Consider the following 72,089-nt stretch of genomic DNA (forward strand, 5'->3'; position numbering starts at 1 on the left):
AAGTAGTGTCTAGACACGGAGTGCCTGTCTCAATCATATCTGATCGAGATTCCCGTTTCACTTCGCACTTCTGGAAGTCACTACAGAGCGCACTGGGCACCCGCCTCGATATGAGCACAGCATACCATCCTCAAACGGATGGGCAAAGTGAACGCACCATTCAGACTTTGGAAGACATGTTGCGTGCATGCGTGTTGGATTTTGGAAAAAGTTGGGAACACCACTTGCCCTTGGTAGAGTTTTCGTATAATAACAGCTACCACGCAGGCATTAAAGCAGCGCCGTTTGAAGCGTTGTACGGACGGAAGTGTCGATCACCTCTTTGCTACGCAGAAGTGGGTGACAGCCAAATCACTGGTCCAGAATTAGTACTTAAAACCTCTGAAAAGATTGTCCAAATCCGAAACCGCATGGTAGCAGCACGAGATTGTCAAAAGAGTTACGCCGACAAGCGTCAAAAACCTCTAGAATTCCAAGTGGATGACAAGGTTTTACTAAAAGTCTCACCTTGGAAAGGTGTAGTTCGCTTTGGAAAGCGAAACAAACTCAACCCTCGATACGTTGGCCCATACCGGATAACTGAACACGTTGGTCCGGTAGCATACCGATTGGATTTACCAACGTAACTCGGTGGCGTACATAACGTTTTCCACGTATCAAACTTGAAGAAATGCCTTTCTGACGAAACACAAGCAGTTTCTTTGGGTGAGTTGCAAGTTGATGAACAGCTACGCTTCATCGAAGAACCAATCAAAGTTTTGGATTGGGAAACCAAAACACTCAAGCACAGCAAGATCCCCATCGTCAAAGTCCGTTGGAACTCGAGACGTGGACCAAAGTTCACGTGGGAACGCGAGGATCAAATGATGAAAAAGTATCATCACCTTTTTGAAGGCTTGACCAAACACCGAAAACCGCGAAAGCCGACATACCGTCAGAATACACCGGCAGTATTAATTAAATTTCGGGACGAAATTTCTTTCTACTAGGGGATCATATGACAAACTGAAAAATTTTTGCCTTTTTCAGACACCCATCGCGACTTGACTCAAATTTTCGGGACGAAAATTCTTTCAACATGGGAATGATGTGACACTCGTCAATTTCAGGTTAACTCCATTAATCTGAACTCCATTAATTCAAACTTAAGATAGATCACACGAACTGTAACGCATATCTCATTACATTTAAATTAGGGTTTTAAATGACGCTTGACAATCTCTACATAAGTAGTCTTTCAGAATTTCACCGAAACACACACGAGTCGACTCAAACCGTTGGTGAACAAACGACAAATATCAAAACAATAAGTATTTGATAATTATGTGTTAATCTATGTGTTACTTGATATTTATATATAGAACACAAAAATTTAAGAGGCAAGGGTCTATTTTTATACTAGAAATTGATTTACTAGATGTTAAGAGGGCTAAGTGTAACAAATTAATATTATAATCAAATATTAACAAACCCTAATCCCCCTACCCCCTACATACGATCGTTCCCCCCTCCCTCTCTTTCTCTTGGCAGCCGTGACCTACACACACATTGAGATGCATGGTTGGTGAATTATGCATCTAGAGGGTTGTATGTATGAGTTATAGTTGATAGGTTAGTGATATGTTGAGTTTTGATGAAAACTGATGCTGAACAGATTCTTAAACTTGTGTTTAAATGACTGTAACTCGATGTTAATTACATGTTATTAAGAGAATTTTGATTCTATTATGTAGTAGGTCGAGTTTAGTTTCTAAAGAGTCCAAATTTGTAATTTTTGGACGTGTAAAAGTTAGTTTTTATTATTTTACAAATCTGTTATGCAAGTCTGATTCGGGAAGCCTGCTGGTAATCTGTTTTGGGCCTAAGATATCTCATAAACGACAAGACCAAATGGGTTGGTTCCACTTCTGGAAGTTAATATTTTGAGTTATAAATCTAACCCAATTTGTCTTGTATTAATTGGATTTTTCATTTAACGGGAATAACAAATAACATTCTGTTGCGCATGATAATGATTTCTGTGTGTTTGCTGTGATGTTTTGATCATTGTGATAAAACCGTATATGATAAAAATATAAAAAAATTATTTTAGAAACCTAACTCACTTGTTCTTCTTTGATGATTTTTGGTGATTTATTTGACATGTTAGGATTTATTAAATAGAGTAATACTGTCGAGTGAAAATCTGTCTGGACAATTTATCTACTGAATTACTTGAATTATCATGAAAAGTGCATAACTGATCGACGTTTGCTATGTTTTGACCAAATTGCCCTTGTGGGGGATATTATCTAGTAATGAACGATGTTAATACTTGACACTTAAGTACTTGTTCACATGTGTAACTTATCAACAATGTGTTTGTCGAGTCGCACTTATTTCACAAACGAAACACGAAACGCATCTCATGCATAAGTTGTATGTGTCGAGTCTAGGGACTCACTCGTAGTTCAATACTTAGAAATTTTCGTTTTTGTTTTTAGAACACTAGTGAGGATTTTTCTGTGACGCGCACTTTTCTCGGATCTTTTTGGTTATCTTCGCAAACAGTGAGTTTCACGTCCTCTTTTTACACTTTTTAAAACGCTTTTATTAGGGGGAGATAACATACTCCAACACTGCAGATTTTGTTTAGTTTTTGTATATCACTTGTAAGGCTAAGTGGCAAACAAACGAACTAAAGTCCTTCATAACATCTAACCGGTTAATATTTGGATAATAGCGAGTCACTGTTAAGTAGTACTACTGGGTTTGACAAACCCCACCCAACTCTAAACTCTACTGTAGGTCGAGTTGGTGTAATCATGGCTAACACATTACCATGGTCGTGGTTGACATGGGGGCAAGGAAATTGATAAACAGTCAGCTTCGGTGTTGAACACTTAGTAATACATGCTTGATAGGTTAGCTACCTATTGATAAATAATTGACTTAACACTATCTGGTAACGCAAACGCTCTAATTATTTAAACCTGTGAACTCACCAACCTTTGTGTTGACACTTTTAGTATGTTTATCTCAGGTAGCTGAGGCGGGCGAGCGGTTTAGGACACGCTGTAGGGCCCCTCGATTTCAGTTGGATCTTAATCAATCATGTCATAACTCACACAGATTAATGTGTTGACAAGAGAGTTAATGACGGGTTGCTATATTTAGAAAGATATCCGTTTGTTAAAGGCGGAATCAATAACAAACATACGGTTGCAAAGAATAATCAAAGGTAGAAAGCACACACAGGATTCACTCAAAAGATTTCCATCTATATAATTTTCATTATACAAAGTGGATAATCGATTTACGGTTTTTTAGGAATCCTAGGACAGCCGTCACTTTCAAGAAATATTCTTTCTTATCCGAAAAGTGTAAAGGCTCAAAGTCTGTGTCCTCTCTCTCTTGGCGGCGTGCCCTAAACATTCTATTTATAGGCCTGCCAACCTAGTACAGCTGTCATTCCTTCTAGAAACCCTAAATACAATCATACATATTCAAATTACGTATTCAAAATAAACTAAGTGTAAAACAAGTCTTCCGGGTAGGCTTTGCACCAATCTTGTCTTTCCGAGTATGCTCGGCCATCCTTCATAACTTGGTAACATAGAAGTGTGCTCGGGATCAGTTTCTGTGTAGACTTTAATTGAAGAGTATTTTACCAAGTAAAATACTCACCGAGTAGACTTCAGTCTTCTTGGCTTTGCCAGACTTTGCCAGACAACTCCTTACGAGCAACCTTGTTCTTCAATGATCCATTTAAGCTCTTCGCTATAAAATAACTTATTAGCAAAGTGTACTCGGGAGTACTGTTCCTTGCTTGAGCTGAACCTTGCCCGATATTACTTAGAGATATTCCTTTAGATTATCAAGCATACTTGGATCATACTTATTAATGAATACCTTGCCCGGTCTTCCAATCACTTGGCTTCTTGGACTTGGTCAACCAAACCTTACTCGGAAGAGTAAAATACTTGGTTCTGAAGAACATACTTGCTTGATAAAGTGAACCTTGCCCGGATTTACATAAACTAGTGTACCTTACCCGGCAATGCACTAATTTGCAAACCCTGCTCGGATATCCACTAAAGAATACTACTTGAAGTAAACCTTGCCCGGTAGGCAAAATATCGTACTCGGCTAAGTAAAAGCTTGCTCGGATGTCTAAGGTGTTCTCGGATGCATTACTTAGCGAAATCAGAGGAGGTTGAGAAGATTCCAATCTTCCATGTACTTCATTTAGGTCAAATCTTTGACTCAACAATCTCCCCCTTAGGTCAATTTCTTGACTCTACAATCTCCCCCTAGATTGGAACACCTCAGCTGACCCAAAACATTTCTATGGTTACTTACACTCAGCAAAAATACACATCAAATCAAAAATCAGAATTGCATATTCAAATAACATAAGAAAAATTACATAATCAGAAAGTTGTCCGAAGACATTACAACACAAAGCCTATTCTATTAATCTTATCTTCTTCTTGCATCATGAACGGCTTGTCTTCTGTTGATTAGCTCTGAAGCAGCTTTCATCTTGAAGATATTAAGGGCTTGGTAATGAATGTGACTTTCTAGTAAAGCCAAGTCCCTTATATCCATGAGATCTTCACTGTGCAGATATGTCAAATCTTTATATTCCTTGATGATCCCCAATATCTTTCCATCTGAGTTTCTCAGTAAGAAGTGATCGGCATTTTCTTTGTATTCAATATCAACAACTATGCCATTCTTCTGTACTGTGTAGTTGGGGCGTCTCATCCTTCTTCTCATACTTATGCAAGCATTCATGTTGGATAATGGATTCTGATCTCGGACATTCATTTGATAGTCTCTCTCGGCTATGTCCATTCTTCTCAACTTAGAAATCCTTCTTGATTTGTGAGACTGAATCAATCTCCAGCTCCTCTTTTCTTTTAATAATTGGAATCCTTTATCAGCTTCTTCATGCAGGTACTTTGATAGATCATTCATTTGTCTACCTGCAGATCTGTTCCTTTTTCTGTAGTCATTCAAATGGAGAGTGGCCATCCTTCTCAACTGTTCTTCATTAAATACACGGAAGTCATTTCTAACCACAATCTCTCTTAATAATCTGCTCTCCATAATAACCTTGAGGGTATCAGTGACAGAATCATAGTACAGTTCTCTTGGTAGATCCACATTAGATTGTGGTCTTGTTCTTTGTTGTGCTGAACTGCTTGATTCACCTCTTCCTCCTTGTGGAAGTCTTCTTGAAATAGGAGGTCTGAAGGGAACAGACTTCTTGGGATTTTGAGGTCCCAAGTTGAAAACTTTTACATAGACACCCTCTACCATTTCGGTAGGAAGGTTAGCTAATTCAACAACATCATGTCCTACTGCTTTAAGTTCTCTTAACATCTTTTCCATTCCAGGAGTTCTTGCCAATCCAGCAGGTACAAACCTACCATCAGCGTAGTATCTTGGGTTCTCTCCTTCTCTTAAAGCCTTTTCCCATTCAGCCTTTTGTATATAAAAGAGGTATTTCAGATCCTCTTTTACCAAGACATTGAAGTCTGCTTCACTCATTCCTCTCTGATTTATCATTATGTTTCTTAGAATGTTTATCATTTCTTCATTTTCCCAAGGAACAAATGGTTCATCTTCATGTTCAGACTTAGGTTCCTCTAGGATGGGTGTTTCAATAGTAGGCACTTCATCTGGTTTTTCCTTTTCAGTCTGTTTCTTTTGTTTTTCCCTCAACGTTTGGATTCTTCTCTTCTTTGCTTGAGGTTCATCAGTTGGTTCACCCTGTTTAGTAGAGCTCTCAGCTTGGACCCTTTTCAATTTTTCTTTTCTTTTCAGTTTGTTGTATTGGTCCAACACTGATTCTCTGGATAAATATTCAACAACCTCAGGCTTCATACCTCTTTCCAGCAGGTACACATTCCTCCAAACTTTTTCTTCAAATTTTTCATCTTTTCAAGTTTTTCATTTTCTTTTACACACTTTTCAATCACCTTCTCTCTCTCTCTCTCTCTGTCAAGTCTCATCTGCAACTGATCATCATCAAGATCAGCCAGTGAATCAAAACTTATGCCATATGTTCCCAGTTTTACAACCAAAGGATTTTTCCTTTTAGCCTTCCTCATACTCAACTCAATGTTTGTCCTTTGTTCCTCAGTCATTGTGACTTGAGGGGACACAACATTAGTAGCTTTCACATTCATTTCCTGATCATTCTCAGGGTCATCGTCATCATCATCATCATCAGAGTCTTCAGACTCATCCTCACCTTCAGTTAGATCATTCATTGCATCAATCTGTGGTTTATCAGAAAGTGGATCCTCAGGGATTGATACATTTGGCACTCCTTGCACATGTTCATCTGGCCTTAAAGTCTGCAAAAGAATCGCCCTTATGGGACTTGCTTCATTATCAGGGGTTTCTACAAAGTAGTTGTTCTTATCATCCCATCTCCCTTTCTTTACAGACTCAGTACCTTCATCTGACATGAATGTTTCTGGTCGATCCCTTTTCCTTGAATACTTCTTTCCATACTTGGGATCATCCACATACTCCCATTCATCAGGATTTTGTCTAATGTCATCTTTGATCTGTTAAGCCCATTTCTGTGCAGCCATTGAGGCCATGGACTCACCAATTTCTTCTTTAGCCATCATATCAGTATTCAGATTTACTGGTTCAGCAGTCTCATTTGACTTTGTTTGTTGTTGACTTTCAGTTTGAAACATGCTGACCACCATAGCTAGGGAGTTATCAACTTCCTCATCTCTTCTCAACTTAATCAAGGCCTCTATCACTTCTTGATCAGCCACTTCTTCAATGAATTCCCTTGCAAATTTGGCTTGATTGATCAAGTTTTCCTGCTCTGCCAACTCTACAGGGTCCATAGTTTGGGCCAGTATTTCTCTATCCCTTGTTTCTATCAAAATGTTTTCTTGTTCCCTTAGAGCAGCAGCAGCAGCTTCATCATCTTCTCTAAACAATACATCCTTTTCAGGATATGCCTTAACAGGCTCTTCTTCTGTAACTTTGGCTTTTCCCTTTTCCAGCCTTTTCTTTAAATCTTCTTCACTTTCTGTAACTGATGTCTTGGAGCATTCTGCTAGTTCGTTTTCTGGTTCAGTGAGCACAATCTCCCCAGTAGCAGTATCTTCATCATTCGTTACTTCAGTGTCTACTTCTGTAAGTATGTCAGTCAAGACATCAGTAGCAATGTCAGTAGGAATATCAGTAGCCATATCAGTGATAGCCACATTCTCTTATGTATTTATCTCCTCAATCCTTTCCTCTGTCTCAGCCTGCTCTTCAACATTTATCTTTTCAATTTCATTTACTTTCTCAACAGTCTCTTCATCACTTCTTTCATTAATGTAATCATAGTCTTGTTCTGCACCCTCAGACATATCTCCTTCATACTCATCGTCATCAATCCTCCTTTCATCACTGCTTTCATCTCCATCATCATACATACTCATAATCAGCTTTAAACTGTCTGCAGTCTCAACAACTGCTACAGTCTCTTCAACATTTACATTTGAGACAGTTGGCCTAGATTCATTCTCCCCCTGTTTTGGGGCAGCTGAGGTCTTCTCAACCTCCTGCACCCGGGCTTGAATTCTCATGTTAGCTTGAACCAACTTCTCTAACAGCATCACATTTTCATTTGTCACCTCCTCATTTCTTCTTTTCAATTCAGCATTCTCTAACCTCAAATCTTGATTTCTCTGGAACAGGTCTGTGTTAGTGAGTGGTGATGTGGGTGGTGTTGTGAAGAATGTTTCATGTTCAGGTTGTTCTGTGGTGTGAGTTTGGTAAGTGGATGGTGGTGGTGATTGTGTATGAACTGGGCTTGGAATGAGTGAGTCTGTGTGGGTTGGGCTATATGTAGGTGGTGTTTGTGGTGGTGGTGATGTATGTGATGAGGTTTCAGGTTGGCTAATGGTTAGGGTTTGAGGTGGTGTGTGAGTGATCTGGTGTGGTGGAGTTTGTGGTGGTGATGGAATAATTGGTTGTTCAATGTGCTCAAGTTGCTCCCCCTGAATAGGTGCAACAACTTCAATATTCACTTCGTCTCCTCCTTCATCTCCATTACCATCTCCATCATCAGAGTTTTCATCATCATCACTGTCATCATCCTCTCCTCCTTCCTCCTCTGAGCTTAACTCAGGTACTGGCATCACTTGCAAGTCATGGTCCAATAACCATGGCAATATCTCAAATGGAACATTTGAGTTGTATGTATTTGAGACATCTGGATTTTTGATTCTTCTATATGTGTCAGGGTCTTGCAGTTGGTGTGTAGTTCCAACAGTGGGTAGATCTTGAAGCTCACTATTGAAGATTATCTGTAGGAATCTTGGATATTGTAAAAATCTTTTTCTTTCAGGCTTCTTCAGATTTCCTACTAATTCTTCAAATATCATCTTAGAGAAATTGAAGGGCAGATCATATACAATCCAAACTGTGGCATTTGCCAATTCGTGACTCATCAAGGTCCACGATCCCTTCCTTGGAGCAAATCCGTGTATAACATGGTGAATAAGAAATCTGTACAGCATAGGAAACATGCCCTTCTGAAACTGTTCTTCATGAACATTTCCTTGATAACCCATTGTCTCTTCAAATATTTTCATTAGGTGGGGTGTGCTGAAGTTTATTGAGTTATGATCACCATCATTCAACCAGAGACATCTTCTTATCATTCTCTTTGTAATATGTATCTCTTGTCTAGCCGCGGTTTCCTCGATTCTTTTACCATTTATGTCCTCAATCAGTTCAGCAGATCTCTAGAAATCCAAAGAATGATTTCTGTATATGACAGGGCTTTCGGTGAACGCAAAACTGACGTTGGACCGAACCATCCAATTTATCATCCTAGCCATCGGCTCCTTGTCAGGTGTCACTTGTAGAAGTGCACACATATTATGTTTTGGTTTGAAGACATACTTGGGTTCATCGTCTGCCATATCTGAATCACATAAACAAACATATTCAAAGTGAAATTAGTCATAAAGTCCAGTACTTTAGATAAATTCAAGGTATAAAAATGAAGAAGAAAGAAAAGAGAGAAAATCATCAAGAACCTGTTCTTCGACAAATTTATAACCTACACACATAAACAGAGTATTAGTAATCAGATACATAATCAAAGCTCATTATAGCCAAATTTTCGTCGGAAAACACATTAATGTTGCTTACCGAGTCGGAATTAGAGGGCTAATTCAAGTTAGGGTTAGGAATAATAGAATGTGATAAGTCGGTTTGGGTTTCTTTGAGAGTAAGCAGTTTGCAGTGGAAGGAGAGAGATGGAAAAATAATGTTGAAAATTTTGCCTAATTCCCTCTTATATACTTTTTGAAAGTGGGTTTTAAATGCTCTTTGTCTTTTTGTGAATTATTAGCTGTCAAACAGTAACATTATCCACTTGATATTAAAAATAATATTTATCTTTTAAGTTAATAAACCCTTACTCGGAATTATTCTTTTCAAAGTCTACTCGGTATACATCCACTTACAAAGCTTACCCGGTCAAACTTTGCTTGGAAAATTTTCATTTTTGAATATACAAAGTTTGCCCGAATTCTTCTATTTATAAACCTTGCTCGATCAAGCTAATTAATTTAGAGTTAAGACATAATGAAGAAAGCTTACCCGAAATACTAGATTTCTTGAGAAATTAATCACAAGGCAAATAATCAAGTATAAACATCAAATAAACATCCTTACTAGGAATCAATCAAGACACCCATATAGATTTCTCAAACTGAAATTAAAACTTATCTAGCATAAACCCTAATAAAAATCATAATCAATTTTATCATACTAAATACCATATTCAATCAAGCATACTTGAAAACATAGTGTGCCCGAGCAACCATTCAAGAGAATAGTGTGCACGAACACCTTTCTAATGCAAAGTATACCCGAATAACCTTCATATAGTACAAAGTGTGCCCGGAAAAGGATTTCTAGCAGACAGTGTACTCGGAAAGTAAAGTTTTGAAATTACCAAGTATATTGAGGGAACAAAAGTGTACCCGAAATATAAAGTGTGCCCGGAAAACAAAGTATGCCTGAAAACACTTGTAATTTCAAAGAAATCATAAACACACATATCACAGAGCATGCTTGGAATGAAATTAAAACACATAAACATTTAAGTGTGCTATAGTCTAAAATTTCATAGAGCTTGCCCGAAAATCCTATGTTAGCACTAAGCTTGCTAGGATAAACACATTCAATCATCAGGTATGCCCTTACCCGAGGGATTTCAATAAGCCAAACCATACCCGAAAAATGACAAACTTAAATAGTAATATCTAAGCATGCTCGGAAAGATTAACAAACATTTCCTAACAACATATTCACACAAATCACAAAGCTTACTTGATGTACTTGACTAAGTTCATAAAGTTTGCATGGAATCACAATCAGCATATAACATGCATAGCTTGCCCGAAACAAGAATTTCTTGTTAAAAGCTAGCTATAACAACACATAATCATCTTAAGACTTCAAGCTTGCTCGGGAAATGAGTACAACAGTGTACTCTACCCGGAAAGTGTAAACACTTCAAAGCATGCTCGAAAATCATAAAGTTAGTCAAAAATGACTAAGCTTACTCGGAAAGGTTTAAAAATATCAAACCTTACCCGAAACAACATATTCACACATAATCAACTGTTTTGTACCCGGAAAGGTTGTTAATCATTAAACCTTACCCGAAAATACATATTCAAACAGTTTGTGCCCGGGAAGGTTATAAGGCATCAAACCTTACCCGAACTTACATATTCAACCTATTTTAGGTAAAATGCAACACTTTTTGACTTAAACCACTTTGTCAAAATATATTTTTCTTTTCAGATCATAGTTTAAGAGCAAATGGTGCATTTAGAGATCAAATTTCAGTTATATTTCTCTTCAAAATAGTTTCTTCCATTTTCTGAAAAGATCTCAAGAATGGGATCATATTGACTAAGTAGCTATCTAAATACTTCACTCTCAGCATTATTATGACAACATAGATAGGTTAACATCAGGTATAAACTTAGCATGAATTTCATTTCTTTGGTGATATGATTAAGGTTCAATTTAAGCATAATGCATTAATGGTCAACACTGTGCTATGATGCCTCATATCTCTTCTCAAAGCTTATTTGGCTTTCCCCAAATCACCCCAATTTGACTCCAACCTCCTGTTTTGGTCAAAATAGTTTTTGTATGACAGAACTTATTGTATTTTTGTATTTTTAGATTCAAACAAATATAGAGGTTGAACGTTGGACTTACAGTTAGCAACATGCCTTTCATTCAAGATGAGACAGATTTTGCCAACATCTTTGTAGTTCTTGTTGTAATCCTCTTGTTTGATAAAATATTTAACACACTTATCAACTTTTGGTTGATTTATTCATCCTTCCCCTTGTTTTTGATATTTTCTCAAATTTTCTTAAAGTATGTTCCTTGTCATATTTAAATATGTTTCATTTTTGGTTGACCAAATAACAACAGGCTCGTGTATGACTGGGTAATCACTTTTCTGCCTATCATTCGGAGAGATTTATCTTGAGACATGCAAAGACAACTATGTATCTCCACATAAAGATTAGCATATTCATTATATTTATATCACCTTAGATTTTACATCATCATGGGAAAGCAACCATACATGTTAATGACTATACTAAGGTCTTTTTAGCCTATTAATTCCATATGATCAGCTAAGTAGTCAATGTATTATCATTTCCCATTAATCACAGTTTAATATTCAATCACCCCAATATCTCTTCATTGTCAGGTTAATGGCTATCCTGTTTGACCAAAAGTGGTCAACAGGACCAAACATACATGTGAATATATGTCCTTTCAAAGTTAGAGCTATTGACATAGTTTTAAGTGAATGAATAAGAAACAAGTTATAATTGCCCCAAATGCATTCAGTTTTCAGGTCAATGGCTATCCTTTGAATCTTTAGAAATTTAAGGACCAAACATACACAAGTGCATGTCCTTCCAACTGGGCAAAAGACATAATTTTCAGCAAAACAACTTCTTGAGACTTCTCTTTAAAAATCCTTCTTTTAAGCTTCTTTTAAAGCTTGAACTGAATAATCTTATCATTTCTCTAAACCATTAATCAACTTGCTCATGTTTTGACCAAAATAAAGTATTTATGCAAAAATTTATTAGAAAATTCATTTTATCATTTAATTTTGACATAAAACTTATTTTGACACAAACAGTTGTAACACAATCAAATCTTAATCAACCATAACATCATCAAGACAAGCAGACAATACTAACATTCAAGGTTTAGCCTATCTTAATAACATCACATGGTCAGATAATACACATATTCAAGCATTCAAGCAGTGATGTCAAATAAGCTTACTCTAACAAGTAAATCACAACACAGACACTTATTCTAACATCACACATGCACATCAACAGATAATCATGCAAACCTATCAATCAGATCAAACGTGTCAATGTTTGCATACATACACAGTTAAAGCACATAACAGTTAACATATTCAGTAGCATATTCAAATATCATATTTAAGTAACATAATCAAGCATATTCACTAAAAATTCAATACGTGTAATCTCTAACAAAATAATCAGTTATCACAGAGAGACACACAACCAGGCACACATCCTTAATCAGATTTCATCAGAGTTGATCATTCCCAGGGCTTTCAGAAGAAATTTGAACCTGGTTCTATCAAGTGGTTTGGTGAATAGGTCAGCCAAATTGTCACTTGTATCAACCCTTTGCATTTCAATCAAACCTTTTCACTGCAGTCTCTGATGAAATGATGTCTGATTTCAATATGCTTAGTTTTGGAATGTTGAACTGGATTTTTAACAGTAAAATATGCAGCATTATTGTTAATAAGAATAGGGGTGTTCAAGAAATTCAAACCATAGTCCAGCATCTGATTTTGAATCCATAGAACTTGTGCACAGCAGGCGGATGCAGCAACATATTCAGCTTCTGTAATAGAGATTGAGACTGTAGTCTGCTTTTTACATTGCCATGACACTAGCCTTTCACCCAAAAATTGACATTCTTCTGAGGTTGACTTTCTGCTCATGTTGCAGCCATCATAATCACTGTCTATATATGCAATCAGATCAAAAGCTTGGTTCTTTGGATACCAAATCCCTAAGTCTGGTCTTCCCTTCAAATATCTGAATATTCTTTTAACAGCATTCATGTGGGAGACTTTTGGACTTGATTGGAATCTTGCACACACACATACAGCAAACATGATACCTGGTCTTGTTGCAGTCAGATACATCAGAGATCCAATTTTGGCTCTATATTCATGTTCATCTATAGGCTCCCCCTTTTCATCTGCAATCATCTTTTCTTTGGTGTCCATTGGAGTTGAAGCAGTCTTGTACTCTTGACAGTTGAACTTGTTCAAGATGTCTTGCACATATTTATTTTGATGAATGAAAATCCCCTCAACCTTCTGTTGAACTTGCAATCCTAGAAAGAAGTTCATTTCTCCCATAGAACTCATGCTGTATTTGGACTTCATTACCCCTTCAAACTCCGTACACATTTGTTCATTTGTAGAACCAAAGATGATGTCATCCACATACACTTGTAACAGAATCAAGCCTGATCCCTTTCTTTTGTAGAAGAGTGTCTTGTCAATGGCTCCTCTTTTGAAACCATTTTCAAGAAGATGATTTGACAGCTCATCATACCATGCTCTAGAAGCCTGATGCAATCCATAAAGGGCTTTGTTTAACTTATACACCCTGTTTGGATACATTGGATCCTCAAAACCTGGAGTTGAGCAACATACACTTCTTCATCAATCTTTCCATTTAGAAATGCAGACTTAACATCAAGCTGGAACACTCTAATGTTCTTTGAGACAGCATATACAAGAAAAATCCTGATAGCTTCAAGTCTTGCAACCGGTGCAAAGACTTCCTCAAAGTCTATTCCTTCTTCTTGAAGACATCCCAGTGCTACAAGTCTAGCTTTATTCTTAATCACCAAACCCCTTTCATCCCTTTTGTTTCTAAAAACCCATTTGGTTCCAATTGCATATCTGTCAAATGGCTTATCAACAAGATCCCACACATGCAGGTCTCTAAATTGTGCCAATTCCTCTTGCATTGCTTCCACCCAACTATTATCTTTTAATGCTTGTGCTATGTTCTTTGGTTCTATTTGGGACAGAAAACAAGAGTAAAGACAAATGTTTTCAATTTCGGAATGACTTCTTGTAACTCTTACATGCAAATCACCAATGATGTTTTCAGAAGGATGATTCTTTTCCACATAAGGAGTTTGTACAATCATATCTGTAGACAAATTTGTGTCAAGATTTGTTTTATTGAACTCTGGTTCTTCAATGACTAAATCAGCTTCTGCATCATGAAATTCTGGTGCTTCATCATTATGTTGTCCTGAAGTAGATGCACCATTGTTTTCTAAGTTCAATCTTTGAAATAGATCTTGAAAACTTGCTGTAGATGCAGCTTCTTCTTCACTTGCTTGGTTGCTTGTGTCACCCTCATTCTGAACTTGATCATTTTGTGCATCTTGATTGTCTTGATTGTTCTTAGTATGATCATATTCAACATTGTGATTGTTTTCTTGATTAGGTTCACCAATATCACATGAGGAGTTCTTCACAAAAGTATATTCCTTTTCCTTTCAGCAACCTTCTTCCATAATTCTTCCAAGTCCAATGACTTCTTCTTTTTCTCTTCAATTTCACTGGTCTTGTAGAAAGATTCATCAAAGTCTTCAGGATAAATCTTGAAAGACCTTATTAACTTCTCATGATCAAACAGCCATGCTGCACCATCAACTGTATTGAATTGATTCTCATTAAAGATGATGTCAGATGATTCTATAACACTCAAGTGATCTTTCACATAAACTCTGTAGGCTTTTGAGTGTGTAGAATATCCAACAAAGAAACAATCCAGGGACTTTGTTTGAAACTTGTTCAAATAGTCTCTTGTGTTCAGTAGAAAACATTTGCATCCAAAGGGCTTGAAAAACTTAATGTAAGGCTTTCTGTTGTGAAATATTTCATATGGAGTTTTGTTATGCCTTTTGTTGACAAGTACCATGTTCTGAACATAGCAGGCTGTACTTATAGCTTCAGCCTAAAAAGTGACAGGCAGATTAGCATCTGCTAATATGGTTCTTGCAGCTTCAATCAAAGTTCTATTTCTTCTTTCTGCAACACCATTTTGTTCAGAAGTTCTAGGAGCTGAGAATTGTTGTTGTATTCCTTTTGCTTCATAGAATTCTTGCATAACTCCATTCTTGAACTTAGTGCCATTGTCACTTCTCATCATCTTGACTGTCTTATTCAACTAGTTCTCAATCATTGTTACACAACCTTTAATCAATCTGCAGTCTCATCCTTGGTACTTAGGAAATAAACCCAAGTGTATCTTGAATAGTCATCAATGATCATCAGACAATATCTTTTCTTCCCAATACTTGGTACACTCACAGGACCAAGGAAATCCATGTGAAGTAATTCAAGTACTTGATCAATTGAATTGATGAGTTTTGACTTATGAGTAGATTTGTGTTGTTTTCCCTTTTGACATGAATCACAATGATCTTCCAACTTGAATTCTCTTGTAGGTAAGCCTATGACATGCTCACCTTTGTCAAGTCTATTCATGTTCTTCAAGTTCACATGACACAGTTTCCTATGCCACAATTTTGACTCATTTTCAATGGCTTTGGAAACAAAACATGCACCTCCTCTTGAAATAGCTTCTTTCATATTCAATTCATACAAGTTACCATTTCTTGGTGCCATCATCATAATCATTTCAGGTGGAATTACAAACTCAGATTTTAAAATGAAACAGTGTGAATCATCAAAACTGACTTTGTAACCCTTATCACACATTTGTGATATACTCAGCAGATTGTACTGAAGACCTTCAACATGAAATACATTATCAAATGAGACTTTCCCATTTGTTAAGATTCCTTTTCCAACAATCTTTCCACCATTTTCATCACTCCCAAAAGCTACTGGACCTTCATACTTCTCTTCATAATTGACAAGAGATCTCTTGTCACAAGTCATGTGCCTAGAACAACCACTATCCATATACCATATATCATTTAGAGGAGTGGACTGTTCCTGAGATGATGATCCTTTTTCTTTCTCAATTATGGCCATGAATGCCACATTTGCTTTCCTGATATCATCTGCAATGTCCTCTTCATGATTGCTCCAATCAAAATTTCCTTCATGCTGTGTAGTCACTGCCACATTTCCTTGATTTTTGGTCTGATTTTGATTTGCTGGAACAGTGTTGTTTGGAACATTTTGAGCTGCTTGAAGGTTTTGATTGTTATTCATTTGAAAACCTTGAGTCTGTTGCATACTTTGTTGTTGATTATTCATTTGAGGCTGAAAGTTGTTGAAGTTGGGGTTGTAATTGTTGTTGGGATTGAAGTTGTTGTTGTTGAAGTTGTTCATTTGATTGTTGTTGTTGTTGAATCTTGGCTGATTTTGTTGATAATGCTGCTGACCTCTTGGTTGATTTTGTTGATATTGCTACTGACCTCCGGGTTGTTGATTCTGGAATTGATTCATTTGAAAGTTTCTTGGTTGATTGCATTCTCTTGCAAAATGACCAGGTTGCTGACAATTGTAGCAGATTGCTTTTGACTTGTCAAATCCAATCCTGTCATTAGGACCAGAAACCAGAGACCTACAAGTTCTGTTATACAGCCTTTTACTTCTCAAACTCAACATGGCAGCTTGCCACTTCAAATCCATGTCCTCCAATTCATCTACATCAATTTGCTCTAAATCATCTTGTACCACACTTGTGTGAATTAGGTTCTTTGCAACAAATGCATTATATGACTCAGTAAACATAGACAGCAATGCATTTGTTTCATTGTTTTGACCATTTACACCACTAGAGTGATGCACATTCCCACTTGCTATTGAGGCAGTTTCAGTATCATCAATCAGTTGCACATTGAACCTCTGTTGATTTCCTTGATTACTTGTGCTACCTCCAATGAAAGATTTTGGAGTAACAAAATTATGTTCAGCTGGTTCTTCAATAATGGGAATTTGCTGTTGATTCTTGGTAGACAGATTTCCCATGGGTGCAATCAATGCATTTGAAACATTGAAGCAAGGTCTATCTTCCTTAATCATCTCATTCTCTATCATTTCAAGTTCTGCAGCCTGAAGAAAGCATATTACACCATCCAATTTCAATTCATTGAAATTATGCTTCTGAAGGATGAACTTGCAAGCAGTATACCATTCTTTTGGCATTGAGTTGAGTAACTTTGTATTTAAATCAAAGTCAGTCATTACATAATCAGTTGTCCTCAACTCATTCACAATACTTAGAAAACGTTCTAGTATTGATTTCAACCTTTCTTCTTCCTTATACTTGAACCTTTCCAACTGTTGCTTCAATCTTTTCTTCTTTATGTTCTTTAGGTCAGTATTCCCTTCATACATCTCAAGGATGGCATCATACATTTCCTTGGCAGTTGTGTGATGTGCCACCTTGGTCAGAATCTCCCAAGACAAACCTAGCTTAATCATAGCTAAGGCTTTGTCATCCACCTTTCTCATTCTTTCTATTACAGCAGCAGTTGCAGCTGCATTTGCACCTTCTTCAACAGCAATTTGTGGACCATTCTTGATGGAGTTCCATATATCAATATCATTGTAGCATACGGCTGCTTCAAAGAGTACTTTTCATTTGATAAAGTTTTCCTGTCCATACAACCTTGGTATCTTGTTAGTAGACACCTCTTGTTCCTCATATCCAGACATTTTAAAAAAAAATAAAAAATTAGTTTCTTTGTAAAAAACAGAGTTTCAAAATAATCAGATCTGAAAACAGAATGCTCAGATCTGATGTGTCTGATGTGATTAGGACAAGATTTAGATATGAACTCTAATTGAAATAAGGAAGAGAAAACACCAGTAGATTGTAGATCTGGAAGAAAAATGAAAAACAGGGCTTCTGACGTCACAAATCAATCGAACAGTGGTCTGCTTACGTCATTCTTCTTCAAATCTTCAATCAGCAACAATCTTTCCAAAATAGCAGTAACAAGCTCTGATACCACTTGTCGAGCCCCTCGATTTCGGCTGGATCTTAATCAATCATGTCATAACTCACACAGATTAATGTGTTGACAAGAGAGTTAATGACGGGTTGCTATATTTAGAAAGATATCCGTTTGTTAAAGGCGGGATCAATAACAAACATACGGTTGCAAAGAATAATCAAAGGTAGAAAGCACACACAGGATTCACTCAAAAGATTTCCATCTATATAATTTCCATCATACAAAGTGGATAATCGATTTAGGGTTTTTTAGGAATCCTAGGACAACCATCACTTTCAAGAAATATTCTTTCTTATCCGAAAAGTGTAAAGGCTCAAAGTCCGTGTCCTCTCTCTCTTGGCGGCGTGCCCTAAACATTCTATTTATAGGCCTGCCAACCTTGGACAGCTGTCATTCCTTCTAGAAACCCTAAATACAATCATACATATTCAAATTACATATTCAAAATAAACTAAGTGTAAAACAAGTCTTCCGGGTAGGCTTTGCACCAATCTTGTCTTTCCGAGTATGCTCGGCCATCCATAACTTGGTACCATAGAAGTTTGCTCGGGATCAGTTTCTGGGTAGACTTTAATTGAAGAGTATTTTACCAAGTAAAATACTCACCGAGTAGACTTCAGTCTTCTTGACTTTGCCAGACTTTGCCCGACAACTCCTTACGAGCAACCTTGTTCTTCAATGATCCATTTCAGCTCTTTGCTATAAAATAACTTATTAGCAAAGTGTACTCGGGAGTACTGTTCCTTGCTTGATCTGAACCTTGCCCGATATTACTTAGAAATATTCCTTTAGATTATCAAGCATACTTGGATCATACTTATTAATGAATACCTTGCCCGGTCTTCCAATCACTTGGCTTCTTGGACTTGGTCAACCAAACCTTACTCGGAAGAGTAAAATACTTGGTTCTGAAGGACAAACTTGCTTGATAAAGTGAACCTTGCCCGGATTTACATAAACTAGTGTACCTTACCCGGCAATGCACTAATTTGCAAACCCTGCTCGGATATCCACAAAAGAAGACTATTTGAAATAAACCTTGCCCGGTAGGCAAAATATCGTACTCGGCTAAGTAAAAGCTTGCTCGGATGTCTAAGGTGTGCTCGGATCCATTACTTAGCGAAATCAGAGGAGGTTGAGAAGATTCCAATCTTCCATGTACTTCATTTAGGTCAAATCTTTGACTCAACAATCTCCCCCTTAGGTCAATTTCTTTACTCAACACACGCATTCGATGAACACCGTTGTTTTAAAACTTGTTTTCAATTTTTATCTGGATAACTTGTGTTTTAAGTCGTCCTGTGTGGCGCATCATTTTGCTTTACACTTTTCGCTTCCGCATTTTACTTAAGACTTGATGTCTTGATGGTTTTGAAAACCTTATTTATGGTGTTTGATTATAACTAATGATTCCTATCCTATTAGTTCACCCCCTCGGACGGTAAAACTCCGTTAGTAGATTTTGAGGGTGCGACAGTTTTTCTTTGCGTTGTCCGAGTACGGCTCCAATTGCAAAGTCACTTGCATCGCACATGATTTCGAATGGAATGGTCCAATCGGGTGTAGTCATGATTGGCACGTTGACGAGTTTGTCTTTTAATATATTGAATGATTCAACATATTCTTCATAGAAGACGAATGGTGCATCTTTCTCCAGAAGTTTGGTCATAGGTCTAGCAATTTTGGAGAAGTCTTTTTTGAAGCGGCAGTAGAAACCTGCGTGACCTAGAAAACTTCTAATGGCTTTGACTGAAGTTGGCGGTGGAAGTTTGGATATGGTTTCTATTTTGGCCCTATCAACTTCTAGTCCGTCTTGGGATATCTTGTGACCGAGAACAATGCCTTCCTTTACCATAAAGTGGCATTTTTCCCAGTTGAGCACTAGATTAACTTCTTCACATCTGGTTAACATTTTGTCGACGTTGTTTAAACAATGATTGAAGGAATCTCCAAAGAATGAGAAGTCGTCCATGAAGAATTCCATAGAGTTTTCGATCATTTCATGAAAGATGGCCACCATGCAACGTTGGAAGGTGGCTGGAGCATTACATAGTCCAAATAGCATTCTTCGGTAGGCGAAGGTTCCGTATGGACATGTAAAAGTGGTTTTCTCCTGATCTTCAGGAGCAATGGGAATTTGGAAATATCCGGAGAATCCATCAAGAAAACAGTAGAACATTTTTCCAGATAATCCCTCAAGCATTTAATCGATGAAAGGAAGTGGAAAATGATCTTTTCTTGAGGTGTCATTAAGCTTCCGGTAATCATTGCAAACTCGTCAGCCTGGGATGGTCCTCATTGGTATCAGCTTTTCCTTCTCGTTCATTACGACCGTCATTCCTCCCTTCTTGGGTACTTCTTGAACGGGACTAACCCAAGGTGAATCTGAGATTGGGTAGATTAATACGGCATCAAGGAGTTTGATTACTTCTTTCTTCACCACATCTTGCATGTTGGGATTGAGACTTCTTTGATGTTGGACCACGGGTTTGTATTCTTCCTCCATGAGAATTTTGAGAGTACCAAAAGAAGGACTGATCCGCCTGATATCCATGATCTTCCATGCGATAGCCTTCTTATGGTTTTTGAGAACCTTAAGAAGTTCGTCTTTCTCTTCTTTAGAAAGGTGAGATGAAATAATTACTGGGAGTTGAGAGTCTTTTTCCAGAAAGGCATATTCGAGATGGTTTGGTAGTTATTTTAATTCTAGAGCTTGTGGTTCTTCAATTGATGGTTTTGATTTTTCATTGCATTCAGTGATCTCATATACTACTTCTGATGATCCCTGATAATCATCTTCGATATTTTCGTTTTCTAACATGTGTTTGTTGAGTGTTTTGTCTAAAACTTGTGTTTCTAGCGGTGTATTAATGGAGGAATCTCGCATATAGCAACTTACGATGGAATGTATGATGTCAACACAGTATAATGTGTCATAGTGTTGTTGCGGATATTGCATAGATTTTCCTATGTCAAAAGTGATTGCCTCGTCATTGACCCTGAGAGTGAGCTTGCCGGTGCAAACATCAATTATAGCCTTTGCGGTGGCTAAAAAGGGTCTTCCTAAAATCAGAGGTACACTTTTTTCTTCCTCCATGTCTAAAATCACAAAATCTATTGGGAAAACAAATTTGTCAATCTTGACAAGCATGTTTTCAATGATTCCCCGAGGATATTTAACAGATCGGTCAGCTAATTGAATGCTCATGCGGGTGGGCTTTGGTTCTCCTATCCCTAGTTTTGCAAAAACCGCGTAAGGCATTAACTTAATACTAGCTCCTAGGTCAACCAGGGCATTGTTAACAGATAAATTTCCTATAAGACAATGGATAGTAAAGCTCTCTGGATCGGTCATTTTCTTGGGCAGCTTGCTTTGGAGGACTGCTGAACATTCTTCACTCAGAGTGACATGTGAGAGCTCCTCCAGCTTCCTTTTGTTTGTCAGTACTTCTTTGAGAAACTTGGCATATTTTGGCATTTGAGCGATGGCTTCAACAAAAGGGATGTTGATATGGAGTTGTTTGAAGAGTTCTAAAAACTTCCCGTATTGAGCTTCCAATCGTTCCTGCTTCAGCCTTCCTGGGTATGGAATAGGGGGAACATAAGTTCGGACAGGCTCCTTGGGTTGTACAGTGCCTGTAGGGGTTAGTCTTTCTCGTGTTTCATCAGGAGACTCCTTTTCCATAACTGGTTCTGAAGTTGGTGAGGCAACAATGGTCGTACCGCTTCTGAGTGTAACAGCGTTAGCTGTAGTATTCGGGTTGGTGATTGTGTTGCTTCGAAGAATGCCAGGTGGTCTTTCGGATAATTGTCGGGCAATTTATCCGATTTGAGTTTCTATATTCTGAAGTGATTCTTGTTGACCTTTGAGATCGGCTTCATGTTTTAATAATACTCTGCTGATATCAACAGCTCTTGAGCCAGCCTTCTATTCTGCTTCATTTCTTTTGGTCATGAGTTGGATTAACATTTCTTCGATTTTCGAGTAGCTTGGGTATTGATGGCTACTAGAACTTTGATCGTGAAATTGAGGTTTTGGTTGGAAGGGTTGATTCATCGGTCTTTTCTTGAATGTGGGTAGAGGTTGAGTGTTACCTCCGTCTTTCCAGCTGATATTCTGGTGGTTTCTCCATCCTAGATTGTAATTGTTGCTGAAAGCGTTGTTCTATCAAGCAATGAAATCGACTTCTTCCATGGCCATGATGACTTGTTTAAAGTCACTCGTCTTATGATTTCCTCCACAAGTGTCACAGGTGAGTCTGGTTTTTGATAGTTCGGCTTGAAGTTGTTCGAATTTTTAGAAAGGACTTCAAGCTGTGCTGTAAAAAGAGTGTTGGAATTGACGTGGTGTATTCCTTTATGGGTAGGTGTAGATCTTGGTGGGTTGTAAGCGAAACTCTTCTTTGCGACTTTTTCCAGGACTTCAAATGCTTCGTTAGGTAATTTGGATCCCAGGTCTCCACCAGCAATTTGGTCGATGGCCTATTTGTTTTGACTGGATTGTGCGTCAAAGAAAGTTTGTACTTGTAACCATACGCTCAGTCCATGGTGTGGGCATCTTCTTAGAAGACTTTTGTATCTCTCCCATGCTGCGTGTAACGATTCATCATCACTGGTCCGGAATCCGGTAATGCTGGCTCAGTATTTGGCAGTTTTATCAGTCTGAAAATATTTGAGGAGAAACTGTTCAACCATCTGGTCCCAAGTGGTGATGGGACCAGAGGAAAGAGATTATATCCATTCTAGGGCTTGGCCCCTTAGAGACAAAGGAAAGAGTTTAAACTTGATTTGATCGTCTGAACAGTTTTGAATTTTAAAGGTTCCGCAGATTTGTAGGAATCGAGATATGTGAGAAAGAGGATCCTCGTCGAGGAGACCATGAAATTGAACTGAATTTTCCACCATATGAATGGTGCTTGATTTGATTTTGAAATTTTCGGCAATTTCGGGTGGAGCCACTCCATTGCCGTAACCTTCGAGATTTGGCTTGGCATACTGGCTCATGTTCGGCTCATTGTTTTGGTCCGCCATCATTTCTTTGGTTTGATTTTCTCCTGATGTGGTGTCGTCTACTGATTCGTCTTTGATTGCTTCGGCGGTTTCTGTAGTCCATTTACGTGCTCGTCGACGAAAGAGTCGTTACGGTTCAGAAATTGGAGAAACAAGCTCAGGCTCAAAAGTAGAAGACATACATGGGACTAAATCAAGATGAACACTTAAAGTAAAAGTTAGTTAAAGTTAGTCTAATATTAAACTACGAGTTATGCTACACTATTTAAAACTAAACTAAGGTCTATATTAATTAAGCTAGAGTAAGGTAAGGTAAATAAGGGTAAAAAGTAGGCTAGCCGTAAAATTATATATTTTAGTATTTAGTAAAAAAAATAAAGATAAAATGAAATAAAAGTTAAAATTTTGTACAATTATAGACAATGATTAAATTAAAACTTGGATCGTTCTTATAAACGTACCGTGTCCCCGAAAACAGAGCCAAAAACTTGATTCGTGTGCGCGTGTAGTAGTAAAATATAAAGGATGGGATGATTTGCTTTTGCACGAGATCGTGTTTTAATTTTATAAAAGTGATTTCTACAAAGACTAAACACACACAAAATAGGCAAGTGTACCTATCCTATCGTATATGTATAATAGTATTGGTAAGAACCAAGTATCGATCCGTGGACACAAATGTTTCTAATAGTAAATCGTTTTTTACTTCAATCGGAGGTTTTAATCATTTTGGGGTTAATTTTTGAACTTTTTATAAAATATAACTACTTATATATATAATATATAGGTGACCAAGATGAGAAATTCTAAACGAGTTGTTCAATTATGCGAAGGTTACCATCTAAGATCAAGAATCCACTCCATTTTAGCATTGATAATTAATATTCAAACATATGGTAAACTTGCCGTCGCAATATATGATAGATAGCTACTTAAACCTTAAGTGAGCATCTTTGGAACTAAGGAGGTAACGTGCGCATTTTAAAGTCCACCCTTTCCTAATGTCATGCCACCTCAATTATGTCAATTTAAGTTGGCAAGTAGTTTCGTAAAGTAGAAAGATTAGGATTGACTCCGATTTCTCAAATACCAATTCTAACAACTTCGGGTGGTTGTAGTTTAGTCACACAATCTCCCATTGGTTGATTTATGTAGGTTATAATTACACATTCCGTTAACATATGATTTCTTTAACTAGCATAATATCCTAAGCAAAGCCATTTTTGGATTACCAAGACTTAGAAAAATACATCATAACTTATATCTCAACATTTCTAAGTACAATATAAGGATCCATGTTTCGATAATTTATCAAAGTATTTCTATCTTTCAAGAATGTAACATCCCCAAAATTTCTATCCAAAATTGACAACCAAGTAAAGTTGAAGGATCAAAATTCCCTAAAATAAGTGTTGGGAAAAATTTAAATAAAGAAAACAAGATCATTCAATAAAGAAATTATCTTATGTTAAAGGTATGGAATAAGGAAATTCCATCCCACATGGAAAGTGCAAGAAAGTGGAAGCATTCCACATGAGTATAAATAAAGAAATTAAAACCCATCCCACATGGAAAGTGGTAAAGAAATGGAAGCTCTTTATAAGGAAGAGAGTTTCCATTATAATATTCTTATATGCCTAGCATGCACCCAGTGGTCCTAGCAGAGGGTGCGAAGCACCCGACGCGCACGCGCACACCCACGCGCTTGGGCTCGGGCGAAGGGCGCAATGTGGCGCTTTGATGGCGCACTTAAGAGCCGCCTTAGTATTTTTGAATAACGAGATTTAGACCTAGAAATGACAAAGCTATCAAAGACAAGGGGCTGAAAATGAAAAAATGGTATATAGTGACCCATCGCGCTACGCGATGAGTCCAAGAACACGGCCATCGCGTATCGCGATGGTCCATGATGACTCAGGGATACGTGTCACGACCGAGTGACACGTGGCAGCAAGTCAGGCCACGTGGCGACACGTGTCAGGCCACGTGGCGTTCATGCAGAAGTGGTGGCGTCGCGATATGCGACGGCCACATGGAAGACTCCATCGCATACCGCGATGGAGTGCAAAATTATCAATAAAAGGGGGGTGCCCAGCACATTCATTCTTCACACCAAATTTTCTCTCTCTAGACTCTCTCTCTAGAATTTACACTCTCTCACTACCTCGGTTTCCGTGCCGACCCGACAATCGTCACCTCGTAATCCGTGCCACCATATATCGACTCGTTTTGCGTGCCAATCATCTTAGTGCGTACAAGCTCTCACCATTTAAAGCCCTAGAATGCGATAGAGAGTAGAAGTGCTGCTCAATCAATCTTAGTTAGCAAAACTCCGAATAGCCGTGTGAGGTAGGGGTTCTGCCTAAGTCATTATTTTATTATTATATTATATGGCTTAGACCACAGTCAGGGATATAGCCCAAACCTTGATCAAAATTATGTTTACATAAGCTTTAAACATACAAAGGATTATAGTAATGTTTCTTTACAATTAAGAAACACATATTTTTCATTCATAAGGATATAGTCAAGATATAGTTTCTTAACGATTAAGAAACATAGCATTTCATACACAAGGAATATAGTAAAAACATTGTTTCTTTATGATTAAGAAACATAAGATTTTACATTCAATACTAATCAGTCAATGAATGTTTCTTCTTGAAGAAGAAACAAATTATAGATGTTTCTTCATGAAGAAGAAACTCAGCATATGATTTGGTAAATAAATATAAAGACTATATGTCTTAAATATTTTACTCAAACGAATAATCAATCAAGGTATAAAGCTATCAAAACCAGACTAAGGGTCTGTAGCCGGATCAAGTAACGATCTGGATGTTTATATAAACCTATTTCATAATAGGTCAATCAATCATCAATCAATCAGTCAATCATTCACACTCAAGGTTTCAAACGAGATCACCAATCATTCAGAACAGTCAATCACAGGTGAATACGTTCAAACCTTTTTATAACGTGAATACGTTAACCTTTTCAATCAGTCAAAACATATTTATACTCAATGAGACGAACGGGTGTTTGTCTTAACGAGTCAATCAATGTCTACATGAGATAAAGAAATCTCTAAAACGTTATAATACAAAGTAGAGAATAATATCAACCCAGACCGAATACGCATGTGTCTGGATCCAAACATAACTGTTAAAGCTCAATCAATCAATCAAAGGCAATGAAGCCGCGAGCTTAAACGGTCATGACCAGTTCTCAGTTCAGGGCTGTTTGGCTCGGGGAATACCGTTGTGTGTGTAGGGCAGTGGTACATATACCGGAAGTAGAAATGCTTCTGCTGAGATTGTCAAGAAAACTACGTTTGTATTATAATCATCATTCAAATGCTTTTATAGAGTCATACGTGTTCACCAGCATATAGCTGACGTATTTTTTCCCACATTTCAAGGAATACAGATTAGTACATGTAGCAAGACATTCAGGGAGTTAGATTCTCGCAAGGTAATGATGGCTCAGTTTTTAATTATTAAAATATTGCAAACGGTATTTCAACAAGCTTTATAAATCAAACACCGGGTATTTATTATCCGAGAAGGTTTTAAATAAATTAATATTTTATTCAACCAAAGTCTTCCGCTAAAATAACCCGCAACTCTGATGTATTTACAAAACAGGTACCAACTATTGGTCACACGCCTAGGCCCTAAATCGGGGTGTGACAGGTTGGTATCAGAGCCATCGATCTTAGCGAATTAGGTATTTAATCATACCTAGGCTTTGATCAGAGATTGATATCAATCTTATAAATAAGAGCCATCGGTTTCAATGAATTAGGTATTAATGTATTAGTACCTAAGATTTAAATTATTTGTTAAATAGGTAGGGACAAGCAAGGATTGATAATATCCCTAGAGCATAATCTGTTCAAATGTCTTATATAAACTACTTTGGGCATATATATCAAGTAGTTAGACATTCAATCACTACATTCGAATCTGAGCCATTAGATATGGCGAACAGTAATAACAGTCATTATACAATCCTTATCAGTCAAGAACAATCGATAAATTCCTAAATTGCCATATGAAGATCAACTGAAGTATCTTCCTGGCAATTCATGAGTACCATAGGAATATCAATCACAGTCACAATAAATTAGATATTTGACTAAAAAATACCTAAATAGAATATTCAAAATTTACGTATAAGATAGGAACGTATTCCTACTTTCAATCAAACCTCACGCAGATTTCTAGTCACAATAGTTATATCATTCAAACCTCAATCCGGTAAAAGAAAGGGATGTATTGGAACATCTCTACTCCTAATTCATATGTCCAGTAACGAAGACTCATATCAAACGACAATGGAAGGAAATTCAGATTCATTCGATACTCCACCAGTTCTGATAAGTGTAAATCAGAATACACAAGGAGTAGGATCAAGTAAATCAAAACCAATATCGTCAAAAAGGGAAAAAGAGTAATGGAGACAATAATCAAGAACAAACAATATAGCATTTCCTTACTTCACTCACACTCAAGGAAAAACGCTTGAATACGACTCAGAATTTCCTTAGAAGGAATGTATGACATTGAAAATAAGTCTAATAATTATGAAATCAATGTCACCAAATTAGCATAAGCAATGCTTAAGAAAGAAATGGAAAACAAGGTAAGACAAAAGAAAAGGAGATAAGCAAAAGCATCAAGAAGGAAAAACAAGAACAAGAAATTGATCATACGCTGGAAAAAGTAGACAATAAGTTGTAATAAGTATAGCAATAGTAGTTTTGTGCATTCTTACTACTACAACATAAATAAAAGATATGTTTCATTTTCTTCGGAATACTAAACTTATCTTAAGAGTAATTCTCTCAGCAAAGTCTGGAAGAAATAGAATGTCAGCATAAGGAAAAGTCCAGGTGGACAGAATTCCAAGGATAAGTGACCTCAAGCCAATGCTAAAGAAGTATTTAGCAAAAGAGATATAAACAAATCTAGAAAGAGAATTAGAAATTCTCATGGGTTGTATGTACACAAGGTATGTACTAGTCATTTCAAAAGCATACAATAAAGGACAAACTAGTAATATCTAAGTAGAACCCTATCAACAATCATTAAGATATTCTGAAAGAGCTATGGTAATTAAGAGACATATGGATATATCCTCTTATTAAAGTTCTTTAATATCATTTCTCAGTCAAAAGGATAAAACAGATGGATTGTACCTAACAAATAACCTTAAGGAAAGTTTAGTCAAGATCCGAGAAAAGTTGGAAAAAAAAAGATTCCTCTAAGGATACGACAAATCTATGAAACGATTTCATTAGTCACATAGTTTATCATCAGTATATGAGTTTCTTTTATACTCAGAATGACGAACCTAAATAGTCAAGCAAATAACGAAGAAGTTTCCAACCAAAGAAGCAACAAGAATATGACGCAATCTGACCATGAGATTCCTGAATGATATTTAGTCAATATGCAAGAGAGAATTCATGACACAATGATCTCTCTTATCGTTATAATGAAAAGAGAGATATACAAAATTAAACATTCAAATAAGATTATTAGAACTCACCCATATGCCGAAATCCTTATCATTATTATAGTTTCAGTACGAATAGAAAGAACTTCAAGAACCATTTAGTAAATTAAGGTTGTAGTTTTACGAACTTCAAAACCTACGAACCAAAGGAATTCTATGACAATCAAGGTGTTATACTAACTTTAAGATGGCTTGAAGAGATCGAGTCCATCATCATTAGTCAATGTACTGAAATTCAAAAGATTCAGTACACATCTTTAAAATTCAAAGGTGAAGCTCTCTAATGATGGAACATTCTAATCGTAAGAAAGGGCAGAGAAACCTTGTATCAGATGAAATGGGAAACATTCAAAGAACTCGTATTACAACAGTTTTGGCCCATACCAGAAGCTAATCTTATTCAAACTAAGATGGATATCACAAATCTCATAGAGTACAACACTAAGTTCCTTGGAGATTACCAATCAACTTCGCGTCTAGACAACTCAGAAACGACAGAGTTATTCAACACATATCAGGATTACCCAAAGAGACAGGAGATATAGTAAAAACCCATATATCACAAACTACCTCCTTGGGGATGGAACTGGCCAGATATTTAATCAATAGTATGGTAATAAATACGGTGATTAATAGTATGAGAAAGAAGGAAAAGGCAACAAACAAACAAGAGAATAACATCAACAAGGAGAAACCATTGCAATAACAAAACTGTGATAAACGACATTATGGAAGTGTCGAAAACAGAACAAGAACAATACATCAGAACCAGACATTCTGAAAACGACTGTAGAAGGAAAGCAATTGCATGCTAAAAAGGACATTTTTAAAAGAGAATGTTCAAAGATGCAATTAAAGGATCAGCAACAATAGGAAGGAAGGAAAAACAAGGAGCATTTTGGCAATCAAGAATAGAAACAAACAACAGTAGTCCGAGACTCAAAAGCATAAGAAAGAGTTAGTTAACTCTTATAAACTACTTGTGTTTAAATGAGAACTTTTGTAGCAATAAAAGGGTAAATTAAATACCTTAGCATACAGATCGTGATAAAGAATACAATTAAGAAAAGAGATATTTAAATTTCGAAAGTTCTCGAAATATAAGAAATTATGTAATTTAATAATCATCATTTATAGAAAGATGAAATAAAGAAAATAATGAATTTAAATTAGACATAAAAGTATGTCTTCTCAAAGGAGAATCAGTTAGCAAACCTTTGAAAGTTCAAGGGTATAATCAATGGAAATAAACGGAAGGAATCCGTCAAGATCATAATGGAAGTAAAGGGAAGGAATCCGAATAGCCGTGTGAGGTAGGGGTTCTGCCTAAGTCATTATTTTATTATTATATTATATGGCTTAGACAGTCAGGGATATAGCCCAAACCTTGATCAAAATTATGTTTACATAAGCTTTAAACATACAAAGGATTATAGTAATGTTTCTTTACAATTAAGAAACACATATTTTTCATTCATAAGGATATGTCAAGATATAGTTTCTTAACGATTAAGAAACATAGCATTTCATACACAAGGAATATAGTAAAAACATTGTTTCTTTATGATTAAGAAACATAAGATTTTACATTCAATACTAAGCAGTCAATGAATGTCTCTTCTTGAAGAAGAAACAAATTATAGATGTTTCTTCATGAAGAAGAAACTCAGCATATGATTTGGTAAATAAATATAAAGACAATATGTCTCAAATATTTTATTCAAACATATAATCAATCAAGGTATAAAGCTATCAAAACCAGACTAAGGGTTTGTTGCCGGATCAAGTAATGATCTGGATGTTTATATAAACCTATTTTATAATAGGTCAATCAATCATCAATCAATCAATCAATCAATCAATCATTCACAGTCAAGGTTTCAAACGAGATCACCAATCATTCAGAACAGTCAATCACAGGTGAATACGTTCAAACCTTTTATAACGTGAATAAGTTAACCTTTTCAATCAGTCAAAACATATTTATACTCAATGAGACGAACGGGTGTTTGTCTTAACGAGTCAATCAATGTCTATATGAGATAAAGAAATCTCTAAAACGTTATAATACAAAGTAGAGAATAATATCAACTCAGACCGAATACGCATGTGTCTGGATCCAAACATAACTGTTAAAGCTCAATCAATCAATCAAAGGCAATGAAGCTGCGAGCTTAAAGGTCATGACCAGTTCTCAGTTCAGAGCCGTTTGGCTCGGGGAATACCGTTGTGTGTGTAGGGCAGTGGTACATATACCGGAAGTAGAAATGCTTCCGCTGAGATTGTCAAGAAAACTACGTTTGTATTATAATCATCATTCAAATGCTTTTATAGAGTCATACGTGTTCACCAGCATATAGCTGACGTATTTTTTCCCACATTTCAGGGAATACAGATTAGTACAGGTAGCAAGACATTCATGGAGTTAGATTCTCGCAAGGTAATGATGGCTCAGTTTTTAATTATTAAAATATTGCAAACGGTATTTCAACAAGCTTGATAAATCAAACACCGGGTATTTATTATCCGAGAAGGTTTTAAATAAATTAATATTTTATTCAACCAAAGTCTTCCGCTAAAATAACCCGCAACTCTGATGTATTTACAAAACAGGTACCAACTATTGGTCACACAAGCCTAGGCCCTAAATCGGGGTGTGACAAAGAACATGAATCGATCATGAACGATTGTCAATGGAATTGACAACTACCAACTTTGAATTAGTGATTTATGATGGTGAAACATTTCTCATCAAAAGATAGTTGTAATATAACCGTGTACTTTACTAGACTACACCACATGTTTTGTATAATTATCAACTAAAACAAAGCTTCTTCATAGATTTTAGATGGTAAAAGGAGTTAAGCTAATAATGAGCATGATGATAAACATTAAGATGATTGATGATAACAAATACATGATTAAACTAGAACAATTTAACCAAATGTAGTTGAATCTTCCTTCTTAATGATGATAATGATGATGGTTGATGATGATGATTGATGATGATGACCTCCAAGCCTTCAAACTTTTCACCAAATCTTCTATGTGAGTGTTAGTGTGTGTTTTTGTAAGAGAAAACTGGATAGAATTCTTTTTCAAGGCACACCAAATGAGTGCAACATGAGCCATTATTTATAGGCAATCTGGAGTGTGGAGCACGGCCCCGTGCTTACGTAGGCACGCCCCCGTGTTTTATAGTGACATGTGCTAAATTCATTTTGTCTTTTCTGGTAGATATCCACGGCCCCGTGGTTGAGAGGCACGGCCTCGTGCTTTTGTTTCCAGATTTTGTCTTTTCTTGTATATTTTTGTCTTTTCTGGTGTTAAGAAACATGGGGGCGTGTTTCTTGAGGCATGAGGGCGTATTTCTTTGTTTTTCTTGTGTTTTCTTCTGTTTTTCTTCGTCTTTTCGTTTGTTTCTTCATTTGGGGCTTGGTTTCACCTGAAATTATATTTTATTATGATAAGTAGCCTTTTATGCTATGTTATTTGATAGAAATTGCAGTTTTTGGAGATTATTTGATGCCGAAAAGATGTATATTTTTATGTACATCAGATAACATTTGCAGACAAAGACGGGGATGATGATGATGATGAAGCAGGAAATACACATTTAAAGGCATGGGAACAATTGAGCTACGGAACTGATAACTATAATCTAAGCGTTTCAAAGAGCACTGCATTGCGTGACCCGCTCATGAGATACATCCACCGCCTGCTCAGTCACAGTGTCACTGCTAGTGGTCAAAGCGAGGGGGTTGTTAATTTAAAGGATCTCTGGGCACTTTATTGCATGAAGAATGACGTCCCGCGCAACATCACGTATTTATTCTGCAAGCTGTTTACGACAAATGCAAATGCCAGAGGAAACACACCGATCTTTGGCGGGCCATGGATCTACAACTTCTATGAAGCTTATGATGTAGACAGGGAAGGTACCAGGAGCCCAGATTTGATTGCTCTGACCATTGATTATTGTATTAACATGCAGATGGTTCAGCAAATCGGTCAAAACCCGGATGTTTGGAGGTTCTGTGATAAGTTTAACCAGGCTTGGGACCATCTTTAGAGAGGAGGCCCATCTTCATCAGGGGCCGGCCCCAGTTCATCACATGATAGCTGATATTCTTTTGAAGGCCTATACGGCCTAATTGATCAGTTCTTAGCCAATACCACCGCCTCATTTGATAGGATCACAGAACAGATGGTTGCCTCCGATGCACAAAGGGCAGCCGAATATGCAGAGGTGAAGCGAGAGATCAACCGGTTGGGCTATCGCATGGACAGGCAGTGGGGACCGTTTGACCCGGACACGGGTAACTGATGAGCCGCGGAACTGGTAGGTTGGGTACGGGCATGGGCATTGTTTAGTAGTCATTTCATGACACTTTTATTATTACTAGTATGTGTGTTTTAAACATTTTACTCTGTCGTACTTGTTTATTTGTTGGTTTGATTGGACACTTTTATGGTCGTGGCTGCCAAGACATTATTAGTAGGTACTTATTTAGCCCGATGGGGCAAGGGATGGATGGTTCCATACCCAATTTTCAGCAAATTATACTTGGTTGTTTGTGGTTGTTTGCAGTTTTATATTATACTGGTACAAAAACAGGAAAACGAATGATAAACAGGGGACGCTCTGTCGAAATTTCGTTAGCCCGTAGGGAAGTACCTCTCCATTTTAACCCACCATACTCAATTAGAATTTTTATCTTTTCATGAATCTTTCACATTGAGGACAATGTGAGATTCAAATGTGGGGAGGGGAATTACTTGACCAATTGTTTGCTCAAATAATAAAAAATTCTCTAATCAACAAGTATTTTTACAGCAAACAAAGATTATTTTTATAAAACCTAAACAGAAATCCAAGAAATTTTTTGCAAATAACCGATTACTAGTCTATTATAACCAAAGAAAAGTGAAAAAAGTAAAAAGAAGTTTTGTAATATTGAGAACAAATTTATGCAAAATATGGCGTTAATACCCAATTTCTTCGTTATTGTGAGATAAACCTCATGCCATATAAATATTTTTTTTTCGGAAGCTTTGAGTGAGTCATATGTTTCGTTTGATTTAGAACTTGTCGCAAATATTCATTTCAAGACCGCACGAAGCGTTGTATAAAGAAGAAGGTAATATTGTCACAATCCCATCAAACCATTCTCCAAATTACAAAACCCAAAAACCTTAACCAAAACCCTACCACTTTTTCCATCTCACCGGTAAAATACAACACTGGTATTTTACCGGCAGACCCTAAAGAACTGGAAATGCATTCTTTCGATTTCAATTTCCTTTATTGCATACATTTCACAAAACATAGGTAGCCTCCAGACTTAGGGAGAGAATCTTTCTCTTTAGCAATGAGGTGAGGAAAAAGTGGCGCCAAGACGAACAAAAGCCACCATTTGTGGAATTTCTAAAAACGCAATGAAAAGAAGAGCAAAAAGATACAAACGATGCTTAGGTTGCGGAAACTGGTCCCACGAAGGAAGATGTAGAAAAATTCAAAATCAGTCTCAGCATGAATATACCGCACTAATGAGGGTGGGGTCTATTAGGCTCAAAGCCGAACGATCCACTAGAGTTGGAAGTTATCTTCAGAACAGGATTAAGGAAGAACTGATCCACATCCTCGACAAAACTGGTCTTGACGATCTGACCTTAAAAGAGTCACTAGGTCTATAAAAAAAATTATTTTCATCGTTGGGAGAAAAAGCTAACCATCAACGACATCTCAAATCCCGATAATCAACAAAAGTTATATTTACCCTCCTCACCATCCTTAACCTAGATCCTTAAAACAACCACAAAATAGCAAATCCTGACTCATACAAAACCAACCCATATTACCTTCTGATATATGCAACCCTTCACAAAGGTGGAGATTTGAAATTGTTACAAGCTTATTTATCACAAGTTGCATTCTGACTAAGAGAGTTCACATACATACATCACAAGTATGATAAGATATAAAACCGAGTATGAGTGAACATTGTGAGAACGTGACGTTTTGCATAAACGGAAGCTCATAAAAACAAAATTTCCTTTTTATTTATCACTAATACAATTTAAGGTTGGTTATTTTGTTTCCATTTTCTTGGAGCACGTTTAAGGGTTGGCTATAATCCGAGTTTGTTGTTTTTAGAGAATATTTATAAATAGATTGGTTGAGGACAAGCAATGTTCAAGTGTGGGGATGTTGATGTACATAAAATTATACATCTTTTCAGCATCAAATAATCTCTAAAAACTGCAATTTTTATCAAATAACATAGCACATAAGACTACTTATCATAATAAAATGTAATTGCGGGTGAAACCAAGCCCCGAACGAAGAAGCAAGCGAAAAGACGAAGAAAATCGAAGAAAACACAAGAAAAGCAAAGAAACACGCCCACATGCCTCAAGAAACACGCCCCCATGCCTCTGAACACCAGTTAAGACAAAAATCTACAAGAAAGGACAAAAACTGGGAACAAAAGCATGGGGTCGTGCCCTTGACCACGGGGCCATGGTCGTCTACAAGAAAAAACAAAATGAATTTAGCACAAGACACTAAAAAAGCACGGAGGCTTGCCTACGTAAGCACGGGGTCGTGCTTCACACTCCAGATTGCCTATATATAGTGGCTCATGTTGCACTCATTTGGTGTGCCTTGAAGAGAGTTTTATCCGTTTTTCACTTATAAAAACACACACTAACACTCACATTGAAGATCTAGTGAAGAGTTTAAGGGCTTGGAGGTCATCATCATTAACCATCATCATCAACCAACATCATCATCATTAAGAAGGAAGATTCATCCACATTTGGTTAGATTATTCTAGTTTAATCATGTGTTTGTTATCATCATCATCATTAAGAAGGAAGATTCATCCACATTTGGTTAGATTGTTCTAGTTTAATCATGTGTTTGTTATCATCATCCATCCTAGTGTTAATCACCATGCTCATTATGAGCTAAACTCCATTTACCATCTAATATCTATGAAGAAGCTTTGTTTTACTTGATGATTATATAAAACATGTGGTGTAGTCTAGTAAAGTACATGGTTATCTTGCAATTATCTTTTGATGAGAAATATTACACCATCTTAAATTACTAATTCAAAGTTGGTGATTGTCAATTCCATTGACAATCATTCATGATCGACTCATGTTCTTGAAAGATAGAAACACTTTCATAACTTATCGAAACATGGATCCTTATATTGTACTTAGAAATGATGAGATATAAGTTATGATCTATTTCTCTCTGCTTTGGTAATCTGAAAATGGTATTGCTTAGGATATCATGCTAGTTAAAGAAATCATATGTTAATTGAATGTGTAATTATAACCTACTTTAATCAACCAATGGGAGGTTATGTGATGAATTATAACCACCGGAAGTTGTTAGAATTGGTATTTGATAAATCGAAGTCAATCCTAATCTTTCTACTTTACGAAACTACTTGCCAACTTAAATTGACATTCTCGAGGTAGCATGACATTAGGAAAGGGTGGACTTTAAAATGCGCATGTTACTCCTTTTATGTCAAAGATGCTCACTTAAGGCTTAAGGAGCTATCTATCATATATTATTACGGCAAGTTTACCACATGTTTACATATTAATTATCAAGGATAAAATGGAGTGGATTCTTGATCTTAGATGGTAACCTTCATATAATTGAACTACTTGTTTAGAATTTCTCGTCTTGGTCACCTATATATTATATATAAGTATTTATATTTTATAAAAAAGTTTAAAAATAAACCCCAAAATGATTAAAACCTCCGATTGAAGTAAAACAACGATTTATTATTAGAAACATTTGTGTGCACGGATCGATACTTGGTTCTTACCAATACTATTCTACATATACGATAGGTACAGTTGCCTATTTTGTGTGTGTTTAGTCTTTGTAGAAATCACTTTTATAAATTTAAAACACGATCTTGTGCAATAGCGAATCATCCCATCTATCATATTTATACAAGCTACGCAGCACGCATCAATAAGTCAGGTTTTCCCAAAAACAATAATTTACTCGGGTTAAGACCGAGGGTCCTAAAACATTGTGCTTAATGCACTTATTTACACATGAAAACATAAAAAACTAATGTCTCTAGATCCCACCGAAAGGTTCTCCTCCGTCGAATGGTCCATGCGGAGGGAAGTACGTGAAACCGAGTACTTGAAACTGGAGCTGTTTTGTTGATGTCTCGAAGCTCCATTTTCATGTTCTCCACCGATTCAGTAAGTTGGACCAGACGCATCTCTGCGAGGAGGTTCATCTCGGTAAGTACCTTAACGAGATCTTGAAGTTTCATCAAAAGCTCGGTTTTGCAAACGTGTCAGGTTTCGTTCCTCGGTTGATGAGGGACGGAGATTGCTTCGTTCATCTTAGTAGGCATGTTGTAGTTTCAGGGGAGAGTGTTTTGGTTTGGGTAGGTGCAAGGAATGCATTGGCAATATGTGTCTTTTATAGCCAACCAGATGTCAGACATGGCCCCGTGCTTTTGGAAGCACGGCCCCGTGTTTTTTATCTTACAATTCTGTTGCAAACCAGTCTGACTAAGATTTTTGTAACGAAGATTCCGGCCCGCACTCTGTGGCCCGGGACCGTGCTTCTAGGAGCACGCCCCCGTGTTTTGAAAAACTAAAATTTAATTAATTTATTTTTTTTTTTTTCAAAATATATATCCAGGGCTTAGTTAATCAAGGGTCTTGGCCAGACCCTTCTCTTTGCATGCTTCCTGAGTTGGTTGGAGGATTATTACCTCCGAAACATATTCAAATGGCCCATCGATGTATGGTTTCAATCGATGTCCATTAACATTGAACTTGTGGCCATCAGAATTTGAAATCTCGACTGTCCCATAGTCAAAAACTGATTCAACTATGTACGGACCTGTCCAGCTGGATTTCAATTTTCCTGGGAAAAGATGTAAACGTGTGTTGTATAACAGTACTCAATCGCCAACTTGAAACTTTTTGTTTCCTTTTAAATGGGTGTTGTGTAGACGTTTAGTCTTCTCTTTGTAAGACCAGAAGTTTTAATAGGCTAATGTTCTTAGTTCTTCGAGCTCGTTAATTTGATATTTGGGCGGTTTTTACTGGCAAACGATAGATCAAAGTTTACAGCTCTAAGAGCCCAGTAAGCTTTGTGTTTTAATTCTACGGGTAGATGACATGCCTTCACATAAAAAATTTTGAAAGGTGTTATTCCTATGGGGGTTTTGTAGGCTGTCCTAAGGGCCCACAAAGCGTCATCTAACTTTTCTGCCCTATTTTTGTGATTCATTCCTATAGTTCTTTCTAGAATCCTTTTGATTCCTCGATTCGAGACCTCTACTTTCCCACTAGTCTGAGGGTGATATGGTGTTTCCAGTTGGTAGTGAACTCCATACGGTGATAAAACTTTGTCCATTAGAGCGTTACAGACGTGAGTACCTCTATCGCTGATTAAGGCTTTAACGTGAAAATAACTTTTTCAGAAATTGTACGACTACTCAAGCATCATTAGTGGGAAGAGCTTGTGCTTCTACCCATTTATACATGTAGTCGACTTCTACAAGGATGTAATTGTTTCCGAATGAGTTAGGAAATGGGCCCATGAAATCTATTCCCCATACATCATAGACTTCACATATTTGAATTCCCTTTTGAGCCATCTCGTTTTTGGCTGAGATGTTTCCGGTTCTTTGACAAGCATCGCATGCTTGGATCAAAGCATGTGTGTCTTTATATATGGTGGGCCAGAAGAATCCTGCATCAAATACTTTCCTGACCGTGGTGGCGGTACTGTGGTGTCCACCAGTAGGTCCTTCATGGCAGTGTTTGAGAATATCTAAGGCTTCTTTTCCTGATACACATCTACGCACAACCTGATCGGCACCTATCCTAAACAAGTATGGATCTTCCCAGAAGTAGAACTTAAGGTCAGAAAAGAATTTGTTCCGATGTTGATGATTTAGCCCTTTCCTTAAGATTCTACAAGCTAGATAATTCGCGAAGTCGGAAAACCAAGGACTTTCATCTTCTTCCTGCATGACAGCTTGGATATTCATGAGAACTTCGTGTGGAAAATTATTATAGATAATTTCCTCATGATGCTCCTTTGAGGCTGGGCATTCCAAGTGCGAGAGATGGTCTGCGGCTACATTCTCTGCTCCTTTCTTGTTCTTGACTTCTATGTCGAATTCTTGGAGTAAGAGAATCCATAGGATAAGTCTAGGTTTGGCATCCTGCTTGTTTAAGAGGTATCATATGGTGGCATGATTGGTGTAAACTATGGTTTTGGAAAGAAATAGGTAGGATCTAAATTTTTCAAAGGCAAAGACTACTGCTAATAACTCTTTTCTGTTGTGGTGTAATTTTCTGGTGCATCATTAAGAGTTTTTCTAGCATAGTAGATTGGGTGAAAATGTTTTTCTTTGCGTTGTCCGAGTACGGCTCCAACTGCCAAGTCACTTGCATCGCACATGATCTCGAATGGAAGGGTCCAATCGGGTGTAGTCATGATTGGCGTGTTGAAAAGTTTATCTTTCAATATGTTGAATGATTCAACACATTCTTCAGAGAAGACGAATGGTGCATCTTTCTCTAGAAGTTTGGTCATAGGTCTAGAAATTTTGCAGAAGTTTTTTATGAAGCGGCGATAAAATCCTGTATGACCTAGAAAACTTCTAATGGATTTGATTGAAGTTGGTGGATGAAGTTTGGATATGGTTTCTATGTTGGCCCTATCAACTTCTAGTCCTGCTTGGGACATCTTGTGACCGAGAACAATGCCTTCTTTGACCATAAAGTGACATTTTTCCCAGTTGAGTACTAAGTTCACTTCTTCACACCTAGCCAACATTTTGTCTAGGTTTTTCAGACAATGATCGAAGGAGTCTCCAAAGATTGAGAAGTCGTCCATGAAAACTTCCATAGAGTGTTCAATCATTTCATGAAATATGGCCACCATACAACGTTGGAAGGTGGCTGGAGCATTACATAGTCCAAATGGCATTCTTCGGTAGGCGAAGGTTCCATACGGACATGTAAAGGTGGTTTTCTCCTGATCCTCATGAGCAATTGGTATTTGAAAGTATCCGGAAAATCCATTAAGAAAACAGTAGAACATTTTCCAGATAAACGTTCAACCATTTGATCGATAAAAGGAGGTGGAAAATGATCTTTTCTTGTGGCGTCATTAAGCTTCTGGTAATCAATGCAAACCCGCCAGCCTGTGATGGTCCTAATTGGTATTAGCTCGTCCTTCTCGTTCATTACAGCTGTCATTCCTCCCTTCTTGGGTACTACCTGAACTAGACTACCCCAAGGTGAATATGAAATTGGGTAGATTAATCTGGCATCAAGGAGTTTGATTACTTCCTTCTTCACCACATCTTGCATGTTGGGATTAAGACGTCTTTGATGTTGGACCACGGGTTTGTATTCTTCCTCCATGATGATTTTGTGTACAAAAGGAAGGACTGATGCCCTTGATATCCATGATCTTCCATGCGATAGACTTCTTATGGTTCTTAAGAACCTTAAGAAGTTCGTCTTTCTCTTCTTTAGAAACGTGAGATGAAATGATTACTGGAGTTGAGAGTTTTTTTCCAGAAAGGCGTATTCAAGATGGTTTGGTAGTTCTTTTAACTCTAAGGCTGGTGGTTCTTCGATTGATGTTTTTGATTTTTCGTTACATTCGGTGATCTCACATACTACTTCTGATGTTTCCTGATTGTTGTTGATAGTATTGAGATTATCGTTTTCTAGAAATAGGTTTGGTATTAGTGTCAGTTAATATTTGTGTTTCTAATGAGGTATTAAGGGAAGATTTCCGCACATAGCAACTCATGATAGAATCAATGATGTCTACACAGTATAATGTGTCATCGTGATGTTGCGGATGTTGCATAGATTTTCCTGTGTCAAAAGTGATAGCATCGTCATTGACCCTGAGAGTTAGTTTGCCGGTGCAAACGTCAATGTTAGCCTTTGCAGTGGCTAAGAGGGGTCTTCCTAAGATCAGAGGTACACTTTTGTCTTCCTCCATATCTAGAATTACAAAATCTACTGTGAAAACAAATTTATCAATTTTGACAAGCATATTTTCAACAATGCCTCGAGTTTATTTAAAAGATCAGTTAGCTAATAAAATGCTCATGCGGGTGGGATTTGGTTCTCCTATCCCTAGTTTTGCAACAACCGCATAAGGCATTAAATTAATACTAGCTCCTAAGTCAGCTAGGGCATTACTAATAGACGAATTTCCTATGAGACAAGGGATAGTAAAGCTCCCTGGATCGGTCATTTTTAGCGGTAGCTTGTTTTGAAGGACATCTGAACATTCTTCACTCAGGGCGCATGTGATAACTCCTCCAACTTCCTTTTGTTTGTTAGCACTTCTTTGAGAAATTTTGCATATTTCGGCATTTGAGCAATGGCTTAGACGAAAGGTATGTTGACGTGGAGTTGTTTGAAGATTTCTAAAAACTTCCCGTACTAAGCTTCCAATCTCTCTTGTTTCAGCCGTCCAGGGTATGGAATAGGCAGAATATAAGTTCGGACTGGTTCCTTAGGTTGTACGGTGCCTGTTGGAACTAGTTTCTCCTACGTTTTCTCAGGGGATTCCTTCTCCATAATTGGAATCGAGGTTGGTGAGGCAACAGTGATTGTGCCACTTCGTAATGTGACAGCGTTGGCTTTCGCATTAGGATTGGTTATGGTGTTGCTTGGAAGAGTGCATGTGGTCTTTCATATAATTGTCGGGCAATCTGTCCGATCTGAGTTTCTAGATTTGGTAATGATTCTTGTTGACTTTTAAGGTCGGCTTCATGCTTCAGTAATACTCCGCTGATATCAACGGCTCTTGAGTAGACCTTCTTTTCTGCTTCATTTGTTTTGGTCATGATTTGGATCAACATTTCTTCAATTTTCGAATAGCTCAGATTTTGATGGCTACAGGAACTTTGATCTTGGAATTGCGGTTTAGGCTGGAAAGATTGATTCATTGGTCTCTTTTCGAATCCAGGTAAGGTTTGAGTGTTACCTCCCTCTTTCCAACTGAAATTCGGGTGGTTTCTCCAACCTAAATTGTAGTTGTTGCTGAAAGCATTGTTTTGACAGTCGATGAAGCCAACTTCTTCCATAGCCATGATAACTTATTTGCAGTCACTCGTCTTGTGAGTTCCTCCACAGGTGTAACTGACGTGAGGTCGAAGACTCACTCAAAAATAAACCGATTACAACTAAATAGATAGCGGTAAGCGGGTGTCGAACACAGAGAGTTTGTGGAAAATGTGTTATTAAGTAGTCTTGTGATTTAAGTATATTAAACTAAGTGCAAAAAGTAAATTCAATGATTTGGTTGGTTGATTTGATTAATGAAAATAACTGAAAGAAATTTAACGATTTTAACTGAATTAATAAAAGAATGTTCTCTCCCGATTTCAGGTTTCCAATGTTGATAATGCTAATGTTTACTTTTAGGATGAACTACATATTCTTGAAAGTGTGTTTGAATGTGATAAACGAGGACTAAGTACTTGGATTATAAAAACACAAGGTTATCACTCGATAATCAATTTATATAGTTAACCCTAGTTCTCTTCTAATAAATCTCGATTGCCTATGGCACCAAGAACTGATAGTCAAGAACACGAATTTACACTATACTAACAACTACTAATCAAACTCACAATCACCATAGCAATACAATCATATGATCAAATTACTATCCCACAAATAACATAAACAGTCAACAATTATTCAATAGAAAACCTTACAATTCGGGAGAGAACACAAAGGGGATTAGCCACACATAGTTTGATTCTTCATCACATCAATTAGGATAATCATACGAATCATAAACCCAAACTAATGATTACAATCACCCAATATCATTCTTGCCTCCCAAAATTCGTCTCTATAGTATTCTAATATGAAAGATAGATTTTTAGACTACCCAAACCTGGATAAAATAACAAAGGTCCGTCGGTTACAAATGTCGGACCGTGGCCCACGGTCCACACCGTGGGTCACGGTCCACTCCACGGTGATAATTGAAAGTGGCCCACTGTGTGGACAGTGGGCCACAGTGGACTTCAGCCATAAAATCCATTTTTCACTTGTTTCGACCTTCTTGACTTGTTGGTTCCTTTGGTTTCTTCGTTATACACCATAATGACTCCGGAACTTCCTTTTAGCCTGAAATTACCACAAAACAGTAGTTATCCAATTTCCATGAAATTAACACTTAATGCATATCATTTTATATCAATTAAACACACTTACGGGTCATCCTCTGGTGCACTCGTCGCATTCCCACACTTACCCGTTGCTTTCCCCAAGCAACACCTCAACAACTATTGTTTTTCATTTTCAACTTATAACCACCAGTATTACCAACAATTCTGGTACAGTCAAGGTCCCAAGTCATACCCTATTGCCTCACTTCTATCGGTTTGCACTAGTATACTTGATGTTCTATTTAAACCATAGAATTCTAACCAAATCTAACATGCTTTCGGTTTTTACCCATACATAACACACATTTAGACATATAACCAATTCTCCCCGCATATGCTTGTACATTCATCAAATATCCACCTATGTAAATGCTTTGACATAAATGCAAATCAAGAGGTCTTAAAACGGGTTATAACGAGGCCAGGTGAAAGGGTATGGAAGGGAATATTTAAAGTAACTCAAACGATCTGATCCGGCTTATTACAAAACAACTAAGTAAACAATAATATAAACAACTATAGACATCACTAACTTCTCTTTTTCTCTTTTTTTTTTCACGACATAATACATGAACATTGCAACTTTAACACATTTTTTTTTATTATTATATTTTTTTTGGAGCATAAAAACATAATGCATAATACATCCTATTGATAAATGCTAAAACAATTACAAAGAAACCTATTAAGCCGGATCGTGTCGCAATATAACACCGGGGTTGATTGAATGAAAGAATAGGTCCAACAATGTTTTCTAAGGGAACCAACCCCCCGCCCCTCTTATTATCCACGCTCATATATATAACGTATGATGCCCAACCCCCAATACCCACACTCGCACTCATCCAGACGAGGCTTAACCTAATTGCCTCAATCACTTTTGGATTTATGTCAAGCTAAGATCTCACAATGAACTAATTGTACAAGTTCTATTGGAGAAATCTCAACTTTCTCAACAATCCTTATTTTCTCAACTCGCAAGTGTAAACGAACATGTTATGCAAGTTATTGCACCGAAAGCATACTAACCTTGATTAGAATACTAAACAACCTCCTTTTAAAAACAACTAGTCAAAACAAGTAATTTAGGGAATTGTGACCATGAAAAGGGACCCGAACCTTACTCCAACAATCTTACCATATTCCGATTTCTTTAAAATTTTAAAATTTTTCTGATTTTTTTATTTTGTTATTTTTTAGATCAAACAAAAAAAAATATTTTCAAAACAAACGAAATTTTCCGCATCCCCACACTTGGGATACACTATACCCAATGTACAGTTTAGAGAAAAATGAAAACACACTATTTCTTTAAAACAACCTTCTTTTCTTCACAACCCACAACACTTAATCATAAGTGTTTCATCCACCAACCATCCACCTAAAAATAAATAAAACACAAAAGATAACAACTTATACATAAATATACAGAACGGTGTTCACCTGGTAATACGAGACTCAATCAGAAGTAAGGTAGTTGGGCCGGCCTGAAGATGGACGTCATGAATTCTGAAAATTGCCCAAAGTTAAACGCCCCATCGCCGCCGCTGCTACCTTAACCTTGTGGTGGTGGTGGTGGTGCCATTGATTGCATTAGATTGACCCACATTGAATGATGAAGTGGTGGTTCGGCATAGCGTACAGAACCGTCATACGGTGGTAGAGTCGTGTAATCCACAACGGGTGGATCCGGTATAACTAGTTCGCCCGCATGCCATTGATCATGCATGTGTCTGTTCCTATCATCCATGTATTGCTTGTTCATCTCGTGCTCCCGCCCGTAAGCTTTAGCATGGTTCCACATCACCAATCTCTCGTGTCTCTCCTTTTCGGCCCGCTCAGCATAGGCCCCCATGAAAGTCTGATGGTTAAATAAGGCATGTGACTCTTCTGACCAATTTTCATATGTCGAAGGCCTATGTCTTTCTACCACTTCGTTCATTGACCCCACATGGGCTCAATTATTACCATATGAGTCATAACCAGCCGAATAATCCCAACCCCCCGTGTTGGGAACCGCTACCACCACCTACATCCATGAAATCCGGCTCACCCATTTCCTCTTCTTCCACTTGTTCATCCACCTTTGCCTCCATATCTTCTCTTATCACCCTCCATCTCAAATTATCGCTCACAAGCTCGTGATGTCTATCAGTTCGTGAGTGTACCCATCCCGGTAAATCCGTCAACTTGAACTCTTTGAACACTTTATTCATTCCCACCGAATCCTCATTAATTACACCATGATTCTTCAATAATGTTTTGATCAATCGACAATGCGGTATTAACTTCCGATTGTTACTTTCACGACTGATCCAAATGTTGTGCATCACTAAATATCGGAAAGAAATGAGGGGATTCCCGCAAACGTACAACATGATAATATCACTATTTCTCTCTATTGAAATTTCCCCCCGACGGGGCACCACATTGTATAAACAAATAGACATCAACAACTTTGCCTCAATCTTCAGGTCCTTTCTCCTAATCTGAGTACTCAAACCCCAACCCCCTTTAAGAAATTTTTCTAACATGTTGTACCATTGGGGATGCTTTTCGGGACTTTCAAACAAATCTTTGACTGAAGGGTACACATATGAGTTGCTCAGTTTGCTGTCGAATATAACGATCTGATTGAACGTGTCAAATGACATCACCACATCATGTCCACCCACCGTTCCAATCAATCTCATGTCAGACCCCTTCTTGTATGTGGACATCTCAAAGTTGGCACCCACTCCTCAATCTCCCTATCATACAAAGTATTACTCTCTCCATCGTAACACTTAAGAGCTGCTTCCCAACCTAAGTTTTTAAATCTTTCAATTAACCTGAATGCCTCAAAACCGTGACCCGTTACCTCTATTTCACACATATACCCGTCGATCCGATTTTTCAAAGTGGCCATTTTATCAGTGAACAACTCTTCTTGCCATTCCAACGCGTACTTTGACAACATCCCACCTCTCCAAGTGGGTTTTTCAGTTGGTATTTGAACTTGTGCTTGTGCTTCATGCAATCTCTATCTTTTTGTTTGGGCTGCTCGGCCACTAGAGGTTGATGCATTCCCTTTTCCCTTATCCGAGGTTCTACCCATCTACACACAACAAACAACCCAAACAAACCAAGTTAAGTCAACATATACCTCCCCACACTTTCTTGTTACTATGGTTGTGGATAATCACTCGTTAATCAATTTACCAAATATTTCAAAAATTACTTCAACACATGATTTCCAACTTATCAATATAACAACCATATGTTTGTAACACTTATACATTATCCACAACCATAATGTACAACCATTATACTAATTACTCAAACAAGCAAGTAGGTATATAGTTCAAATCAATTCTACCTTAACAATTTTTCAATATGTACAAGAAAATTGATAAAGAACATACCTTCAGAGTTGAATAGGATGAACACTAACTCTTTCATCACATAATAACAAAACCCCCCCAAAATTTCTTAAAACATTCATCAACCCTTTTGCTCAACAAACAGATTAACACTTAACAATGAATGGAATTAGGGTTGTTATTGTTAATCCTCACGAAAATCCAATGAAAATAGGGTCAAAAATATTTGAAATTGGTGGTGATATGAAAAGGTTATGATATGAGGTTAGGGTTTGTAGAGAGTAATTGGGAAGAAGAAGATGAGAATGGAAGTAAATAATGAAGGTAGGTAAATTATGTGGTGTATATTGGTTTAAAAATAAATTATTCTTTTGTTTTTTAACCCAAACCCCGGCTCCAATCTGCAGTCCTAACCGCACCGTGGTCCATGGTATACTTCATTATGTTTGTCCGTCGAAGGTACACCGTGGCCCACGGTTCACACCGTGGGTCACGGTTCAAATGTATCAAATCGGGCAGACCATACAGTACCGTGGTGTGGCCTGCCACCGTGCCTCACGGTCCTTCACTGTGGGCCACGGTCTACACCGTGGTCTACGATTCAACTTTTTTTTACATAAACGAACCAAAAATAACCAAAATGACCAAAAAAATACTTACCAAATCAAAAATTAAAATTACCCTACCCCCCATGAGAAACCTGAGTTGTCCACAACGCGGTAAATAAATTCATAAAAACTTCCCCACACTTGATTTGGACATACTCCAAAGCGAGAAAGGTAATTTTTAAAACCAAATTTGAACAAAAAGCTAAACTAACTTATACAACATACCTGGACCTTTACAAAGTGGCAACATCGGTGAGCTTAGGAGAAAACTCACCTTATCATCTTCAAGCATATTTAGATCTTTGCCTTCTAGGTATATTTTAAGGTGATGTCCATTCAAAACTTGTTTGACTTGATTTTGCATATCTTCAATTTCAACATCACCAAACCTTCCTACTCTTGTGATAACATACGGACCCATCCATTTGCTTTTTAACTTCCCGGGAAACAATTTGAGTCTCGAATTGTACAACTATACTTTTTGCCCAACTTCAAATGTTCTCTTCCTTATCTTAGCATCATGCACCCTTTTTAACTTTTCTTTATACGCCGAGGCACATTCATACGCTTCATCCCGGATTTCCTCTAGTTCACTCAACTTCAATTTCCTCAACTTTCAGGCTTCATGATAATCCATATTAACACTCTTAAGTGCCCATAATGCTGGGTGAGCCAACTCCATTGGCAAATGGCAACCCTTTCCATACACCAAACGATAAGGAGTAGTACCAATCGGTGTCTTGTAAGCGGTTCGATATGCCCATAACGCATCATCCAACTTAACCGACCAATCTTTCCTATCCACCCGAACCGTTTTCTTCAAAATTTCCTTAATTTGACGATTGGAAACTTCAACTTGGCCATTCGTTTGAGGGTGGTAAGATGTTGCAAATTCGATGATTTAACACCATAACGTTTTAACAATTTGCCAAACGTGAAGTTCTTGTAATGCAATCCACCATCACTTATAATTACTCTTGGGATACCAAATCTTGAGAAAATGTTAGCTTGTACAAATTTACAAACCACGGAATGATCATTAGTTCTTGTTGCAACTGCTTCAACCCATTTCAAAACATAGTCAACGGAAACAAGAAAGTATAAGTACCCACACGAGTTCGGAAACGGGCCCATAAAATCTATGCCCCAAACATCAAAAATGTCAACCACTAAAATGGGTTGTAAAGGCATTTCATTTCTTTTTGATATACCCCCCCCCCCCATTCGTTGACAATTCAAGCAATGTCGGGCATATTCATTAGCATCTTTGAAAAGTGTTGGCCAATAGAACCCACATGTAAGTGCTTTATACCCCATTTTAGAACCACTAAAATGGCCCCCACATGCCGACGAATGAGCATGTGTCAAAATCTCTTGCACTTCATTCTCGGGTATACACCTTCTAAGAACTTGATCCGCTCCAATATTGAAAAGATCTGGTTCATCTCATATGTATTGCTTGACTTGGGACATGAATTGTTGCCTCCGTTTCTTTGACCAATGTTCCGGGATCGCACCCGTGGCTAAATAATTAACATTGTGGGCATACCACGGTGCGGTTGAGACGGCGAGCAAATGTTCATCCGGAAACTTTTCATTTATCTCCATCGGATCATCAACACCTTCAAGTGGAATCCGAGACAAATGATCTGCCACTACATTTTCACAACCTTTCTTGTCCCGGATTTCAAGATCAAATTCTTGCAACAATAACACCCATCAAATCAAACGCGGTTTCTCGTCTTTCTTTTCCATCAACTATCGGACTGCGCGATGATTCGAGTACACCACAACTTTACTTCCCAATATATAAGACCGAAATTTATCCAAGGCGTACACCACCGCTGGTAACTCTTTTTCGGTAGTGGTGTAATTCAATTGCGCCTCGGATAAAGTTTTGCTTGCGTAATATATCACCACCGGCTTTTTCTCCACTCTTTGACCCAAAACTGCTCCAACCGTGATGTTGCTAGCACCACACATGATTTCAAACGGATTTGACCAATCCGGTGATTGTAAAATGGATGCTTCCACTAACTTCTCCTTCAAACTGTCAAAAGCTTGCAAACATTCATCAGTAAACTCAAAGGGGACATCCTTCAATAAAAGATTACATAAAGTTTTTGAAATTGCGCTAAAACCATTAATGAATCTCCTATAGAATCCGACATGTCCCAAAAATGGCCTCACCCCCTTGACATTTTTCGCGGATGGCAAAGATGAAATTACTTTTATTTTAGCTTGATCAACTTCCATTCCGCTACTTGAAACCACATGGCCCAACACAATGCCCTCTTGCACCATGAAGTGACTTTTTTTCCAACTCAACACCAAGTTCGTCTCAACACAACGTTTTAAAACCTTTTCTAAGTCATTGAGACAAGACTCGAAAGTTGAGCCAAAAATGGAAAAATCGTCCATAAAGACTTCAAGTGAATCCCTGACCATGTCAGAAAAGATGCTCATCATACATCTTTGGAAAGTGGTCAGGGCATTAAACAGTCCAAATGGCATTCGTCTAAAGGCAAAAGTACCATATGGACAAGTGAAGGTGGTCTTGTGTTGGTCATCGGGATGAATTGCAATTTGATTGTAACCCAAATATCCATCCAAAAAACAATAATATTTTTGACCGGAAAGTTTTTCAACTATTTGATCAATGAATGGTAACGGAAAATGGTCCTTTGGGGTTGCATTATTTAATTTTCTATAATCGATGCACACTCGCCACCCGGTTACCTGTCGGGTGGAGATTTGTTCACCATTATCGCCTTTTATTACCTGGATGCCGGCTTTCATGGGCACTACCTGTGTCGGGCTCACCCATGCACTGTCTGAAATGGGATAAATGATCCTCGCATCCAACCACTTGATAACCTCCTTTTTCACCACTTCTCGCAAATTCGGGTTCAATCGTCTTTGAGTCTCCCTTGTTGGTTTAGCTTCCTCATCAGTAATTATTTTATGCATAACAATCGAAGGACTAATACCCTTTAAATCTCAAAGTGTTCATCCAATGGCAGCCTTATGTGCTCCCAAAACCTTTACCAATGCCTTCTCTTGATCTTCCTCCAAGTTAGAAGCAATAATAACCGGAAGGGTTTCATTATCCCCTAAAAATGCATACTTCAAATGACTTGGAAGTTCCTTCAATTCAACCTTTGGTGGACACTCCAAAGATGACTTTGTGTCCGAATTGATCTCCGTTGGTATATTCTCAAATTGATGAGTCCACGGTGGTCTTCCTTCTTGCATAGCAAAAGCATCTTGTTTTTGTTCTTCCATCCGCAAAGCATACACGTGTACCTGTTCAGAATCATCACAAATACAAGCTTCCACACAATCTTCATCATATTCATGAGGAATACAATGATCCATCAAATCTGCCATAAAACATTCTTCACCACTCAAAGAATTAGCAACATTAGTAAAAACATTAAGATGCATTTTTCGGTTACCAAGCGTCATGTCAAAGGTACCAAATCTACAATCAATGATTGCATGGGTAGTGTTTAAAAATGGTCTACCCAAGATAACATTTTGTTGTTGACTTGGGTCACCTGATGAATAATCTAACACCAAAAAATACACAGGATAATAAAAATCCTCCACTTTCACAATTACATCCCGCACGATTCCACAGGGGAGTTTATGGGACAAATCCGCCAATACAACTGTGGTCTCAACACGCTTCAAAGAACCAAAGTCATATTGGTCGTATAAACCCCCCGGGAGAATGCTTACTCTGGCCTCAAGATCTAGTAACGCCCTAGGCATTTGAAAATCGCCTACTTGAATATTAATTAAGGGTGTTCCCGTGAAGCTTAGGAGGAAGATATCCTTTTAAAACCGTACTTACCCGCTCAGTTAAATCCACTCATTTAGGCACTTTTTGTTGTGTCTTTTGAGTGCATGGTTCTTTTAAAAACATAGCATACGCGGGCACTTGTTTGATTGCCTCAAGTAGAGGTAAATTCACTTTTACCTGTTTAAACACTTCCCACATCTCCTCCTTTTGAGGACCCCTTTTAACAATTACATTTTTCTTACCCGGGTCAAGCAAAGCCGAAGGAAGTGGAACCGCATTTGGTTCGACTTCCTTGTTTTTATCTTTTAAATTTGAAGTTTGACCCGGATTTTGTAACGGTTTTTCAAAAGTGACATGTTTAGTGGGTTTAATAGTTTCAATTTCATCATCACTTTCATTACCCATAATGTCCTCGACTTCCCCATCAACCACACCCGGTGATAAATCAGTTTTGTACTCTTTACCACTTCTTAACACATTAACAAGATTTATAGGAACGTTACGAGATGAACTATGGAACGGGTTTACCTTAGTGTCGCTTGGCAGTTGACCTTTATTGTTCTTCAATTCTGATACTTCAGTTGCGAGTTAACCCATTTGAGTGGTCAACGAATGGATGGCCTTGTCTCGATCTTCATCCTTTTGCATTCGGGCTTCATCAAGTTGATTTCTCCGTTGCATGTCTTGTTGCATCAACTTCAACATGTCCATAACTTCATTTTCACTTGATGAACTTTGACCCGCGGACCCACTTTGATCGCCACCTCCTTGACCTTGAAACCCTTGATAATTCCCGCCATGAAAATTACCTTGGTTATTATATTGTTGGCGAGGAACATAATTGCCTTGATTTCCTTGAAAATTCGGGTTAGATTGAGTTGCCGGGTTTCCATAGCAAAAATTTGGGTGATTTTTCAACCTGGGGTGGTAAGTGTTGGAATTCATATTGTAATTCCTACCACTTCCTCCTTGAAGTGCATTCACCCCTTCTACTTGTACTTGACCTACCGCACATACCTCCGACGCATGACCCAACTCGTTACAATTCGTAAAAATGTCTATTACCTGATTAGTGGTTTGTATCCCTCCTTCTTCCACGGCTTGTACTTGTGGTCTTCCAATCGTCGGCCTTGCTCTTCTTCCGGTTTGAGCGTTTCTCTTCGATGTAACTACCATTTGTTCGAAATATTCCCAATCATCTTGTTCATAATTGGTACCAAATGTACCATTTGTGATCGACCTCAAATCCCATTCATCCTCCATACTCAACCCCTCATGAAAAGCATATAACAACTCCCAAAGCGTAATACCACGGTGAGGACAATTTTTGATCATCATATTGAACCTCTCAAATGCTTCATGAAACATTTCACCTGATTGTTGTTGAAAGGTTCTCAAACTCCTCCTTACATCATTGGTCTTTTGGGTCGTGTAAAATTCTTCCAATAATCTTTGTTGCATTTCGGACCAAGTATAAATGGATGCTGAAGGCAAAGTGTAAAACCATCTCTTTGCCTTGTCTTCCAACGAGAATTGAAATAAGACCAACTTAACCTCATCCAATGTAAAACCTTGACCCCCAATCGTGATTGCAAATGGAGTTATATGCCTCCAAGTGAAAGTAAGGTTCCTCCGTTCCTAGACCCTTATACTTCGGGAGACTTTGAAGGGAATTGGTTCTCACTTCAAATGTCCTCCCTTGTAGATTGTGAGGAATAACGACCGGAGATGGATTATTAGTAATTATCGGTCGAAAATGGGCTTCAATCTCCCTCACCATTTCTCTTGCATGCCTTCTTGGTACCCCCGTTGGTACTCTTGGTTGACCCATTTGCCTATAAACAGGCCTTGGAGGTGCAAATTGTTGAAACTATGGTTGGGGCATTTGTTGAAATTGTTGATCTTGTTGTTGCACTTGTGGATGCACTTGTGGTGGGGCTTGTTGTTGTTGAATAAATGGTGGCGGTTGAACTTGTTGTTGGACAACCGGCGGTGGTTGTCTATTAAGTTCTTGCACCCGTTCCATTTGTTGCCCTTGACCATAAGCAAAACTTCCCGGATTTACCCTTTGACTTCCCTCACCCCTCATGTAGTAACCTTCCACTTCATACCCATCAAATTCATTGTCAAACCCATACCCGTAACCATCACCTTGTGTTCTTGAATGTTGCATGAAAGGTAGGGGTTGATATTGGTAACTTGATTGTGGTTGTTAAGAGGTTGGTTGTTGGTTTTGTTGAGATGATGATGCACCAAAGGTAGGAAAAAGGTTGGAAATAGGTGTCAATGTTGATGATGTTGATTAGGTGTATTGAGGAGTTATGGGTTCGGTTGTGTGAGTTGGTTTCACTTCACTTGATGCAGTAGGTATAGTAGTAGTGATCGGTGGAGGTGTGGTTGGGATTGTGTGACCCGAAGTGGGAGCTGGTGAATCCATGGTGCTGTTGGATGCAGTTGGAGAACCAAGAAGCTTGTTCTCCCTAAGTAACACTCGGTTTCTTCGAAGTTTTCGGTCAATCTCAGGATCGATAACTAGTGTTGATGACCTGTTAGAGCCTCTCGTGTGCATACACCTGTAAGTACCTGCACACTAACACAACCAGCGTAAACCCGAAAATAACGAACCAAAACTACAAAATCTAACACACGTTATGCACTACTCCCCCGCAATAGCGCCAAAATTTAACGTGAGATCGAAGGCTCACTTAAAAATAAACCGATTACAACTACATAGATAGCAGTAAGCGGGTGTCGAACACAGAGAGTTTGTGGAAAATGTGTTATTAAGTAGTCTTGTGATTTAACTATATTAAACTAAGTGCAAAAGGTAAATTCAATGATTTGGTTGGTTGATTTGATTAACGAAAATAACTAAAAGCAATTTAACGATTTTAACTGAATTAATAAAAGAATGCGCTCTCCCAATTTCAGGTTTCCAATGTTGATAATGCTAATGTTTACTTTTAGGATGAACTACATATTCTTGAAAGTGTGTTTGAATGTGATAAACGAGGACTAAGTACTTGGATTATAAAAACACAAGGTTATCACTCGATAATCAATTTATAAAGTTAACCCTAGTTCTCTTCTAATAAATCTCGATTGCCTATGGCACCAAGAACTGATAGTCAAGAACACGAAATTACACTATACTAACAACTACTAATCAAACTCACAATCACCATAGCAATACAATCATATGATCAAATTACTATCCCACAAATAACATAAACAGTCAACAATTATTGTAACGATTCCGAGGAAACCCGTTATACCCTAACCGGTAGATAATAATTACGTCATATTTAATGTCGGGTACATGAGTTACCAGAGTAATTATACGAGAATACATGGTTCACTGTATTGATTGTACGTGAATATATAATTCATCGTATTGAATATGCGATCAATCGATCGATAGTTATTGAAACCAGAACGAATCTAGGGTTCAATTATAGACGAGATATATGATATGTAGTGATTTTACGAAGCATTAATGCTTCGGGATAAGTAAAGTACGGCACAGAAAAAGAATTTCGATTTAATGTACGTCGGTACGTTAAACGAAACCTTAATACCAAACCGAGCAAGAGATGATCGATCAAGCCGAAAAAGATGCGCGATAATTAATGATATGATGTTTTAAGTTAATAAATGTCATGGTTTAAGTTTTTAAAGTTTTTAAATCGGTTTTATATAAATTTCATTTTTAAGCCGAAAAAACGACCGTTTTAGCCTCGTTTTAAGCCGAATTAAACATTTAACCGAAAAACGAACTGAACCAGATTATCCAAAACATTATCCGGATTACGAGAATCCAAATATGTGGCCTAAAATGAAGAGGTGGGTCCCACCCCACCCCCTAAGAGTGCCGATCGGTGTATAGGGGGGTTATACCCCATTTCATTTCTTTTTTCTACATCAAAACATTCAAGATCATCAATTCTCTCAACAATTTCATCCAAAAACCGAGAGTTCTAGCAAGAAAAACAAGGTAAAGAATCGAGTTAATCACGTTTTCATCTTCGTTTCTTGAGTTGGTTTGCAAGAAAATGAGGTTTCTAAGATGAAAACCGATTCTTGCATGATCAAGTGATGTATACGGGTTATACAAAGGATCTTGGTCAAAGAAAGGAGTTAAACGGACCAAAAACGAATTTTTACGGTTAAATCTTTGTTTTTGAATCATAACCGAAACCATGAAAGAAATGGCTTGATCGTGAGTGTAACTTGCATGGTATTATGGTATGTTGGTTGTAGGTTCTGTATTTAGTGGTAGATAAGGCGGAAAGACGAGTTTGTAGCTTGTAGTGGCGGAAAACGAAAGGTATATTCGGTTATGTTCGGTTTTGGGATATTAGGACAGATTGTGATACGTGTAGAGTTAGGTCATGAAATTTTACAGTGATGTTCTACACATGAAAATAAGACTTCTGTGAGTTTTTGGTAATTTTTGGATAAAGGATGAATATTTTGGTGAATTTAATGCTCGTTTTTGGCCAAAAATGGTGAAAATAGTTAAATATCATGAACAATTCTGGAAAATTGCAGATAAGCTTTTAATATCATGTATAAGTCACACACAAAATTTGAGGTCAGTTGGAGAAGTCTAAGTAGGCTTTTCGGTTAAACGAGTTCTAGGGTTTTCTAGCTCGGTTTTAGTGAAAATGGCATGTAAAAGAAGATTTTGATTCTGGAAAAATTACAGGGGACTATGTGGATGGCAGGGGAAATCTAGGAGAAATTTGCGATTTTTCTAAGATCGTTTGGTATTTACGACATATTTAGTGTTTAAATGGTGTTTAAAAATAGATAAATAAATTTTAAATATAAAAATTAATTCTGGAAATATTTTTATAAAATTCCCCACTGTCAAAAAGTGATTTGTGCAAAATTTCAAGATCCGAGGTTAAACGGATAATTATTTGTGCTAAAAAGAAGATAAAAACAAACTTTTAAAGTTTAAAAAGCGTAAACCGGTAAAGTTCGCATAAGCAAGCTGACTGGTGTATAAAAACCCTAAAAATGAACTATTTTCATATAATAGAGTTAAACAAGTAAAAATGAATCATCCGAAAATAATTCGGATGATTTGGGTATTTTTACCCGATTTAACAGTTTCCGGTGCACTAAAGACGGAAACGGGTCCCGCGGCCAATCGGGGCGTCTAAACCGAGCTCTAATTTCGCCACTTTAATTAAATGATCAGTCAACGACTATTTTCGGGTCGTGTGTGACCAAACTCATTTTTGAAACGTAAAAACGAATAACCGTGCTAGGCACGCAAAACGAGAAAAACAACTAATAGTAATTATGACCATTGAACTCTAAACGATATCACAATCTGAGTCCGGAGAAGTGTTTCTGGGTTAACCTTGCCCCCAGAACGGGTACAGTGCTGGGTTAACAGTGTCCCCAGATGTACCGGTTAACACGGTTAAAGTTATATTAATAATGAGTGTATAGTAACGATCGTAGGGATCATATTACAGATTGAACGTGTTAACTGATAATGATTGTTGTTACCTGCTTGCATGTGCTAAGGTGAGTTTCACGAGCCCCTTTTTCTGAATTGTTTTCAAATATTTTCCCGGGGCGGAAGCATGTTACTATTGAAATGTTTAAATACATACTGAACGCATGGATTTGCGTGTATTTATAAATATTTGATTGTACGGGAATCGTACGGAATGGGTACAGTACTGGGTTAACTGTGTCCCCAGATGTCTTTGGAAGTGTTACTGGGTTAACTGTGTCCCCATATGTCTTTGGAAGTGCTACTGGGTTAACTGTGTCCCCAGATGTCTTTGGAAGTGTTTCTGGGTTAACGTTGCCCCCAGAATGAGTACAGTACTGGGTTAACAGTGTCCCCAGATAATATTATATTATGAAATGGATTTATCATGGTTTACTCAAATTGTGAAACTCACCAACTTGTCGTAGTTGACCCGTTTTCTCACATGCTTTACAGGTACAACTAAGATGAAGTGATTGCTTACGTGCTAAGTGCTTGATGTGTGTAAGATTTGCGTGCGGAATGTTAGGATACATTATAATAAATAGAATTATGTATCGTATTGTATGATGTGTGTATCACCTAGACGGTAATGAAATACAAGATAATGTAATTTGAAGTATATTAATGTATTCAGTTTTTTTTATAAACAATGTGGTTGATATCAGAGGTGTCTGTTGCATCCCGTTTACGTTTCCGCTGCGGTTACGGGGTGTTACAATTATTCAATAGAAAACCTTACAATTCGGGAGAGAACACAAAGGGAATTAGCCACACATAGTTTGATTCATCATCACATCAATTAGGATAATCATACGAATCATAAACCCAAACTAATGATTACAATATCCTTCTTGCCTCCCAAAATTCGTCTATATAGTGTTCTAATATGAATGATAGATTTTTAGACTACCAAAAACTGGATAAAATAACAAAGGTCCGTCGTTACAAATGTCGGACCGTGGCCCACGGCCCACACCGTGGGTCATGGTCCACTCCACGGTGGTAAGAGAAGCCACGGTACAGTGGCTTCTGCCATTTTTCTTCAATTGGACTGTGGCCCACGGTGTGGACCGTGGGCCACAGTGAACATCAGCCACAAAATCCAATTTTCACTTGTTTTGACCTTCTTGACTTGTCGGTTCCTTTGGTTTCTTCGTTATACACCATAATGACTCCGGAACTTCCTTTTAGCCTGCAATTAACCACAAAACAGTAGTTATCCAATTTCCATGAAATTGACACTTTATGCATATCATTTTATATCGATTAAACACACTTATGGGTCATCCTCCGATGCACCAGTCAGTCACACGTGATATTTGTTTTTAGTAGTTCGGCTTGAAGTTGTTCGAATTTCTTAGAAAGGACATCAAACTGTGCGGTGACAAGAGTGTTGGTATCGACGTGGTGAAATTCTTTATGTGTTGGTGTAGATCTTGGTGGGTTATAAGCGAAACTCTTCTTTGTTGCCTTGTCCATGATTTCAAATGCTTCGTTAGGTGATTTGAATCCCAAGTCTCCACCGGAAACTTGGTCGATAGCCTGTTTGTTTTGACTGGATTGTGCGTCAAAGAAAGTTTGTACTTGTAACCAAAATGTTGGCATCTTCTCAGAAGACTTTTGTATCTCTCCCATGCTGCGTGTAACGATTCATCATCATCGGTCCGGAATCCGGTAATGCTGACTCGGTATCTGGCAATTTCAGGCGGAAAGTATTTGTGGAGAAACTGTTCAACCATCTAGTCCCAAGTAGTGATGGAACCAGAGGAAAGAGATTCTATCCATTCTAGGGCTTGACCCCTTAGCGAGAAAGAAAAGAGTTTGAGTTTGATCTGATCTTCTGAAAAATTTTGAATTTTAAAGGTTCCGCAGATTTGTAAAAATCAGGATATATGAGAAAGAGGGTCTTCGTCGAGGAGACCATGTAATTGAACTGAATTTTCCACCATATTAATGGTGCTTGATTTGATTTCTAAATTTTCAGTGATTTCAGATGGAGCCTTCGATAGTTGGCTTGGCATACTGGCTCATGTTTGATTCGTTCTTTTGGGCCGCCATAATTTCTTTGGTTTGATTTTCTCCTTATGTGGTGGCATCTACTGACTCTTCTTTGATTGTTTTGGCGGTTTTTGCAGTCTGTTTACGTGCTCGTCGACGAAAGAGTCGTTCCGGTTCAGAAATTGAAGAAACAAGCTTAGGTCCGAATGTAGAGGATATACATGGGACTAAATCAAATTTCAACTATTTAAGTTAAACTAGGGGTTAATTAAAGTTAAGCTAAAAGTTAGGCTAAGCTATTCTAAAACTAAACAAAGGTCTAAGTCAATTAAGCTAAAGTAAAGGTTAGGTAATTAAAGGTAAAGGTTAGGCCAGCCTTAAAAATATATAGTTTAATAGTTAGTAAAAATAAAATAAATTAAAAGTTAAAAATTTGTACAATTATAAGCAATGATTAAACAAAAACTTAGATCGTTCTTAGAAACATATCGTGTCCCCAGCAATGGCGCCAAAAACTTGATGTGTGTTGCGCGTGCTAGTAAAATGATAGCTGATTGGGGCTTTAAGCTTTCACACAAGATCGTGTTTTAAATTTATAAAAGTGATTTCTACTAAAACTAAACACACACAAAATAGGCAAGTGTACCTATCGTATATGTAAAATATTATTGGTAAGAACCAAATATCAATCTAAGGACACAAATGTTTCTAATAATAAATCTTCGTCTTACTTTAATCGGAAGGTTTAATCATTTTTAGGTTGATTTTAAAACTTTTTATAAGATAGAAATACTTATATATAATATATAGGTGACAAGAAGAGAAATTTTAAGTGAGTAATTCAATTATATGAAAGTTACAATCCAAAATCAAGAATCCACTCCATTATTCCTTAATGATTATTAAATAAACATGTGATAAACGTGTCCTAATAATATATGATAGAAAAGTCCCTCATTTCTAAGTGAACGTATTCTACGACATAAAAGAAAGTAGCTTGCGCATTTTAAAGTCCATCCTTTCCAAATGTCATACTACCACGAGAATGTCAATTTAAGTAGACAAGCAGTTGATTCAATTATGTTATAATTACACATTCCATTAACATATGATTTCTTTAGCTAGCATGATAACCTAAGCAATCGTGTTAACAATGTTATTTTAGAGTTATCAAAACTAGAGAAATAGATCATAACTTATATCTCATCATTTCTAAGTATAACATAAGGATCCATGTTTTGTCTTGGATAAGTTATCAAAGTATTCTTTTTACCATTTCTACTTTCCAAGAACATGAGTTAACATGAATGATTATCAATCATCAACTTTGATGTATTGAGTTAAAGTGATAAAACATTTCTTCATCAAAAGATAATTGTAAAATAACCATGTACTATACCAAACTAAACCACATGTTTCACATAATCATCAAGTAAAACAAACCTTCTTCATAGATTACAGATGGTAAATGGAGTTTAGCTCATAATGAGCATTGTTGTGAACATTAAAGGGGTGATGATAACAAACACATGATTAAACTAGAACAATCTAACCAAATGTGGATGAATCGTCCTTCTTAATGATGATGATGGATAATAATGATGATGGTAATGATGGATGATGATGATAACCTCCAAGCCTTCAAACTCCTCAAAAGTTCTTCAAAATGAGTGTAATATGGGTGTTTTTATAAGAGAAACCTGCTTAGAGATTTTTTTTAAGCACACGAAATGAGTGTAACATGAGCCTCTATTTATAGGCATATGGAGTGAGAGGCACGGCCCCGTGCTCCATGATGCACGGCCCCGTGTCCAGGTGTCCAGTTGCGTTAAATGCTGTCAGATCAGACATGATGACTCACCACGGCCCCGTGCTTCATGAGGCACGGCCCCGTGCTTTTTAATGACATGTGCTAATTCTTTTTGTCTTATCTGAAAGGTGACCACGGCCCCATGGTGGCTTAAGCACGACCCTGTGCTTTTGTGTCCAGTATTTGTCTTTTCTTGTGTTCGGAAACATGGGGGCGTGGTTCTCGGAGCACGGGGGCGTGGTTGATGGTTTTCTTGAGTTTTCTTTCGTTTTTCTTCGTCTTTTCACTTGTTTCTTCGTTTAAGGCTTGGGTTTACCTGAAATTGCATTTTAAAGTGATAAGTAGCCTTCTGAGCTATATTATTTGATATAAGTTGCGGTTTTTAGAGATTATTTGATACTAAAAAGATGTATAAATTAATGTACATCACATGGTTTGCTAAGAATCTGTTCATCGCTACCAGCCTTCCGTTGAGTGTTTGAACCTCTTTTAATGACCTTGGTGAAGGCATGCGGGAAATCGCATGCACTTTCTCGATATTTGCATTGAATCCATATTTTGTGACGGTTACCTCAAGAATTTTTCCTTATTCCATCCCAAATGAGCATTTTCTAGGGTTCAACTTCATACTAATCTTATGTAGTCTTTGGAACGTGTCTTCGATATCTCGCAACATCTGATCTTCTTCCAGGCTCTTAATTACCAGATCGTCCATGTACACTTCTAGGTTATTCCTAATTTGTTCCCGAACTATTAATCTATCAGGCGCTGCTGATAAGTGGCTTCCGCATTTTTTTAACCCGAATGACATCATCTTGTAACAGAATGCGTCTTTGTCTGTGCGGAAAGTTGTTTTGTTTTGATCTTTTTTTGCCATGTGGATTTGGTGGTAGCCTCTGTATGCATCCAAGAAACATTTGAAGCGATATGGAGCTACTGAGTCTACTTTGAAGTCTATCTCAGGCAGTGGGTAGCAATATTTGGGGCATGCTTTATTCAGATCTTTATAGTTAATGCACATGCGCCATGCCCCCTTTGCTTTTTGGTACCATTACTGGGTTTTCAACCCATGTCTGTTATCTAATTTCCTTGATGATGTATGCTCTTAATAATTCACTCACCCAATCGTTCATTGCTTTTGTCTGTTCTGGGCCCATCTTCCGCCGAATATGAACTATTGGTGTGAATGTTGGGTTGACCTTTAGGGCGTGTTCCGCTATTCTACGCGGAACACCTACCATATCTGTGGATTGCCACGAAAACACGTCCATGTTCCTTAGCAATAACTGCTTCAGGTGAGAGATTAGTCCCTGTGACAACGTTGATCCAATGGTGATGGTTTGATCTGGGAACTTAGCGTTGAGCATCCATTTTTCGGGTTCATTGTGGTTTTTTTGTTTTCTGCACCTTTTGGGGTTTTGACCCTTCCGCGACCAAGCAGTCTTTGTTAGGTTTCACCAGTGCTATCCTCGTCGGTGTTGGGATGCCCATTATGTTATGCGTAGTGGATGGGTTTGCGTTAAAATCCTCGATTGCTTCTCTTCCTAGGATCACATCATGTTTGGACTTTACTGGCAGTACTAGAAACTCTACCTCTTCGGTTTTCGAATGTTTCCCATCACTTAGTATTACTGGAAACTTCAATTGCCCCAGCGGATGTGTTACTTCGTTCGAGAAACCTGAGACTGGTGCAATGACCGGCTCTAGCCTTACTTTATCTTCAGCGTCCAGCTGATCGAAACACTGTTGGTACATTATATCAGATGTGCTCCCTTGGTCATTGAAGACATAGGTGCTTCGGTAATGTCCTATCAACGCGGTGACAATTAGTGGCTGTTTCAGGCATGGTCCTCCTTTAATCCGCTGGAAGACCCACCGGCTTTTTTTTCCAGGCTTCACTGCTAGGTGTTTGCCTTTTCACACTCTTGTTCCTCCCGTTGTGTATCATGTGAACGTTCATATTTTTTATCTGTTTTCTTGGGGGACCATCGTCTCTATTTGGGCCCTGATTCCTTGCGTTCTTCCTTGCCTCTACGACTAAGTGTTCGAGCTTTCCGGACTTTATTGCCTTTTCGATCTCGTCATTCAAATTCGTGCAATCATCGGTATTGTGACCAATTCTTCATGAAACTTGCAGTATTTTGATTTATCCAAATTTTTCTTCTTAAAGATCGGTTTTTGTGTCCGGAAGTCGACATTTTCTGTTGCCAATATTTGAGACAGAGTCTTCGCCAGTGCGGTCCATTCTCTGGTCTTGTATCCCCGATTTCTGTCATTATGTTTCTCTTTTATCAGCGCTCGAGGAGTTGGTGTTTAAGCTGATGTATCTGTCAAGGGTTGGATTCTAGACCATATTGATCCGCGTTCTTTTCTGTTATTTTTGAACGTTCTCGTCTTAGTTTTATTTTCAGCTCTGGATGTCCTCGCCCGCATAAGGATTTTTCAGTTTTGTTTTGTTATTTTCAGCCGGAGGGTGGTTACGAGAGGAAACCCCCCCCCCCCAATATCCCTCGTGACGAGCTTACGGTGTTCTGTTTTATAGGTGTACTACTCATTTACGCCAAGAAGGAATATAACCCATCGAGCGAAATACTAGATCATCTCCCTTTGACTAAGAAATTAGACCTAGGGCCGATTTCGTGTTTCTTCATATACCAGTTCCAAAATTTTGAAATATTTGATACCGGTAACTTATATGAAATTTGAAAAATACCCCCATACTGAAAAGGGGTAATCCATCCCTGCCAAAAGTCATTTAACATTATTATTATCCCGCCCTATGCAACTTCTCCGACGGCGGCACCGTTGACGGAAGCACCACCACGACTACTTATTATTGATGGGAGGTATCCAATTTCAACAACAACAAAAAATATTATTGATGAGGCCAATTTCCAGAAGTACCCTTGGCTTACGCTCCATCCTCTTCTCCACTGCCACTTGCCCCCCTAAATTAAAATTAAAATTAAAATTATTATGCTCCACTAAAATCATCAAGCCAGCAGCAGTAGCTAAGGCTGATGAACTGAAACACCAGTGGTTGCATTCTCTCACTTGCCCCTCTTCTCCTGTTAATCAAAATGCTGCTGAGGATGCTTCGCAGTGGGTTATTGGGGTTGACCCGGATGTTTCCGGTGCCTTGGCTTTATTGAAACCATATGATGCTTTGGCCTCTTCTGCTCAGGTATCATTCATTCATTACCCTAATAACTTAACTAATATATATATATATATATATATATATTATGCTGCAGCCTGCAACTAGTCTGTACCTATGCATTTTTGCCCATCATACCACTGAATTTTATATTCTGCTTGCTGTTTCTTACTAACGGTTACTTGGGATTAATCGGATTCGAATTTTATGGGTAATTTTCCAATGTTAAATGTATACAGTGTTTTTTTTAAAAGATAAAAATAAAAATTTATGTATAATTTCTCAAACTTATTAATCGGATTGGATTAATAAGTATAATGTTTCAAATACTTCAAAGATTTTGACAGATTTTTGAACGATTAGGACATGCTTACTGATTTGTTGGTCCAATTAGGTGAAATCAAATCAGTAGCATACCAATTAGCAATCACCAAGTAATCGGTGACTAATCCTGATTTTTACAACACTGGATGATAGGGACAAACTATTTACACACCACTCAAGCGTCATATGAGCTGTATGGTCCATACTGTAATCTTTGATGATGTTCTTTCCTGTTTGTTTCTTGCATAGAGTAATCATTATATGTTGATTGTGCCTTATGCACCACTATTTGTTCTTAAGTATTATAATCTTTGAAATTTTAGGTAAAATCATACATCTTTTTTTGGTGATCTTGTTTTGAATCTCATTAGTTATCGGTGATTATAAGCTCTTTGATGTTATGCTTGTTGCATTTAACCATAGATGCAACATTCTTGATTGGTGCAGGAAATTATTATTTAAGTTGTATGAAATGGATTCAGGTTCATGTTTGGACGTTTGTTATTGTTTGTATGTTTCAGGTGTACGATTCTCCTAACATCAAAGTGTTGATAGGAAACCATGTACGTCGTCGTATGGACACTAAGGCTATTGTTGAGTTACTTAGGAGTCTTAGTATTCCAACTGATATGTTACTGCCTCTTCCACCATTCATGATTTATCATAACATGTAACATCCCGAAATTTCAAAGTGATATTAATTATATTACTTACTAATAGAGGGAAAGTTTACTCGGGTTGTCAGGAAATAAATAATAGAGTAGGAGTTGGTATGAGTCGGGATAGTGTTGGATTAATGGAGACGGGTTAAATGAGAATGGGCCTTAGGTCCATGGGATTTCAGGGATATAAATATCCCCTAAACCCAAAATATCTTTCATTCCTTATTCTCTCTAACACTCCAAAAACACACACACACCACCAACTTCGCCGGCGGCCCGGACGAGAGAAGACCGAGATCAGAGAGAGAGAGAGAGAGCGATTAGTTGTGTTAACAAGTTAAACGAGATCCAAACAAGCTCAAAAAGGTATGATTCTTGATCTTTGAAGTTTAAAGATCCAAGCTTTTTAGTGTATAAGCGACCGAAAATGGTCGGGAAGCGTAGTGGGTGATATTGAACCATAGAAAGGGTGTTAAAATCGCTCGAAATGCTGGAAAGAAACCGAACAGCGGCTGTCTGGGCAACTTCGCCTGCATCTGGGCAACTTCGCCTTCAAAGCGATGAACTTCGCCTGCAAGCTAAGTTCGCCTGATGAACTTGGCCTGCAAGCTAAGTTCGCCTGATGGCAACTTCGCTGTAAAGTTAAGTTCGCCTAACTGGTAACTTCGCCTGAGGCCAAGTTCGCCTGATGACAACTTTGCCTGAAGCCAAGTTCGCCTGATGACAACTTCGCTGTAAAGCTAAGTTCGCCTAAGGTTTAACTTCGCCTAAAGCCAAGTTCGCCTAAGGTTTAACTTCGCCTAAAGCCAAGTTCGATTAGAAAATAAATTAAAAGCGATAAGTAAAAGTAAGCTAATACTAGGCCACCAGATTAGATCAGGCAAGTATTGATACGTGTAACTTGTACAGTCAGCCGAGCTCAGTTAAAGAAGGGATTTACAGCTACCAGAGGAAGAAGCAGAGTTCAGGTGAGTTTCTAGCCCCATTCCTTGTTATGTTTTCGGGGCTGTGTGCATACTCAATATGTTTGTTAATACACTTATCCTAAGAGATAAGTGTATGCCTTATGTGGATAATGTGAAATGTATGAATGATTGCTTGATGGTACATGAACGATCTTCGGATATTGCACGTACCGTCAGGTTGTAACGCTATGTATAAGGTAAGTATGTTATGTATGTTTATGTGTATGAACATGATAGAGATAATAGAAGAAAGAAATGATAATGTATGGTTGTATGGTTACGAAAAGGGTACCGAGCCCTAATAATACTCGAGGTATGATGTATGGCTGTATGGTTACGAAAAGGGTACCGAGCCCTACTAATACTCGAGGAATGATGTATGGTTGTATGGTAACGAAGAGGGAATCGAACCCTGCTAATATTCGAGAACTAGGGAACCGAACCCTACTAATATTCGATATTGCACATACTGTCGGGATATAAATAAAGATATTAATATTGTATGTAATGTAAGAATGATGTATGAACATTATGAATGAAAGCTTGTCGGTACGTGAACGATCTTCGGATATTGCACGTATCGTCAAGGGAAGTGAATAGCTCCTTACATGGATATTAAATAATAACTTATAGATACTGTTCCTTCTATGGAAAGTATAGTGTTCCTTCTATGGAAAGTATAGTGTTCCTTCATGGAAAGTATAGTGTTCCTTCTATGGATAGTAAAGTGTTCCTTCTATGGAAAGTATACAGAGTGTTCCTCCTATGGAAATTATATATAGTATGGTAATGGTAATGGTTCTTTTAATAGATATTATGTGACGATCCTCCTATGGATATTTATACTAGGGTAAGGTTGTAATATGTGTCTTCGGATACGGGAAGAAATATATGGGAATAAATTGTATGTTGCCTGATTAACTAGAACTCACTCAGCGTAGCTGACTTTTAGTATGCACGCAGGTGAGCTGATTATAGAGTTAGCATGAGGATGACACACGGCATGGATTGAACGGCTGGCATCTGAAGAAAGAAGTAAAGATGTTTTAAAAATAAAGTTTTGTGTTATGGTATCAAAGAAAAGATTTAATGTTTTGTAACAAATGATTGATGTTTTATATTCCGCGAAAAGTTTTAAAAAAAAACTCTGATTTGAAGAACTGTGTTTATGAGTAAATCCGACGCTAAAGTAGGGTCACCGGGTTCGGGGCCTTACAAGTTGGTATCAGAGCAAAGTTCGAGAGATTTAAGCATCCTACATGCTTAGACTCGAACAGAGAATGGGATTTAAGTAAGAAAGGAAAGAAGATGCCAGTTCAAGAATGCCATGTGTCGCTCAAGCAAGATGAGTAAAGGTAATGTGTATAATTAAATGATATATGTTAATGAGAAAGAAAGGATACGTGAACGGCAGGGATAGGAATAATTGATTGTTGAATTGGCTAACTGCTTAAGTAGAACCAGCACAAATAGACTCATAAAGGGAAGTGTATAGGACACGGAAAGTAACGTGATCAGCTAATCACAGCCGGCCACTGTGATTACCTGTTGGCCTTACTATCCTTGTACTAAACGGTTCCTGGAGTGATGATGTTTGTGTTTTCCCTTAGAATACAATGGCTGGAGCTGGAGACATTGTTGGAGCTGGAGGTCGCACCGGACGACGCGGCAGGCCTCGTCGTGTCCAGCAACCTTCGGTTGAGACAGCTTCCAACACCGAAGCTGAAGGAAGCGCAGCGGGAAGAAACCCAGAAAACAATGAAAGAGTTCAACTGGATCCCGCCATTCAAGCAGCTATTGTTCAAGCTGTGGCCACTGCTGTGAAGAATATTACCCCGGGAAGGTCTGCTGGAAGCCGTGAAAGAACTGTTGAAGGGGCAGGTGGTAATAATAGAAAGGATGACGAGAGGGAAAGGGGTGACTCAAGTGAGGTAAGATCTGTGAAAGATGATGATATGAAGAGGGGCCGAGGCGGTTGCAACTATAGGTCCTTCAAAGGTTGTGACCCGCCTAAGCTGACTGGTTTAGGAGACGCAATCGCTACTCTTCAATGGATAACCGCCATGGATAAGGTTATCCGCATTAGCGAGTGCCGTCCTGACCAAGCTGTCGGTTATGCCACCCAATCATTTGAAGATGAGGCTATGTATTGGTGGGAGAGTGTGGAGCATAGGAAGACCCGTGAAGAGATCAAGGCGATGAGATGGAATGACCTAAAAGACATGGTGATGAAGAGGTTCTGCGCTGATACAGAAGTTGAAAGAGTGGAGATGAAGTTTCTGAACTTGAAAGCGGGAGAGATGACACAACGGGAGTATACTACTGAATTCAACCGCATGTCTAGGTTGGTACCTGACATGGTGAACACCGAAGCTAAAAGGATCAAGTGTTACGTAAGGGGACTTCCACGGAATGTTCGCACTTTGGTTAAGTCTAGTAAGCCCGCAACATTTGACTCGGCCGTGGAATTGGCCGAGATGATTTATGAGGACCTTGCCAGCTGTGAAGAGGAGAAGATGGAACTGAAGAAAAAGAACCCAACCCCAGAACCAAAGGAAGCCAATGAGGTGGATCCACGCAAGAAGAAGGCAAGGCAGAAGGGGTTCACTGCTTGTGAAAAATGTGAGAAGAGAAACTCCGGAGAGTGCAGAATGGGATTAGGTGTTTGCTACAGGTGTGGAAGAGCAGGACATTCCTCTTGGGAATGTAATGATTACCATAGGTGTCACAACTGTGGAGGACGTGGGCACCTAGCAAGGGATTGCAAGAAGCCAAAGGGAGGACATGAAGGAGAGAAGAGTGCTTGAGGTTAAACAGATTCCTCCGTATGCTTAGAGAAGCCATTCAAGAAGGCTAGATGCTAGCCATAAGTATTAAATCTATGTGTAACTTATTGATGACTCGATGCGTGTTGTTTTATGTTGAAGTTTAGACTGGTGTTTATTAATTATGGTACGAATTGTCTGAATGCATGTTAGTCATGATAAATTGTTGTGTTGTGATAGAGTGTCGACTTAGGCTTTAGCATTAATATGATATAAGACAAAGCCTTTTGAAGATCGAAACGAGACTTGGTACATTGAGGGCCTCATTGACAAGCTACCGTAATAGCTAAAGCATATGAATACCACTCGATGACTACAATTAAAGAGTAAGAAGGATAACCCAGAAAGCAAAGGCGATAAGGAAGTGTTCGTTTCACAAGGAACAAGTTAGGTTTCGGGGACGAAACCTCTTTAAGGAGGGAAGACTTGTAACATCCCGAAATTTCAAAGTGATATTAATTATATTACTTACTAATAGAGGGAAAGTTTACTCGGGTTGTCAGGAAATAAATAATAGAGTAGGAGTTGGTATGAGTCGGGCTAGTGTTGGATTAATGGAGACGGGTAAAATGAGAATGGACCTTAGGTCCATGGGATTTCAGGGATATAAATATCCCCTAAACCCAAAATATCTTTCATTCCTTATTCTCTCTAACACTCCAAAAACACACACACACCACCAACTTCGCCGGCGGCCCGGACGAGAGAAGACCGAGATCAGAGAGAGAGAGTGTAACACCCCAACCCGGAACAGGCTAACGTGTTACTATTACAGATATCAAATCAACGCCACAATCCAAAATACAACAAAAATTAATGCAACCTATGTCATATTATTAAACAAAATGAATTAACTTTTAGAAGCTTGAACTTCATTTTGTTCTCTCATCACTAAATTCCCCGAATCCCGGATTACCTGAAAACAAAATAAGAAAAACAAAACAAGAAAACACGGCTGAGCCAAAAATTGCCCAGTAACGGAAAGAACAATAGTATAGGTAAGGACAGACGTAAGAGAATAAATATACGAACTTCAATTCAAACTCGAAACCAACCCTTTTTACCGAAACATATACTTTATAAAATTCGGATGTATGATCCGACACTTGGCCAGAACATGGTCAAACGCATGCGGAAATATATCAGAACTATAACAAAAACACCCAGAGCCAGAAACATATAACTTGTAACATATAATGTGTGACGTGTAACATATAACGTGTAACATTTAACTGAACTAGGATCTATAATTAAATGCGAAACATAATCCGATACACGATCGGGACGTAATCTGAATATACTCAAATTTAATCAAATGCATATACACATATCAAAACAGACCAGAAATATAGCGAAACAAAATATAATTACTAAAATACACGACGATGATGTTAAAATAAATAGGTCGTGTAATACGGAAGCACCCAGAGCCTAAACAGAGGGGTACACAGCTAGCTAGTCCATGCACCAAAGAGACGGTGTGGGTGGCGTGCACACATTGTTCCATCTCAAACAGAAGTCAGGAGTCAGGAGTCAGGAGTCGGAGCTAAGATCGATCTATACGCCTCTAAGTGGCCAAGGTACTACATGAGTACTTTCAGAGACGCCGTGAACTTTGATTACGCACTGTCACGATAAGTGCCATGTCAGGAGTCAGGAGTCAGAGCTAAGATCGATCTATACGCCTCTAAGTGGCCCTAATACTTCAAAAGTACTAGTTAGAGACGCCGTGAACTTTGATTACGCACTGTCACGATAAGTGCCTTCCCGTTGACGCCCCAACGACAAGTCAGAAAATGCTCGGGTAACAGAGTACTAAAACTAAAAACATATAACTAAAATATATCATATAAAAGAACTGAACTCAAAATATAACCGACGCGTAACGAAAATCCGTACTACAAAGTAACGGAATAGATTCAATACTATTAGTAAACGAGAACAAAAGCCGCACTACGAAGTAACGGAATATAATTAATACTATTAGAGAAAGAAACCAGAAACCGTACACTACGAGAACGGTGAAAACAATATAAAGCTAAAAGAAGAGAAACACGGAATCCGTACTACCAAGTAACAGAATATAATTAATACTAAGAGTAACAAAGACGGAAACCGTACCTTATAAGTGAATGACAATAACCGTAAGAAGATTTAAACTTGATTAAACGTCGCGAGATCCTACAATAATTTTAAAGAACGAAACTTGGATTATTCACTCATTGGGGTATGTTTAGTTTTCTAGAATTGTTGGTGACGTTCACTAATTTATAAAATGTGCACACATATATCATTTATGAATAATTTGCACTATAATTTATGTATTATCAATCTGTGTTGTAACGCTATTTATTTAAGGCTCTATTTAAATACTTCCATAGATTATGTAGAACATCAACCTGTAGTTAATTAACCTTCATCCCGTTTCAAGTATAAAATATCATATTTATATTTTCATGAACTGTTTAAAAACGTTTTAAATTTTGCACTTAGGAACATGACTTGGAAAATAAGAAAATATGGTGAAGCAGGCTGGCCAAACACTCTACGGCCCACCCACAACCCAATTCCAAAAACATGTTTTGGTTTGCAAAAGGGATTGTTTTGTTTCAAGAATGCGTGACCAGTGAATTAACCATGGAGTTATTTTATTTTATTGTTTTTTTTCTTTTAGATATTTAAACATATGTTACACTTGGATATCTTAACCTATTAATTATTCAGAATTAAGATAACTTGTCGTTCAAATCAATAGAAACTAAACGCAGAACATAAACTGATCGCGTGTTAGGCTGTTACCTGGTTGTCGGGCAGAAAGTTAACAGAAGATGAATATAGACGGCTGCGATTCCGGTAAGTAGAGAAGCGTCGAGGGAGGTAATGGTTGTCCCCGGCAACCCAGAGTGGTGGCGGCGGCTTCCCGCAGCAGCGGCGACGGTTCACTCGGAGAAGGGGCGGCGACGGCGGTACGTGGAGGCTGCACGTAGTGGTTGTAACATACGGCGGAAGCGAGAGACACAGCGACTGATCGAGTGTCGGCTTTCCGGCGAGTTACAGGGAAGTGGTGGCGTCGGTGAATATCTGTGGCGGTTGTCTCCGAAAACGATCGTTAGCGGTCGCGGTGGTTTCCGTCAGAAAGTTTCCGGCAAAGGTGTCGCGTTTCCTGACGAACCAAGTAGTGGCAGTGGTGATGGCGAAACTCGGAAGAGCAGGAAATGCGGTGTTGGCGTCAACCAAAGGCGACTGCTACGATGGCGGAGGTGATGACGGCAACCGGCGGGGTTGTGGTGTTGTACAGAGAGAGATTAAGATTTAAAGTTTGATGAATCGATATCGTTGGAACTTTATCGTTTATATATATTAAACAAGTTATAAACACAATCAAATTCCTAAATAAGTTGATTGTTTGTTGCTCACGTTTGAATTTGAAACAAGTTGATCTAGATGAAGATTGGAATATAAAATAATAAACATATGCTCAGTCATGAGTTTGAAATCATCTAGGTTTTAATTTTAAATTATTATTATTATTATTATTATTATTATTATTATTATTATTATTATTATTATTATTATTCCCATTATTATTATTATTATATCATATTTTGTAAACTAAAATTTACGGGTATTACAACTCTTCCATCCTACAAAAAACATTTCGTCCTCGAAATTGTAAGACGGTGACACATACTTTCGGATATCACGGAAACGAAACAAACCTAAACTTTATATATTTTCTTATATCCATTACTAATATTTATTATTTTAAATATGCGGATATTACAATTCTACCTCCCTAAATAAAATTTCGTCCTCGAAATTTCTAGTTATCCATGCGCAATCAAACTTTAACGTAACGGATAAGAAACATAACTTCAAGCGGTAATGATACCAAACAAAACTTAAATGGTAAACTAAAATATTTAACTGAGAATACTTAATCATATTACTGAAATGAAACAGAAAATTTTTCTCTAAATACATATAATTGGGTGTATCACAAAAATGTCAAACGAAGACATCTAAATGAATCCTATAACTAGTAACCGAGACAAAACAACTAACTGAAACAGGTGACTATAAGTAGAACTTAAAAACGGTAACAAATTTGATCCTTCATAATTTTAAAAGCTCAAAACATATCAAATTCAAAAATCAAATTTTATAA

At 37.8% G+C, this 72,089-nt stretch overlaps 1 pseudogene; it reads right to left on the reverse strand.

Moving 5' to 3' along the window:
* Positions 1-19,534: 19,534 nt before the first annotated feature.
* Positions 19,535-48,609, reverse strand: LOC143561625 (uncharacterized; annotated as a pseudogene).
* Positions 48,610-72,089: the final 23,480 nt, after the last annotated feature.

Source organism: Bidens hawaiensis, unplaced genomic scaffold (assembly GCF_021521415.1).
Source record: "Bidens hawaiensis isolate Kalapana, Puna unplaced genomic scaffold, B.hawaiensis_p1.1 tig00020750_1, whole genome shotgun sequence".
Taxonomy (NCBI): domain Eukaryota; kingdom Viridiplantae; phylum Streptophyta; class Magnoliopsida; order Asterales; family Asteraceae; genus Bidens; species Bidens hawaiensis.